This window comes from Cornus florida, unplaced genomic scaffold (assembly GCF_030987335.1).
Source record: "Cornus florida cultivar Cherokee Brave unplaced genomic scaffold, ASM3098733v1 CherokeeBrave_3.0.0_Hap2_Chr05, whole genome shotgun sequence".
In the NCBI taxonomy this organism is placed as follows: Eukaryota; Viridiplantae; Streptophyta; class Magnoliopsida; order Cornales; family Cornaceae; genus Cornus; species Cornus florida.
Window position 1 is genome coordinate 16,143,809 of NW_026775575.1, and position 72,089 is coordinate 16,215,897.

Consider the following 72,089-nt stretch of genomic DNA (forward strand, 5'->3'; position numbering starts at 1 on the left):
TTTGGGAACTAGTTCCTAGACCTAGTGATGTTAATATCATAGGGACCAAATGGATCTTTAAAAATAAACTTGATGAACATGGTCTTGTGATGAGAAATAAAGCTAGATTGGTTGCACAAGGATACACTCAAGTAGAAAAAATTAATTTTGATGAGACTTTTGCACCTGTTGCTAGACTTGAGTCTATTCGACTTCTTTTTGCTCTTGCACGTCACTTTAAATTCAAATGGATGCGAAAAGTGCTTTCCTAAATGGTGTATTGCAGGAAGAAGTTTATGTAGCACAACCAAAAGGTTTCATTGATCCACATAATCTTGATTTTGTGTTTCATCTTAAAAATGCTCTTTATGGTTTAAAGCAAGCACCTAGAGCATGGTATGAGAAGTTAACTTCTTATTTAATGCACAAGGGCTTCAGAAGAGGAGGAGCAGATAAAACATTATTTATTTTCAGGAAAGGAAAAGATTTTCTTGTTGCTCAAATATATGTGATGATATTATTTTTTGTGCTAAATGACCTTGTTCATAATTTTTCTAAAGATATGAGTAATACTTTTGAAATAAGCATGGTTAGTGAACTGACTTTTTTTCTAGGTCTCTTAGTGAAACAACTTGATAATGAGATTTTCATATCTCAATCAAAATATGCAAAGGAGGTAGTTAAGAAATTTGATATGAAAGATTCAAACATGTTCAAACTCCTGTGAGTACTTCATCCAAATTGGATAGAAACTCTGATCCTAACAAGGTTGATAATTTCTTGTATAGGAGTATGATTGGTAGCTTATTGTATTTGGCAGCAACTAGGCCAGATATTTCATTTAGTGTAGGTGTTTGTGCTAGGTATCAAGCTGATCCTAGAGAATAATGATCGGTTGATCAACTATACATCAACCTTCGCAATAGCACGAATCATTATAAAATAGGGCTATTGGTCGGGTAAGTCGAACCACTGGGACTGCGCTAGTCTAAGGCAACCTAAATGTCTAGAATCATTCTTAGAATGATAAGGGGTAATAAGGGTTTGTTTGTTTGTCACTAAACTAGAAATGTAAAGATGCATAAACTAGTAGATTGCAAGGAATGTAAAGAAGTGAGATACAAGTAGAAAAGACTAGGGAGATGAATCTACTACCTACTCTATTAACATGCTAGTATGTGGTTAACTTGGGAAACAAATTAGATATATGGCAATGATACGTAGCAATACAAAATTACTACACTATCTCCAAGAATTTCATAGAATCAAGATTTAAGCATAATCCCTCAAAGTTATACATGCTTGACTACCTAAATGAAATTGTAGCTTCACATATTCACTAAGCTAGGGACTATCAAACCCCTCAATAACTATGGTGATAGCACATGGAGCTAAGAATCAAGAATAAATCCATCAAAGGGGGACCCTAAGCTATGGATTAACAAGATTCTCAAATACATGCCAACAAAAACACTTTCAGAATCTTGTTTCCATTATCACTATGGAAATGAAAGCAATACAACCATGAGAACATACACTCTAAAAGAAGATAATATATTCAACATGATCATTTATAAGAGTTCATGTTCATTACATCAAATACAAGCTCTAGACCATGGAAGTGCCATATATATACATATTTCCCAAGATTAAACCAAAACTAAGACATGCTTACAAAGTAGGGCTTCATCACCTCCCTAGATAGGGAGTTAGTTACCCATTGCCAAGCTAGAAGAAGGAAGAAGCTCCATCTTCATGGCCATTTTCGTGCAACCTTCTTGGAGCTTGAAGAACCCCTTCTTTTCTTGCTCTCTTCCCTTTTCTCTATCTTGCAAAAAAAATGTCCTTGATATGTGTGGCCTTCCTTGCCTTATCTCATTCAACAAAGCTCTCTCTCTCCTCCAAAAACATCCCCAACCACCTCATAAAGAAGTAAGTAGAAAATGAGGAAACCAATGCACAAGTGGCTGCCAAAATGAGAATTCTGAAAGGCAATTCTGCCCCAAATTGGAGCACTCTAAGCAAGGCCTCGAGCACTCGAAAATGGAGCAGATTGCTCCATGCTTGCTTTGATTCGCCCAGACCTACTTTGGTAAAATAGCCATAACTTTGCGCTCCGAACTCCGAATGATGAACCGTTTGAAGATTTAGAAAGATAATTCAGAGCTCTAAAAACTTTATGTTTTGGTGGAGATCCAATTCTCAAGTCTGGTTGGTCGAAATTGAAGAGCAAGGCAGAAATTCATTGCTGCCAGGCAGTTCTGAGCACCTATGATAAGAAGATCATAACTCTCTGCTCTGAACTCCGAATGACAAACCACTTGAAGATTTGGAAAGCTGATTCAGAGCTCTAAATATGTCATGTTATGATGGAAGTCCAGTTCTCAAGTTTTCAAGATCAAAATGGCGAGCAAAGTTTAGGATCCACTGCTGACAGAAATTCAGCCTTGTGCCTTTTGATGGCCAAAGCTCCACAAAGCCTTGATTTTGCTCCTTTTTTGGCAAATGGACCTGAAAATATATACATACACACAAATGAAGATAATCTACTTAAATAATCAAACGATAGACTTAACTAATGCAATTTAGGGTGCTTGAATATACAATATTCGGCGCTTATCACACCCCCAAACTTACCTTTTGCTAGTCCCTTAGCAAAACCAAAATGGAAAACTCAATGGAATGACAACAAATCTCCTCTTTCGTGAGAGCAACGGTTGCATTTAGCATATACAACAAGCCTTTTAAACCCCTAGGCATCCCTAGAGGACGAGTGAAGTCTCGTGAGGGTTTAACAGAAATGATACCTACAAACATCAAACATGGTGCATGAAGATGCACAAAGCTCATTTGAAAACTTAGAATATAGAGAACATTGGAGATGGAATCATTATGAAGACTACCTTGTGTATATGAAGCATTGATAGAACAAAATGGTTATTCAAGTTTCAACTTTTATGAATTAGCATCATTGTCTATATAAATACTTCAATTGTCATATCTATAATAGAAATCATCTCAAGCTTCAGTGAAAGTGGATTAGATTCTCAACATGTGGCTTTTACTTTCTTTTCCAATTCTAAGACACAAGTTTTCAAATCATTGAATTCTCTTTTAAATGAAGTCCCTAAGGCATGAATTTATTACAGAACAAAGCTGACAATTTATTGTAACTCAAAAGTGAAACATAGAATGGTTGTGCAATGCTGAAATTCTTTAAGCTTTCTAACCAACCTATGTAGCAAGCGTTAGGCCAACAACTCCCAAACCAGACGGTTTTAGGGTGCTAAGTGTAGAGACACTCCTAGGGCTTAATAGCTCAAGTTGGAAAGGCTACAAACTCCAACGAACCATGTTTATTTCCAGTTTATTTTTTGAATGACCGTGCAATGTTTAAGTCCCTTAAGCTTTCTAACCAACCCCTGTAGCAAGCATTAGGCCAACAACTCCCAAACCAGACGGTTTTAGGGTGCTAAGTGTAGAGACACTCCTAGGGCTTAATAACTCGAGTTGGAAAGGCTACAAACGTCAACTGATCATTATTTTCTTTCTTTCTCAGTTTTTTTTTTTTTTTTTTTTAGATTCATGCCAAAAGTATTCATCCATTAGGTTCATCAAATCAGATTAACTAGGCCAAGGTCAAGGTCAATCAAGTTGCATGCCTCACAGTTAAGTTTCCAATGTGCATTTGTGCATTGTGAAGCATGGAAGAGAATGATACTTGAAGATAATCTAATTAAAGCATTTATACAAACCTTTTTGAATCCATATGTTCATTTCAGATTTTTCTCAATTTAAAACTATCATTTACCTCTATACACAAAGTATTCAACACATGCTTTAATCTCCAACAAATTCCAAAATTCCAAAATCATTGCTTCCATTTTTTTAAAAATTTTCAATTTTATACAAATCTATTTAAACAAAATAGCAAATGCAAACACTCTACAATATACAATACCGTACACTATACCCTCAAACTTGAATGGCACATTGTCCTCAATGTGTGAAGACAAGTGAATGAAAATAAGAACAGAGAGGGTTAAAGAACAATAATACCAAGTGGAGTGACGAAGGCGAGGATGTTCAGTTATGTGAGTGCGCAACTGCGTCCCCCAAACTTGGACAGGAAAACCTATCGAAACACAACTACTATACACAAGTGAAAGCACAGGTCTCATAAGAAAAATCAAAACATAAATAAGAATAGAAATATGCATGTTAAACAAAGACAAAAATCTATACAATTTTTTTTTTTTTTTTATCATTTTTTTTGGCATGCATGCATGCATGGTTGGAGGGAGGGTGAGTTTGGATTGGTTGCATGGAAGAGAAATTGATGGCTGCTGAGAGGAGTAAGGGGTGAGGTTGGTTGGTTTGAGAGGGATGGTTTGGGTAGGTTGCAGGAAATGGGGGTTGAGGGAATGGTGTTGGTTGGTTGATGTGTGGAGAGAGATGCCGAGGGGTTGGCATGTGCATGGGGTAAGGTTGGTTGCTGTGGGTTGTGAGAGAATTGGGATGGTGTTGGGGTGTAGAAGGATGCATGGTTGCTGGAGATGATGAGATTGGTTAGGATTTCGAGCACTCGGAATGTGGCTTCGAGTGCTCCAAAAACAAGCAGAAGCCTCGGAAATTTGTTGTGGAAGTTTCGAGCATGCTGAATTTTTGGGTTGGAGGCTCGAGCACTTGAAATGGGAATTCAGGTGCTCGAGATGAGGACAATAGCCACGGGATGTTGGGTTGAAATTGGATGGCAGCAGCGAGCACTTGAAGCTTGGTAATAGAGTGCACGAAATAAAGACAGTGAGCAACATTAGGCAACATGGAAATTAAATTTGCAATGTGAGCAACATTATGCAAACTAGATGGAATTCTCAAAAATGAAATTTTCAAGCTTAAAACATTGCAACCTTATGCAAACTGGATGGAATTTGCAAAAATGAAATTTTCAAGCTTCAAAACATTGCAACCTTATGCAAACTGGATGGAATTTGCAAAAATGAAATTTTTATGCATAGAGAATTTTTGAAAATTTGCATGTCAGTCCTAAATTCAAGCCATGCATGGAAAATTTGAAACTTTGCACATTATTCCAATCCAATGCATGGATGGATTTTTAGAAAAAAATTTGAAAACTTTTCAACTTCTTTCTAATGCATGGGTAATTCTCAAACTTTTGAACTTCAATCCATTCTAATGCAAGGAGGGAAAATTGTCAAACTCTGCACTTCATTGCAATGCATGGAAAATTTAGAAAAATTTTCAAATTGTGCAAAAAAAAAAAAAAAAAAAAAAAAAAAAAAAAAAAAAAAAAAAAAAAATTCAATGAGTGCATGGATGATTTCAAGAAGATTTCTCAACTTTTGAAACCTCACACAATGCATGAATGATTTTGAGAAAATTTTCAAGCTTTGGAACATCTCTTCAATGCATGAATGAGATTAAGAACATTTCAACAATGCATTGAAGATGAGAGGTTATGCATGTGAGTGCCATGTCGAAAGTCTGAGAAAATTGCCTGATAAAGCCGGAAACTTCCGGGAATGAAAACAAGAGTTGAGAAGGTCTAAAAAGCCGGTCTAAAATTGTGGAACACAACTGAAGAGCATTCCAAAAAAAAAAATCAAATTTTTGGCTTTTCGAAACCATTTCCCAGAAAATTTCAAGGCTCAGGCAATTGAAAGAAGGGAAGCTTGGAAATTGAAAGAATTGCTTCCCATGAGTGCTAAATTTAGCGTCGATAGCTAGACGCACCGAGATCAGGTTAGTCCTCATCACCCTATACCATGTCTCTCAAGAGATTCAAGCTTCCCTAAATAAGAAAGTTCTTTTGGAAGCGGAAGAAAAAGAGCTTGAAGACAAAAGTTGGAAAGAGGTAATGGAAAGACCTCTATCCACTCTTCATCCTCAATGAAGAATTTTGGATTATGGGGCTGATTTGGATTATGGGAAGATGGATTAAGTGAGGGCACACCTAGCAAAGGTTTTTGAAAAATCATATTTAGCACGGGAATGCCCGGAGAATTGTCCTTCAAACTTTCAACATCCTCCCCACACTTATCCGGTGGTTCGGGCTCAACAGTTTGAGATAACTCAAGTGAGGGAATGGGATGAGATGCAAGCTCCCAAGAAAGAGATACATTTGATGTTGACAAAGGAAGAGAATGAATAGGAGGAATATCAAGCAAAGGAATATCAAGCAAAGAATTGACCTCGCAAACAGAATTGGCAACATCAAAATCCTCATAATTAAAATGAGCTAAGCATGTTTTTAGAGGATCCTCCATTAAAGGAGGTACACCAAGCAAGGGATTATGTAGGGGCTGTGCTGGATTTTTATAGGATACAATCTCATCATCATTAATTTCCTCATTTTGAACCACAATTTCTTCAATTTTTTGTGTGGCGACAATTTGATCTTCACCCACTATTTCTTCATTTTCACATGCGGTAACCACTTGAACATTCTCGTGATGAAAATTACTAGAAGTAAACTCATCATTCATAGAATTCTCTTTTGGATTGACCACAAGTTTAATTGGAAATTCTTCTTCCTTTTCCTGATTTAGAACATCAACCATTTGTTGAATTTGGGCTATTTGGTCATCTAAATCAACTCTAGATTGGAAATGAGAATAGGCGGTGGATTGCATGCTAACAATGTCATCCAACATTTGCTTGTTGGACTCCATCATTTGCGTATGCATAGACTCTATCATTTGTTCGTTGGCAGCTATTAACTCATCCAATGGAGACGGTAGAAAAAGAGAAGAAGAGGGCTGGAAATAATGATCATTGGGTTGAAAATTGGAGTAAAAATGTTGCCCAAGAGATTGTGGGGCTGAATTTCCTATGTCATGCCACAAGAAGTTTTGATGATCTCCTGAACCCGAGTTATAACCATTGAAGTATGGATCACTACCCGGTTCAGAGAAATTTGCATTTGGTTGCTCTAGATAAAAATCCGAGAATTGTCTCGTTGGAAGACAATCTCTTGTATGATGTGTATTACTAGAGCAAAAAGCACAAAACGTATGTGGTGTATAGAATTGAGTTGGGAGATAATTATTCTCCATCTAGGAGTTAAACATCAACAACACACAACATAATCAACACAACAATTCTTTATCATCAACTCCACATACAATGATCCCTTTCTCCTCAATTATCAAGACAAAAATTAAAATGGCCACGACAAGGACCGATGCTTGAAATTGAAAATACACAATTGAAATAGCCTCGACAAGGGCTTGCAATTTAACTACTTCTAAGCTTAACACATGCACAATATCCACAATTCGAAACTAGAAGTCACGAGACTTACCTGGGGTCCTCTAGACTCACAATTTGCTAGCATTCCCACGGTGAGCTTCGAGTCCCTAGGATCTCACTTACAACACAAAGACGGTTAAAACACACAAGAAATATTCACAAAACACAGTGTTCACAATCAAACTAAATTTAACCCTAAACTTTGGTTGCTAAACCGTTTGCAATCCCAGGCAACAGCGCCAAAAATTGATCGGTTGATCAACTATACATCAACCTTCGCAATAGCACGAATCATTGTAAAATAGGGCTATTGGTCGGGTAAGTCGAACCACTGGGACTGCGCTAGTCTAAGGCAACCTAAATGTCTAGAATCATTCTTAGAATGATAAGGGTAATAAGGGTTTGTTTGTTTGTCACTAAACTAGAAATGTAAAGATGCATAAACTAGTAGATTGTAAGGAATGTAAAGAAGTGAGATACAAGTAGAAAAGACTAGGGAGATGAATCCAATACCTACTCTATTAACATGCTAGTATGTGGTTAACTTGGGAAACAAATTAGATATATAGCAATGATATGTAGCAATACAAAATTACTACACTATCTCCAAGAATTTCATAGAATCAAGATTTAAGCATAATCCCTCAAAGTTATACATGCTTGACTACCTAAATGAAATTGTAGCTTCATATATTCACTAAGCTAAGGACTATCAAACCCTCAATAACTATGGTGATAGCACATGGAGCTAAGAATCAAGAATAAATCCATCAAAGGGGGACCCTAAGCTATGGATTAACAAGATTCTCAAATACATGCCAATAAAAATACTTTCACAATCTTGTTTCCATTGTCACTATGGAAATGAAAGCAATACAACCATGAGAACATACACTCTAAGAGAAGATAATATATTCAACATGATCATTTATAAGAGTTTATGTTCATTACATCAAATACAAGCTCTAGACTATGGAAGTGCCATATATATACATATTTCCCAAGATTAAACCAAAACTAAGACATGCTTACAAAGTAGGGCTTCATCACCTCCCTAGATAGGGAGTTAGTTACCCATTGCCAAGCTAGAAGAAAGAAGAAGCTCCATCTTCATGGCCATTTTCGTGCAACCTTCTTGGAGCTTGAAGAACCCCTTCTTTTCTTGCTCTCTTCCCTTTTCTCTATCTTGCAAAAACAATGTCCTTGATATGTGTGGCCTTCCTTGCCTTATCTCCTTCAACAAAGCTCTCTCTCTCCTCCAAAAACATCCCCAACCACCTCATAAAGAAGTAAGCAGAAAATGAGGAAACCAATGCACAAGTGGCTGCCAAAATGAGAATTCCCGAAGGCAATTCTGCCCCAAATTCGAGCACTCTAAGCAAGGCCTCGAGCACTCTAAAATGGAGCAGATTGCTCCATGCTTGCTTTGATTCGCCCGGACCTACTTTAGTAAAACAGCCATAACTTTACGCTCCGAACTCCGAATGATGAACCATTTGAAGATTTGGAAAGGTAATTCAGAGCTCTAAAAACTTTATGTTTTGGTGGAGATCCAATTCTCAAGTCTGGTTGGTCGAAATTGAAGAGCAAGGCAGAAATTCATTGCTGCCAGGCAGTTCTGAGCACCTATGATAAGAAGATCATAACTCTCTGCTCCGAACTCCGAATGACGAACCACTTGAAGATTTGGAAAGCTGATTCAGAGCTCTAAATATGTCATGTTATGATGGAAGTCCAGTTCTCAAGTTTTCAAGGTCAAAATGGCGAGCAAAGTTCAGGATCCACTGCTGACAGAAATTCAGCCTTGTGCCTTTTGATGGCCAAAACTCCACAAAGCCTTGATTTTGCTCCTTTTTTGGCAAATGGACCTGAAAATATATACATACACACAAATGAAGATAATCTACTTAAATAATCAAACGATGGACTTAACTAATGCAATTTAGGGCGCTTGAATATACAATATTCGGCGCTTATCAAATAACACATTCTTGCAGTCAAGCGCATTATTCGTTATGTCAATAGTACATTGAATTATGGATTGCGTTATTCTTCTAAGTCTAACTCTGAGATTGCAGGCTATGCTGATGTTGATTGGGCTGGTAATAAGGATGATAGAAAGAGTACTTCAGATGGTTGTTTCTATGTTGGTACTAACCTTGTTTCATAGTACAGTAAGAAGAAAAATTGCATATCTTTATCATCTTGTAAAGCTGAATACATTGCTGCTGGAAATTGTTGCACACAATTGCTTTGGATGAAACAAATGCTTCTGGATTATGGAATTGATTAAGGTACTATTGCTATCTTTTGTTATAATACTAGTACAATTAATATTTCAAAAAATCCAATTTTGCATTCTAGGACTAAGCACATTGACATTCGACATCACTTTCTTAGGGAACTTGTTGAACAAAATGTCGTCTCTTTGGAAAAAGTTCATACTGATCAGAATTTGGCTGATATTCTCACTAAACCATTAGATTCTCCTAAGTTTTCTCATTTTAGGAAATCTATTGTTGTCTATTGTCTTGATTAGATGCATTGCAAAGACATAGTCTAGAAAGAATTTTCATGCATATCTTGAGTGTCTAGATTATGTTTTTGGGAATTGAAGCAAACCATATTGATTGAGTATGTTGAACACAAGGAGTTTAATGACACATGGAATATTATTGGAAAACATACAATGGCTATGAATTGATGAAATTGGTTTTGCTTACTTATTTTGTATAGTAAACGAATCATTTATAGTACATTTACTTGAGATATCATTATTTTGGTCAAAGATAATGTTGATATGATTCATCATTGTGTTGGAACTTAAACTTGATTTATGTGTTTTAGACCAAAAGAGTGAAATGAACAAAAAAAAAAAAAAAAAAAAAAAAAAAAAAAAAATATTTGAAAAATAGCTTGGAATAAAAAGTTTTTGAAAAAAAAAAGAAAAAATATTTGCTGTTTTAAAAAAGGTGAGATGGAAAAGGCTACCTTTTGGATTTGTCCGAAAGCTACCTTGACTCGAAACAAACGAGAATAGTGGAAAAAGCTGGCTGCCCATAAGCGTGAGAGTTGTCAATGTGCAAAAAGAAAAATGGAGCACAAAGAGAGAGAGAGAGAGACAAAAAAAAAAAAGTCTTTTGCGCATGTTGATTGTTTGATTTCCAAGGATATGTGATATCATTGATTTATTATTTGAAATCTGAACAATTGACAGATCATATGTTTTTTAAACTTGGTGGTGATTTTACTACACTTACTAAGTTTGTGGAACTTCGAAGAATTGATCTTGGTTATTTGTGTTGAAACATATAATCTTGTGGAGTCTACATTCTCATTGGTTTCAATTTACAAGATTCATATAGTTAGTTGCTTCCTGCTTTTAGAATATTTCTTCCTTGCGACCCTTGCTAATTTGTGACAAAAAGGGGGGGAGAGTTTAGAGTCTTATCATTCAGGGGGAGAGACACTTTTGCATTAAGGGGGAGAATTTTTTGCATTGAGGGGGAGAACCATTGATCATTGCATGTGTTTACATTGCATTGATATTCAGGCATTCAAATTTGTTATTGCTTGTGTTTATTTTCTTGATTAAGCTTCACGGGTAGTTGTGTTTGACCTAATGTGGAGATTACAGGTTGCTACATGTGTTGAAGCTTCATGAGGTGCAAGAAAAATTCCGCGATTTATTTCCTTTAACAATCATTGTAATTTACTTTCCTGCTTGGGTGGATTACTGAATTGTTTTTAGGGTTTTGTCACGAAATTGCCAAAGGGGGAGATTGTGAAATATATATTTATAATTGGCTAATTTCGTTGTCAAAACAAGTCCGATCGAGTTGTAATTTTTCGTTTCAAAATTTGAAGATTGAAGATCAGATGCGGATTTAAAAAAGTTCAAGTGCTCATGATATACTACACTCCGAGATGATGAGAACGCTGCTCTAAGAAGTTTGAGAGGTAGTGAGAACATTTAGGATTTAAACAAGATTTTACATTCTGTCCATCTTGAACTGGTTCAAGATTTATCGAACAAGTTCAACATCAGCAAAATTGCTTAAGTTTCAAGGCTGGCCATCTTGAACCGGCTCAAGAATCCGAGGGATTCTTTACTGGTCTTCTTGAACCGGTTCAGCCCCTCTGAACCGGTTCAAGGTCTCCTGGCAGCACTTGGATTTTAGTTTCATTTTTGCTGTTTAATTCCTTTTTTATCCCAACTTCTTTCCAAGTCCTATGCACGAAAATTTTCATATTTTCTGAGGGATTAGGACAGCATTTTTCATATTTTCCACTGCATCTGTTACGTTGTTGTATGAATTAAATCCTGCTATTCCGAATGAAGAGCAGGATTTAATTCTTCTACATCGAGTTCAGATCTTGAAGAACAGAAGTAAAAGCGATCACACTTTGAAAGGGTTGGAGCATTCAAGGAGTGTTGTCTGATCTATATGCTACTCTTCTACAAAGATCAAGCATAAGCCTGAGGTAAAGTTGCTGTTGGACGGGGAGTCGCAAAGCCAGAGGATTGTCAGCAATTGGTGTTTGGTAGAACGATAGGGTTTGAGCCAGAGTCAAAGTTCAGTGTACTTTGTTTCAAACATAGTGAATCGGTTTACTTTTGACTGAATAGTCCACAAGGTTTTTCCCGTGCAATAGTTGACGTATTTTATCAACTGAGCTTTCCTCGCTAAAAATTCCGGTGCAATCTCTCTAAACTTAACTTGCTTTACTTTTAAGTATTTATATTTATGATTGTGAATGTTTAATTGATCATACAATTTAATCAATCATAAATTGAACAAGTTGACCTAATAATCAGATATAGGTCATTAAAGGAGTTAATCACAATTGAAATCAACTAACAGTGTCCTCACCCGCGTAATTCTATTTTTACATCCCCCAACCTCCTTGCATATGTCCCTGGTTATAGAGTTTAGAATGGAGGAATTAGGAGGGCAAAAGAATGTTTTGATGGAGCTTGAACTTGAGACCTCTTGTGAAGGAGATTATACAATTGACCATCCCTCCTACAATGTTTCTAGTGCTCTTCTTTAGCTATAAATAATCCTCATCCTGCCATAAATTATCATAGTAGGCTATTTTTGCTTCTTTTCTTCTCATTCTTTAATTTATATCTGTAAACATAAAACATATATATTATAATACTTAAATATTATAAAGTATTTACTTGAATGCATAAAATAATGAATTTTGTGCACCTATCACCACCAGATTCATGGAAGTATATAACTCTATTGACCCTACTTGTTTTTTAAGGGCATGTATGTTTTCTTTTGTCTTGGAGTTTTGTATTTCCAACATACACAGATTCATTAACTTCGTATTCATATTTCACGAATCCGTTTTTCAACATCAATTGCCATTTAATAATTTAAGTGATAATTCTAGTCATGTGTTAGTGTGAGTAATTTCTTCATATTGCTCTCCCTAAAATTCATGTGCACACAGGCTAATATACTAACTATAGTACAAATGTAAGCTACTTCCCTGCACATATAACTACATTAGCTCGGACAACAAAAACACATTTTGAATAAAAGCATTGCAGAACCAGATTGAACTATAGACAGGCATATGTTAAAATACCTTAAAGAATTAGAAACAATAATTTATTTACTCATCAGCATTTCGATAACTAACTAAAATAAATAAATTCATACAACAAAGTAACAGATGCGGTGGAAAAAATCAAAAACAAAACAAAAATTGAGAAACAGACATCTTATGGGTTCCTTGGGGAGATGAAGCAGTTCATCTATCGTTTGGGGCGCACACTGAATATGACCAGTTGAAGAACCGTGCAAGTATGGAAACTTTCATAAACGTACAAAGCCTGCCGAATAGGACCAGTTGAAGAACTGCGGAAGTATGGAAACTTTATAATAAAACTTACAAAGCCGTGGTTGATCATCATGTAAATCCACCTCAATCAAGAACATCTCTATATAAATACTGGCCACAATGCCATCCATGCATGAAGCAAACAATTCCTGAAATACCATTAGCAAGGCTAAGGATCGGGACTGGAGGGAGATGGAGACCTATCTTTCCTTTTTCTTGCCACGACTGTCATAGTGTTAACATGACTCTCGAAAGAATCTGAACTGCCGTTGACACCCTGATCACTTTTAGTACTCTCTGACTTGCATGAGTTCAATATTCTATGATTGCAGGTTAGCTGGCCAGTTTCAGAAGCTTTTACATTTCCAGACGCTTCACCAGAAGCTCCACGAGAACTTGGCCTGGTGATGCAGAGCCACCTTCTTGGTGATTCATCACTGCATTCACCTGCTAGGGGGACATGCCACGTACCCTTCTCTGATTCCTGAAACAGAGAGTAGTACTTCAAGTTAAGCTGGACATGACAAAACTCTCGGATGTTTTGAACATAGCAACAGATTTTCAACTCCCAACTTCATCAATGAGAAATTTAAATAGACGGATGTTCGATATATATACATATATATATACACACTACAATTAAATGTATGTAGAGTTTCCAAACACTTCTATAATTTTAAAATTAGATATTATTTAATTTAATCCAAAGATAAATATAAAGGACAAAAAGTAGTGTTAAACACAACCAATTCTCTTAAACATATCTACATTTTTTTTATATGATATTATTTAAAGAGATAAAAAGTTGTGTTAAATAAAGTAGTGTTAAACAAACTCCTCCAACCAACCAATTCACTTAAACATATCTATATCTATGTCCAGTGTTATTAAACTCCCAATGCACCTAAGGTGCTAAAGGTCTCTTGGAGCCTAGGCGCGAGGCGAGGCACACAATTGAAAAATAAAATTACTACAAATAAATTCATAGCGCCGAGTCAATATTCTAAATATAACATCAAATATGCAAAAATAAATCCATAAACCATATCATCTAAGCATTCAAGAATGTTAAAAACAAATCCTGATGATTCTTTGTTTCTATTCATTCGAACCATTTAGATAATTATTGATAGTGGTAACCTCCAGCATATCAAATAATTTGTGGAATTGAACTCAACGGTCGACTGTTGTACGCATAACACAATAGTTTACACAGTTCATCTAACTCTAGTGTTACATTCATGCGAGAAAGAAATTTCACTATTATGAATCAAGAAAAAGAATATACAACCATATGTCAAAACCCCACTCATTCACTCATCATCTCTTATGAGGCTACATGTACGTATACACTCGGAAATTACATATATTCACTTCTATCCTCACGACATGCACTAACCCTTAAACCTTTTACATCTTTTCTCCCCTCTCTCTCTCTCTAAACCCCTCACACCCATCTCTATTTATAAAGTCTTCAAACTCAATTCCTTGTTGAACAAGTATTCCTCAACTTGCCTACAAAGAGTTGCCATAATGATCAAAAATCTAAAATAGAAATATAATGGGATATAATTTCTTTTACAAATTTCGCCTTCCAAAACGAAAAAGGAAACTAATTTTCTGCACACAAATTTTGAACCACAAACCCAACAATCTCCACCTTGGCTCAAAATTCTATCTTCACATGCTTCTCCATAGCTCTACCTCGAACAAAGATCTCTTCATACCTCCACCTTAAGCTCTTCATAGCTCCACCTCAACTAAAGATTTGTCCACCTCAAATAAAGTACTATGATGAACTTGATAAACACTCTAACAATCTCCTCATTTTCTTAGAATTCATCATTCTTCATTTTTCTTCTATCTTCTCTATCCATCCCATTGGTGTTCAATTGCTCACGCATGACAACCCACCAATATTCAACTCATCTTCATCAATTGCTTTTTCTGGATCAAAGCAACAAACCTATCATCTTTACTCTTTAGATTCCCCTTTACTCTTTATCGGCCTTGAGCAAACTCATTCATTCTTCACACACCTTGCCCCATCTTGAGAACTAGTATTCACTCTTGGCTTGTCCCCAAAACTTGTTCCTCGTGGGCTTCAACTCTATCACCTTTGCCCCATCTTGAAAACGAGCATCATCTGACTTGTCCCAAGACTTGTTTCTCATGGGCTTCACACCATCACCTTCTTCATGCCTTCGTGTCATCATCAACTCTAATTGAATCTTTATAGCACCTCACGATCATCTTCTGCTTTGACAAACTTCGCACCAATTTTCTTCTACTAATCTTCAGGACCAATCATAGGCTCTGATCTAAGAAATAGTGACAATTCTTGATCTTTCTCAATATCTCTCTCAATTCACTAGTAGCAAAAAACGACTTCACAGTGTAAAAACAGCCCCCAAAGCACCTCCTTGATCGGTGCGGTGGAGTCTTTTCGGGAAATTTCCAAACGAACAATTAAGAAGCCAAAGAGCGGACAGTTTGGATGCCGCAGACCTCACTCTACTAATGTGTGGGTGTGCCTTTCAAGATTTTGACTCCCTTCGCTTCCTAATTGCCCGGAAGCATCCCCCCTTTGCTGGATTATTGCCGATGTAATAACATCCAATTCAAAAAACTAATAGTGCATGAAAAAAAAAAAATAAAAAAAAAAAAAACTGCATTAAGTGAAAATAGAGCAATAAAAAGAAAAAACAGAATTATAAGAGGACAGAGAAGGGAAGGGAAGAGGGGGGAGGGGGGACAGCATTCTAGAGAAAAGAGAGAGAGCAAAGAAGAGAGTACCCAAAAACAGCCAGCATTATAGATATCAGAGCTATAAAAATAAAAAGGAAACAGAGAAAAGAGAAGCATCATAGAGAAAGAGAGCACCCAAAGGAGGAGGAGGAGGAAAGAAAGAGGGAGATAGAAACGGACAGCATTACAGAAAACAGATCACACACACAAAAAAGGAAAGGAGGGAGAGACGCTGACAGAGGGGTGAGCATTGGGGAGAGAGAGAGACGAGAGTTTAGAGAAGAACGGGAGAAAGAGAAAAGAGGACATAGAGAGAGTGGGTAGGGCTTGGGCTATATATATATATTCTAAAACGAACGGCTTTTGCAGTTCTCACAGCTTTTTTATTTAATTTAGTTGTTGCAAGTCGGACACTTGCCTTCTAACCCAAAAGCTTAAGTTATTGGGTAGCATTTTGCATACATGCCCATATAATACCCAATCTCTTTCCCATCCGAATTTGATGTTAGACAAAAAACTAACATTCTTCTCCACCCGAACTCGCAATGCCCTCAATACGGTCCGACCACCTGCCTACCTGGCCTGGACCCGAGGCACCTCTCGGCACACCCAAGTGGGTGCTTGGCGTGACACCGGATCAAGACTAGGTCTGGCTCCTAATACCAATTATTATGGTCAGATGCTTGCCTTCTGACCAAAAAAATTATAGTGCTGCTTACCTGCCTATATACACCCAATCTCTTACCCATCCTGATCCGATGTGGGACAAGACCCCTCTAACACTAATCCATTTTTCCAATCACGACCAACACTAATATGACGGTCCAAAATACAGCAAGATAAATAACAGAAAAAATAGCAGTCAGACGTGCCAACTGACGCTTGGGACGAGGCAACACCTAGAAAAAATGAATGTCATATATGGATTCCATATATATATACGACTATATAAATGTATGTAGAGTTTCTATTCATTTTTTAAATTATTTATTATAATACATAGAGTTTTCAAATAATTTTCTATTTTTAAAATAACATATTATATATTTTAATAAATAATGTATTGGGCACATATAATAAACTCAAATGCTTTTTTTCTTTTTTTTCTTTTTTTGATAAATAAAGAGAATAATAAACTCAAATGTGAAACAAAGAAGATAGTAAGTAAAGCTAAACAAATCTCACTAAATGTCTTCTATTAAAAAAAACTAGGCACAAAAGAGGGTGAGAAAAATATTTATAAATTAACAAAGAATCGAGATAGATAAACTAAAGTCCTAAATCAAATTAGATGTATTAAGTACATAGATAACACGATATTAGTCAAAGAAAGTGATTCATTAACTAGATGGAGGAATTATTTTCAAAATATATTAAATGAGGGAGAAGAAGTACAAGGAAATGAACCTAACATAGGAATGATAAATCAAATCACTAACAAGGTGGTAGAGGACACACTTAAGAAGATGGGGGATAATAAAGCGGAAAGCCCAGATAATTTACCCATAAAGGTTTGGAGAACATTAAGAAACGTAGGAATTAAATGGCTACCAAAGTGATTTAACAACGTCCTAAAACAAGGCATGATGCCAAATGAGTACAGAAAAAGTACAATAGTACCGATTTACAAAAAATAAAAGGGATATACAAAATTGTGGGAACTATAAAGGAATTAAATTAAGGGTAAAATGCAAAAAAAAACCCCTAAACTATGGCTAAATTGCAACTAACTCCCTGAATTACAAAAAAAAACCCTGAACTATGAATTTGTTGCATTTCAGTCCATTCCGGCGACTGACATAACCGGAAAAATAAAAAGTCTAATTTGCCCTTATGACAACTCACCCAAGAGATACGATTTTTTTTTTTTTTTCTTTTTTCAGCCTAAGAGATAAGGTTCTCTCTGTTCTGTTTTACACCGGTCTCCATCTCCTACACCAATGCTGATGATCAAATTAACAGTTAAGAACTTACTATCGCTCAAAGTAATAAGGTCAGAGTCAAGCCTAAAGATACAAGGAATAGATCTAAAATCCATTCTTAAGGTGCAAAATCGTGTGTGGAGGTGGTAGTGCTGTTGTGGCGGCGGCGGGGGGTTTGAGGTCAGAAGAGGAGATGGATATGGTTACAGATGAAGTCGAACTTTTGGGTGAGGTTAAACCCTAGCTTTGACTCCAATTATTGAACGACGCCACCATCAACGACGCAGATCGGCTACACTCACCTGTTTTCGACTCACCATAGACTGCGGCGCTTGATTTGGGAAAGCCAAATATATATACACATATATAGTGAGAGAATGTTGAGAGGCAAATTGGGAATTGGAGTTGCATAGAGAGATCTGTGAAACTTAAATTTTTTTGGTCGAATAAGTTGCAGAGATGGATGTGTGTGTGTGTATATACAAATAGTGAGAGACAAGTTCAGTGAGGACTGAGGAGATACGATATATATATGTGTATATATAGATAGACAGTGAGAGTGTGAGAAACAACAAAGAGAAGAGACGTGGTGTTTGGTGTGCGGGTAGGTTATAAATTTACTCTAATTGGACTCAATTAGAGAAATCAGGAAAGGTAATTTTACCACTGCGGCGCTTGATTTGGGGAAGCCAAATATACATACACATATATAGTGAGAGAATATTGAGAGGGAGATTGGGAATTGGAGTTGCATAGAGAAATCTGTGAAACCCAAATCGTCGCCGAGAATGTTGAGAGGAAGATTCGGGCTTTGGCGGTGGACTTCTAGATTGATCACATCTCGAAACCCAAATCATCATTACTGTTTATATATGTGTTATATATATATATATTGTTTCTAATTTTGAACTCTTTTGGTGATTGAACAAGAAAATCATATTGGAGATTGAAGAGAGACGTTGATTTCGGCGATTGGAGATTGAAGAGAGACGCTCTTGGGCCGACATACTCGCTGGTGTTGGTGGTGGTGTGTATAATATATATATGTATATATACGTGCATATATATATGTCTGTGTATCTCTGGGTGATTGGGGTGGTGGCAATTGTACTTGTTCGATTGGGTTTGACAGTGGTGGTGATGGTGGTTGCAGACGGTTGTGGTGGTGAGCACAGACGGTGTTGGTGGTTGGTGGTTATAGGATAATTTGGTATTTTCATATATGGAAGGGCATTATTGTCCAAAAAATTTAGTTTATCTGTCGCGTGAATCTCACGCGCTCATTTTTGGACGGCCGGCATACGGAGGGGGTGATCTGCAACTTTTTTGCATAGTTCAAGAGGTTTCTTGCATTTTTGGTAATTCAGGGGGTTAGTTGCAGTTTTCCCCATGGTTCAAGGGGGTTCTTTGCATTTTACCCTTAAATTAATGAAACATAAAATAAAAGTATGGGGAAAAATAATAAAACAAATACTAAAGAAGGAATCCACGGTATTTAGTAACCAATTCGGATTCATGCAGGGGAGATCAACAATGGAAGCTATATGCAGGGGTAAGCAACAAGACCTAGATATAGTTTTTATAGATTTAGACAAACCATGTAATAGGATCCCAAAAGATATAATATGGGGGCCCTACAAAGAATCGAATTCCTTTGCATATCATAAAAACTATTCAAGATATGTATATGAATAAAAAAACTAAAGTTCGTACAATGAGTGGTGACACTAGTGAGTTTTTCATAAACGTAGGATTGCACCAAGGATTGATGCTAAGTCCATATCTATTTGTGATAATCTTAAATGAAATTACAAAAGATTTTCAAAACATGACTCCATGGTGCATGATGTTTGCCGATGATATCGTGCTTTGGATATATATCTAAATAGATCGTAGCAATAAAACTAGGGGCGCGTTTAGTAATGTTTTCGTTCTATTTTTGCAGTCTCAACGAAGCAGAAACATGATTTTGTTTTTTTGAGTGAAAGTAGAAAGCAAAAATCTATGAAGCACGGACACGAACATAGAACACGGGTACGACACGACACGGATACGGCGACACGGCAAATTTTAAAAAAATAGGGCACAGACACGACTGGAATATGCCAATAAAATAATATATATATATATATATATATATATATATATATATATAGATTCAAAATCCAAAATACCACAAATCTAATCTCTCTAAAAAAATATTGCAATAAAAGAAATACTTCAATTCATCATCTAAGCAATTAAGAACCTAGCAAAGTTACCAACAAAATTAGACAAATAAGATCAAGTATATTTCCAACATGTTTAACATTCTTCATTCATCAGTTCATTGTCTGTATAGTTGTTTTTTTAAATTTTTCAAAATTTTACTTTTAAACATTTAAAATTACATTAGGTACCCCTTTTTTCTTTAAAAAAAATTACAAAATATATCCCGCCATGTTTAGTACGTGTCCTCCGCATATCCAATTAAAAAATAATTTCTAAACACTTCACAGAAGTGTCTCGAACACGAGTGTCTCGGACACGTGTCCGACACTTGTACAGGACCTCCGGGAGGGGTGTCTGTGCCTCATAGGCAAAAATGGAGTTGATTAACACTTGCTGATACAACAATTGTGAAAGCAAAAAACAACAACAATGTTTAGTAATACATATTTGGTACAAGATATACACTATTTTTTTGATAAGATATACACTATTTTTATAAAAATTTATTTTATTTTTAATTTTTCATTAGTACCAAAAATCCTTGAAATATGGACGACGTATGCAATGCAATTCAATTTTTTCACAATTTTTTACATATAATATAATATAGAAATGGTATATATAAGGGTGACCTCAAATCGGATTAGGTACCAATCCTAATCTGATCCGGTCCCAATGGATTGGCAAAATCTGAATCCGCCACCAATCTATGGGATAACGGATCGGATCGGATCCACATATTGGGGTTTTCCAAAATAGCCCAATATTTTTATTTATTTTTTTAATCATGGCCCAATAGATAAAATGTCAATTTATCAACATTAATTCTTATATTTAAATTATCATCAACTAGGCCTTTTAATGATCATTAACTAATTTTAATTTAAAAGATCATTAACTAATATATTCTTAGAAATATGTAAAATAAATTAAAATATATATTATAAATCATAAATATTTTGTCTCAAAAGTAATTTACACTATTATATAACATAATTTATATTAAAATACATTTTTTATTAAATAAAAAATAATTTACACTACAATATAATATATTATACATTAAAAAAATATTATTACTATTTAATATGTAGCATTAGTATGTAACATAAAACTGTGTGGGCTTGGGCCCAAAGGGGAAAATATCATAACATGTAGTGTGGAGTGGGTTGTTACATTTCGAAGGGTGGGAAAATCACTGATGAAGAGCATGTTGTCAAGTCTCCCAACCTATTTCCTCTCTTTTTCAGATTCCTTCTGCGGTGGCAAATAGGATTGAGAGTCTTGAGTGGAACTTCTTGTGGGGTGGCTTGGGAGAGGAGTTCAAGTACCATCTTGTCCGCTGGGAGAAGTTGTGTAGGCCGTTGCCGCTAGGTGGGTTGCGGATTAGAAGGTTAGTAGTATGGTAAGTAGAATCCTATTAAAATTCTAATTTGAGGGTTTCCAAAAATATTATTCCACGGCTCTCGATCAATTGAGCCTTCCATTGACACCTACTAGATGATTGTATCAAGCCTCCTACTGAAGCCTACTAGATTTTTTTGTTAAAAAAAATCCTGCAAAATCTTGACCGATCTACCATTCGATTGATGCTCACTGTTTTATAAAAATCCTCAATTTTGAAAATCATTTTATCAAGAACATCAATTTTGATAAACATGATCAAAACATAATTTTGAGCCTTTTAAAATCATACATAGGTCATTTACCTTTTTACCCTTTTGTTCTTCAATTGCTTCTCCTCATAGTTTGTGGGTCGAAAGTATAAAATAACCCAAACTAACTTTTGAAAATATAACACAAATTACAATGACTTCAGCTTTTGTTACAGAATTTGCCCACAACAAGCACTAATAACCTTCCAATCACAAACAAACAAAAAGGAACTGGAAATATCGAGAATATGAGGACTTTGATGGCAAAATTTATAAATAAAAATAAATAAAGATACCTGGATGACAAGAGAATATGAGGGCGGCATCTGAAGTTTCAGGTCACCTTTTATGAAAGTATATCGAATCTGCAACATAGGAAGTGAGAGAAGTTAATGCATGAAACATCCTATTCTGAAATTATGCCAAATAAATGCAGACCCAGGAAGAGACATAATCAACATATATTATCACAAATCAAAAAAATTTGGCCATGCAATCTATGGACTTCCATGACCTTATAACCCAGAAAAAGGTACAGCATTCTGTAGCACATAAAAAGAGGTCCTGAGGGAAACTAAGGGCTGTTTGGTTGGCGTTTTGTTTTTGGTGTTTTTGTTTTTGGTCGAGTACTCTACCAGTGTTTTTGGAAAAAAAAACATGTTTGATAAAAAATGTTTTGCTTTGTACACTACCGAAACGCTACAGGAATAGTGGCAAAAAGTCAAAACACCAATTTGGTGTTTTTACATGTTTCTGCACTGTAACAACGGATACCGAGGCAATGAACAGTACCCCAAAAAAGTTGAAAAACCCTAAAATCACCTTTTTAAACTAGCCATTATATTTTTCAAACTTCCAACACTTTTTTACCAAAACTTGTTTTCATGTTTTTGCTTCCAAATATCTTGCAACAAATAGACATTACCAAACATGCTTCCAATTACTATTCAAAACACACTACAACAAAAACGTTTCTATTTCAAGTTAAAACAAAAACGCAAAATGTTTTGGTTACCAAATAGGCCCTAAATAACATCCTATAATGAACCAGACGGAAGGGGACATGTAAGTCTAACTTTCCTCTTAGTAAGACAAGTATATTCAAGAAACATCAAAAATGCTATTCTTTTGGGGATAATTACACTGGCCTCCCTGAGGTTTTGTCAACCTACACTGACCTCCCCTCTTGTTTGCCATATTACACTCACCTCCCTCGAGGTTTGTACATAGATAACATAGACCTCCCTCTGTTAACAGAAAACAATGTTTTTGACGAAAAATGATGATATCAGCAATTTTTTATTTATCAAATTCCCATTCTACCCTTGTGAGCTTCAGTTTGGGTGACCACCATATTCAACGAAACAGACAAGCTTCAGTTTGGGCTCACCATTCCGGTGAGCCTCCGAGACATATCATCCACGCAACAGCGTAAGCTTAAATGAACCAATCAGCGACCAAATCAGCAAGAACACTCCTCGGTGTGAAACCCAGTTCCGGCGAACAAACTGCAACTCCGGTGACAACAAAATCGTTGTCTCTTGAGACCTTCCTTGGTTCCGGTGAAAGCAAAACCCAGTTCGGACTGAACCACATCGGAACCAAAAAAATTTTAGACAAAGAATTATAGATACACACCTAGAGAGAGAGAGAGCGCTTAGCTTTTGATAAGGGCAACAATGGTTGCTGGGAAGGTAAAACTCGCAATGGGCAGTCCGTGATGGTGCCAGGAAGCTTCGTCGAGATGGGTCTTGAAGGTTAGCCGAAGTTAAGATGATGTAGGAGTCTCGCTAGAACTGGGTTTCGCCGAGCAAGCTACAACTATAATAGTCGCAATTCTGGCGATGGTAGTGAGCAACATAGTGTAAGGATCTGGCAGCGATGCAAGCACTGAATTTAGCAAACAAGAACAGGGGCGAGTAATGATGAACAGCAGTAAAGGATCTTACCGGTGAGGACAAACTGCGACATGGAGAACTCACTGGCGAGGAATATAGAATCGACGAATGGCGAAGCTCACGACGACGAATGGCAAAGCTCCATTGTGACGGCGAGCTCCGTGGGTGCACTCCTCTCCGGCAACGCTTCATGCAACGAGCAGACACATTTCCGTGACGGAAGAGAAAGCTATTTTCTCTCTCTACGAACAGATACAACTTCTGGTTTTTTTTTTTTTTTTTTTGAGAAATTAAAGATCAAGAATCAGGTTAGAATCATTCATGTGGTTTGGGTCAAGTTTGGCTGCCGGCGCGGTTTGGGTTGAAGATGACAGTGGGTGGATGGTTATGCGGGGTGTGTATATATATATATATATATACAGGGTGGACATGGTGTTCGCCGGCACCAGCTTCCATTGATTCCGGTAAACACCCAATAGAATTGGAATTCCATTGATTTCAGTGAGCTTTGATTGAACAATACTTCAACAATACAAATACAGAGCTATACACATGTATATATGATGGGTTAGTGATTTATATACGAGAGAGACTGTTCATTAAGAGACCCAATCAAGAGAGAGCTTGAAGAGAAAAGAGCCCGTGGGATACATATATCTCAGTATATATGTGGATTTATATATATATATATATCATAATTGTTAAAGGCTCAAGGCGCACAAAAGCGCAAATGCCTCCTGGAGCCTGAGGCGCAAGGCGAGGCACGCGCCCGACTGAAGCAAGGCGCACGTTGGAAAAAAAAACAAAACAAAACTCACCCAATAAAGTATTAAAGATGCAATAGTATATACAAAGATATAAAAGTCAACTAAATGAATTAGCATCATGTAATCAGTGTCTACAACAACTCTGACAAAAAAAAAAAAATTACAGAGCTTCAAAGAATCAAAGGCATATATGGACACTGCATAATAAATTCTATATGAGATTTATCAACTATATGAGATGTAATATATATGCATATATGGACTGCATGATACCATATAGGCATATACCAACTGATATGTATACTACAATTTATTCCAGCAGCACAGAATTGTAAAGTTGTAAATTACAATTTATTCCAGCTCAGAATTGTAAAGTTGTGAACTACAATTTATTCTAGCAGCTAAGAATTGTAAAGTTGTAAACTACAATTTATTCCAGCACAAAATTGTAAAGTTGTAAACTACAATTTATTCCAGCAACTCAGATTATAAAAAAATAAAAAACAAAAATAAAAGAAGAGGTTGAAGAGCAGAAGGCTAGAAGCAGAGAGAGCCGAGAAGAAGAATAGAAAGAAAAAAAAAATTAAAAAAAAAAGGTCAGAGAGAGCCGAGAAGAAGAAGAATAGAAAAAAAAATTTTAAAAAAAAAATAAGAAAAAAAAAAATCAAAGAGAGGGTGAGAGCCGAGAGAAGAAGAATAGAGGGCAAAAGAAGAAGAAAAAAAAAATAAATAAATAAAAAATAAAAAATAAAAAAAAGAAAAGGAAAGGAAAAAAATAAAAATAAAAAGAGCCGAGAAGAAAAAAAAAAAAAGAAAAAAGAGCCGAGACTCGGCTCAAAGAAAATAAAAAAATAAAAAATAAAAAGCAAGACTCTAGACTTCTAGAGTCCAGGAGAGCCGAGAGAAGAGACGAGAGAAGAGAACTGAAGAAAAGAAGAAGAAGAAAAAAAAAAAAAAAAAAAAAAGAAAAAAAAAAAACAGAGGAGAAGAAGAAGCAAGAAGGAGAGAAGAAGAAGCAAGGAGAAGAACTTACAGGTGCTTTGCAGATCCGGGCTTCGCAGACAGCAGATCCGATCATCCGACGAGCTTCCGGCTTGTACTTCTCTCTCTCTTCTCTGTCTCTTACTCTCTTCTTCCCTTTTCCTTTTGCTTTTTGCTTCCGGCTTTTTATTTTTTTTTTTTGACAACTGATAAAAGCTTAAAGTGACAGTAACATATCTGAGATTCTGAATATATCACGTGGCTCTGTCACAATTCACAAGATTTACAACCAAAATAATAAAAAAAAAATCAAAAAAAAAAACTTTTCAAACAAGCGCGCCTGTGCCGGGCCTGTAGCCCTGCGCCTAAGCCCCAAAAGCGCACGCCTATTACAAGGCCCTCGCCCTAAGCCTTTCAAGGCGCCAAGGTGGAGCCTGGAGGCGCCTGGCGCCTCAGGCGCGCGCCTTCGGCGCCTTTAACAACTATGATATATATATATGAAGTCTTAGAGCGGTCGCCACTGTGGCTTTCACCAAACTGAACTGGGTTCGCCGGAGATGGTATTCGGAGCACCGTGATGTTATTGTAAAGAGAGAGAGTGGACAAAGGGTAAATTAGTAATTGTACTCTTTCCATTAATGTCGCCCATCTTATATACTTGTTGAGGTGAGTGTAATATGAAAAACAAGAGGGGAGGTCAATGTAGGTTGACGAAACCTCAGGGAGGTTAGTGTAATTATCCCTTCTTTTTTAAGGTTTATCAAATCGTGAATAGCCCAAGAATCCACTTTAGAAATGACTAAAAATGCTACTTTCACTTAAGATTCTTACAACGGTTCAAATTCTAAGATCAAATACAAACTAATTGTCTTAGCATATAATGATGATAGCTTGATTGAACAATCGAAAAGAATAATTTGATCTTTTAGGGATCCATTAGAGAATAACTAAAATTTTATGACATTGAAGGTCTCCACCTGTAATTTCATACAAAACAATGATAAGAACAAATAATGTAATGTTGAAACTGTGTGAAGATCAACTAGAAATCCAAACAGTGAGATTCCAAACTTGTGGAATATAAGGTTTAATTTTGTAGTCTTCTATCACACTTTTAATCCAAAAAGATAATCTGTTATACATGGTTAAAGTAAAGGGTGGTTTCACTTCTGCCTCAATGAGACAAAGAAGTTCTACATACTTCAAATTTGACTATTATGTTCGACTTCTTGATAAATAATTTAAAAGAAGTCCATCATAAATGTGGCTTCTACTATCTTTAAACTTTAAATTGGTTAACAAGTGTTTGGAGTTGTAATAATATAGCATTCATAAAGAAATGAGGTAATAGATGTGTACTTAGTTTGACCATATGTTGACTTTTCTCTCTATTCTCTCTACCCTTTCTGTCGCCGGAGTCTCCTACTCCGGCGTCTGTTGATTCTTTTTCTTGTTCTGTTTTTGCATTTTTGGTTTCTTTGGCAGGGATTCGTGTTATGCTACAGTCGTATCTTAATGTAGTGACACTTCCACGCCTCAATCTCCATGGCGAGATCAAAGTTGTACAATCGGCAAAGACATGGTTTTAGGGTTGATCATCAAAGCATATCAGAACGAGAAACTATCCTAAAATCTTGTTTGGTTGGCCGTTTTGATCGAGAAGTGGGATGTATTGAGGGGATTGAGGCGTGGGTGACGAAGGCTTGGAAGGTTTCGTGCGGGGTGAAGGTATCATCCCTACCAGACGGTCTCCTTTTGTTCAGGCTACCATAGGAGGTTGAGGCACTAGGGGTTCTGGATTTAGGGAAGAAGAGATGGGGAGACGCCACATTATCCATTGATATTTGGTATTTTGCAGTGGGATGATCAGCAGTGAAAAATCGAGAAATTAAAAGGGTGGCGATTCACGGTTTGCCTCTTCATCTCTGGTGCCGGAAACTGTTCGAAGCAATAGGTGATTTATGTGGTGGATTCAGAGGTGTGGAGGCGGATGATACGGTGGGAGGTGAGAGAGTTCTCCTCTACGTCTCTGTCGGAGGTATGGTACCGGAGTTTATCTTTGTTGAAGACCAGCGAGGCCTTTAAGGTCAATTTGATGGAGGAAATCTCACCTTATATCCTTCCGAAGTCCTATTATGGTGTTGATGAGGATTCCCACTTCATACTTGACGAAACGAACAAAGGAAGACACCGCCGGCAGTTGTAGATCCACCTCAGCCCTCAAGGACAAAGATGAGTGCATATTCACGCACCGACCGCGAGTGGGGAAAGTAGACCCCAAGTAGTGCACATAACGCCCTTAATCAGCGCCCTTCAAATCTTCATTATGATCGCCCAACTGGCTACCAACCATGTGGAAGGGTACGTGGCATTACAGGCGCCTTTCGTGCCAAGGTCTCTGATGGGCCTAAGTTTGGGCCCGATTTGAATTCTGGTTTTGTTATGCCCATGGATAATGGGCTGGATGATGGGCTGTTAGCACGTCATGGGCCACAGGCTACTAAGGAACTTAAGAGGACTGTTTCTTGGCCCAGTAACCACTTATCCATCTCCTCCTTGAATGATATTCCCAGCCCACAACCTCTGCCTAAGCCCAGCCATGCTGTTTCTTCAGACATTAACCCACAGCGTCGTCTTCACAACACTTCTTTTAACAGAGTGTGGTCTTCGACGGAGAAGAGGAGATGGATGCAGTTAAGCGCCGACGAGTTGAATGCGGATGAGAGGGTTTTTCAACACAATACGTGTTGTTATCCTGCAGCATCTCTTCCATCTGGTTCTGTTATGCCAACTGATAGAAGCTTCAGATCAACCAGGGGCTCTCATCAGGTTCGCCGTGGTCACAAGTGGTCTCGTAATGATAAACAAAAGTGAGTTCGCACCTCTTCAAATAGTGACCCAGGTATGTCTTCAGCCCATCATCTCAAGAGCCCCCCCTACGCTCCTTCTTCTACTACTACTCCTTGTGGGGTGTTGAGGAGTGATGTTGAGATGGAGAAAGGCGTGTTGCTAGTTTTACCATCGGTGCCTGAAGATGAGGTTGGGTTGAATGAGGATGGGACAACTGGCTGTGGGACTGTCATTCCTAAGTGCGTTGACTCAAAAGTCTGTGCGGACAAGGATTCGCCTAAGGGGGTCACGGTCTGTGTGGGATGTGATCTTCATTTTCAACTGACAAACGACTCGTCAATGGCTCCGTTGAAGGAGCTTTGTCTTTGTGTTGCTTTGAAGGGATTTAACTGCTCACCACATGTGGGGTAGTTATGAAGGGAAGAGAGGGGTGGTGAGGGAGAGGGGAAGGACCAAAAGCAGGAGTGGAAGAGGGAGAGGAGGGGAGATAATTTTATCTGGTTTTTAATAAAGCTACAAATCATTACTTGGAATGTTCGTGGTCTCAACGATCCGGACAAAAGGAGGGTGGTGAAGTTAGCCTTAAGGAAGTGGAGCGCCCAAGTGGGTTGTCTACAATAAACTAAGATGGCTTCTATGTCTGATGGGGCTGTTAGGAGTCTATGGAGAGCATAGTTGTTAAAGGCTTAAGGCGCACTAAGGCGCCAAAGGCCTTCTGGAGCCCAAGCGCAAGGCGCAGTATAAGGCGCAAACCTGATCAAAGTAAGGAGCGTGTATATAATAATGCATATTTAAACATATGTTATTATATATATTCATAATCAAGTAGTAATTGCAGTTAATGAGAATAGTGAATCATAAATTTATGAATTTTGCCAAATATTTCATAAGGTTAAACAATATGACATATGATATAGAACCTTTTAATTTAGTGCTCATTAAGTAAAAATGAAAATGATATGAATAAATTATTAAAAAATACAAGGCACGCTTTTTTTGAGCCTGAAGCCTACTAAAAAGCATGAGCCTGAGGGCTTCATGTGAACCTGATTGAAAGGCCGGGCCTGTAGTAGGTTGAGGCGCTCTAGCTGAGCCTTGATGAGCCTGGGGCTTTTTTGGAGCCTAGGTGCACCTTTAACAACTATGATGGGGAGGTACGTTTGTGAAATGGGAGGCCTTGAATGCTTCAGGTTAGACCTGTCAATGGAGTGAATCCAAATCCAGATCCGATCCGAATCCAATACGATTAGTCGGATATTAATTGAATAAAAAATCCGATAATCCGATTACGATCCGAATCCATTAGTTTAAAAAATCGGATATAGATTATGCTGATCCAATCCGTTAATAATCCGATCCGATCCGATTTAAATTATATATATATATAATTATTTATCAATAATTTTACATATATATATATATATATATATCAATACTCCTATTAAAATTGTATGAGAGGTAACCCAAAATCCAAAAAAAAATCATAATGTTATATATAAAATAGTGTGGTGTTCTCATCCACATACTAATAAATCTCTTCATATACATACTAATAATATCATACTCTTTATTCATTAACAGAGAGTAAATAATTTACAATATACTATATATGAATGTTATATATATTAGTTATATATATTACTAAATTTATATCTATCAATTATTTATCATTATATTTATTTGGTTGCATAGTTATATTATGAAGCATTCTGTATATTAGCAATTCTCCGCTTCATCTAACTTTATAATTATATATGTTAGTAAATATGATTTTAATCCGAACTCGAATCCAATTCAATCCGAGTCCGAGTTAAATATGATATGGATTTATACATTCAGTCCAAGAACCCGTTAGTGATCCGAATCCAATAATCCGTTTGCTTAACAAATCGGATATGAATTTGATCGATCCGATCCGTTGACAAGCCTACTTCGGGTACCTCTGGCGGGATATTACTTATGTGGGATCGTAGATAATTGTCTCGAATGGATGTGTGGATGGGGAGGTTTTCCATTAACTGTGTGATCAAAATGGAGGAGGATAATTTTAGATGGGTTTTCACTGGGATCTATGGACCGGTAGTGGATAGCGATAGACCACTTTTTTGTTAAGAGCTTTGTCATGTTTGGGGATTGTGGACTCTTCCTTGGTGTCTGAGTGGGGACTTTAATGCTATTGGGACCCATTAGAGAGGTCCACAAGAGGAAGGTGGTCTTCGGATATGACTTAGTTTTGAGATTTTATTGATGGGCATTTTCTCATTGATTTACCTATGGAAGGGGCAGCCTTTACCTTTACCTGGTCTAATGGCAGAGATCCAGTCACTTTATCAAGACTGGATAAATTCTTGATCTCTAGAGAGTGAGGAGAAATTCTCGGATGTTGTTCAAACGGTTTTGGCATGGGTCATCTCTGATCATATTCCTCTGGTTCTTGACTGCGGGGGGTTGAGGTCTTGGTGTACCCCGTTTCGATTCGCGAATATGTGGTTGAGAGCATAGGACTTCCAAGGGAGGGTACGGTCTTGGTGGGAGGAAGCTATGGCTACAGGGTCTTCTAGTTTTGTATTAGCTAGAAAGCTCAGAGCTCTTAAAATCGAACTTAAGAGGTGGAATAAGGAAGTTTTCAGGAGCCTTGAATGGCGAAAGAATAGAATACTTGCTGATTTTTCTGAGATTGGGCGTATTGAAGAGGCGGGTGGGGATGTGGAGTCTTTACGTTCTAGGAGAGCTTCTTGTCAGGCAGACTTTGATGAGATTACCCATATGGAGGAGATCTCGTGGCACCAAAAATCTCGGGCTTTATGGCTTAAAGAGAGGGTGACCGTAATATGAAATTTTTTCCCAAGCTTGCTAATGCACACAGAATGAGTAATCATATAGGGCGAATTCAGGTGGAAGGTTCAGAGTTGTGGAGGGAGGAAGAAGTGCATGATGGGATTGCCTCTTTCTACCAGAAGTTATATACCGAGCCGTTAGGATGGAGACCCAAGCTGAACAAGCTTCATTTAGAGACTATCTATGCGGCAAATAGAGATGGTATTCAGATTCCGAAGAGGAAGTGCTAAAGGCATTGTCGAGTTGCAATGGCGACAAAGCCCCGGGGCCAGATGGGTTTACTATGCGATTTTTATTGAAAAATTGGGAGGTGGTGAGAAATGAGGTAATGGGTTTACGATGCCATTTTTGTTGAAAAGTTGGGAGGTGGTGAGAAATGAGGTGATGGGTACATTTTAGGAGTTTCATTCTAACGGAGTCTTCGAGAAGTCGTTAAATGCTTCTTTCATTGCCCTCATCCCTAAGAAGGGTGGTGCTTCCGATATTAAGGATTTTAGACCAATTAGCCTTGTTGGTTGTATTTACAAGTGGATTGCTAAGGTCCTCGCTCTTAGGATAAGCGATGTCATGGATGATATTATTTCAAATTCCCAGAATGCTTTTGTCGGAGAAAGGCAGATTCTTGACTCAATTCTTATTGCAGGCGAATGTGTAGATTCTAGACTGCGAAGTGGAGTCCCTGGAGTTTTATGCAAACTTGATATTGAAAAAGCTTATGATCATGTCAACTGGAATTTCCTGTTGTATCTACTTCAGAGAATAGGGTTTGGAAGTAGATGGAGGAAATGGATAAAGGCTTGTCTTTCGTCAGTTAAGTTTTCTGTTCGAATAGATCTCCTGCTGGTTTTTTCGAGTGTTCTAGAGGATTGAGACAAGGTGATCCCATGTCGCTTTTTCTCTTTCTTGTCGTAATGGAGGGCCTGAGTAGACTTATGAAGAGGGCAGAGGATCTCAGTCTTATTAAGGGCTTCAGGGTGGGCAGAGATTTAACTCATCATATAGAGATTTCTCATCTTCTGTTTGCAGATGATACTTTGGTCTTTTGTGATGCTGAAGTATCTCAACTTCGATATTTGAGGTGCATTTTGGTTTGTTTTCAGGCGGTCTCTAGACTAAAGTTCAATGTGGCTAAGAGTGTGCTTGTTTCGGTCGGGGATGTTCAGGACATTTCCTCCTTAGCTGCAGTTCTTGGGTGTAAGATTAGTTCTTTCCCTATTCCTTATTTGGGTTTGCCTTTGGGGGTCTCCTCAAGGAGGGTGGGGAGTTGGGACTCTGTGATAGATAGATACGTTAAGAGGTTGGCAGGATGGAAGAAGCAAATATCTGTCGAAGGGGTGGAAAGTTACTCTTATAAAGAGTACTCTTTTGAGCTTGCCTACTTATTTTTTATCTATATACCAAATCCCATGCTCTGTTACTGAAAGGATTGAAAAGATCCAAGGGATTTCCTCTGGGCCGGAAGAGGCAAAGAGTTTAAGTATCATCTTGTCAGATGGGATCAAGTTTGCAAGCCCATTAAGTTAGGTAGCTTGGGTGTTCGGAGGTTGGTTTCTTTTAATCAAGCTCTCTTGGGCAAAAGGTTATGGAGATTCGGTAGGCACGACCCTTGGAGAGGGCTCGTCTCATATCGTTTTGGGGAGGAGAGTGGTGGGTGGTCTACTCGCCCAGTTTCTATGGCGGGAGGAGTTGGGGTGTGGAAATCCATTCGAAAGGGATGGAATGTTTTCTCTTCCCATATCAGATTTAAGGTGCGTGACGGTAGATATGTTCGTTTTTGGGAGGATTTATGGTGTGGTGATCAGCCATTATCTCGCACTTTCACAAGTTTGTATAGTAACGCAACCGATAGATATGCCTGCATAGTTGACTACTATAGGCTTGATAGTAGTGGGATTACGCCTTTCAGGATTGGGAGGTGGATGAGGTTTGTGTTCTATTGGACACGTTGTATAGACAGGAGGTAGTTGGCAGCAGTAGTGATGATATTAGGTGGATTCCCTTATCCTATGGTCGTTTTGAAGTACGATCCCTGTTTCGAGGCCTAACCAATTTCATAGGCATTGATTTTCCATGGAAGACCATATGGCGTTCTGCTGCTCCTCCTAGAGTGTCATTTTTTGTTTGGACAGCTGTATGGGCTAAGATTTTGACGATTGACAATTTGAGGAAGAGAGGCAATTGTATTGTTAATTGGTGTTGCCTTTGCAAAAGTGATGGTGAGTCAGTGGATCATATCCTCCTGCATTGTCCAATGGCGTACGACTGTTGGAACCTCATTTTTGGGTTATTCGGTATGTTCTGGGTAATGCCTGGATCTTCCAAGGGATTGATTTGTGCATGGAGGGGATGTCGTGTGAGAAGCAGTGTTCGCGATTTCTGGAGGACAATCCCGCATTGCATTTGGTGGTGCATTTGGAAGGAGAGGAATACCAAAATGTTCAAAGGGAATGAGTCATCCATGGCGACACTGAAACTTCATATTATTAGCTTTATTTTTAGTTACGTGAGGAGGAGGTCTTGTTCCTCTCCCTATGACTTAGTTAATTTCTTGGATTCGTTGGGTCCTTAGAACCCGGTTCCACTCTTGCTTCGAGACGCGTTCCCCTTTTGAACGCTTTTTAATCGATTATTATTTATAATTAAAAAAAAAAAAAAAAAAAAAAAACTGTTTGGAAGGAAAATATTGCAAATAACTTGTCCAAAATGGCGGGTTGTATTAGGAGTGTGGCAAAAGAAACTTTAGAATAAATCAAGGGAAAGAAATTATTATAAAAAAAGTACAGTAGTGAAATGATGAAACACAAGAAGCAATAAAAAATAAAAGAAAGAGTTTTAAAGAATGGCAAAAAAGCAAGACACGAGAGGATTTAGAGAAAAATAAAATAAATAAATAAATAATTTAAATATGAACCTAAAAATATAATAGCCAAAGCCAAACAAAATGCATTAAATAATGGGTACTAAAAATTAGTAAGGAACAAAAGAGGGTGAAATGGCTATTTACAAATTGGCAAAGAATAGAGAGAAGTTGTCTAGAGAAATGGATCCAGTTAGGTGTATTAAGGACATTGATAAAATAATATTTGATTATTTGTTAAAGATAAAGATATATTAGAGACAAGGAAAAATTACTTTCAACAATTACTAAACAAGTATACTAGAGAAGAAGTCGCAAGTAATGACCCTTACATAGGGATGGTAAATGAAATTCATAATAAGGAAGTAGAGGACACAATTGAGAAAATGGGTAAGGCCATTGGGCCAATTTATCCAAAAAAAAGTGAATTGCAAAAAAAAAAAATTAACTTAAAAAGAAAAAGAAAAAATTATCAAAAAAATAAGGCCATTGGACCAGATAACACACCTATAGAAGTTTGGAGAACTTTAGGAAAGATATGCATTGAATGGTTAACAAAGTTGTTTAACAAAATTCTAAGAGAAAAAAGGTTGCTAAGTGAGTGAAGGAAAAGCACAATAGTACCAATTTATAAAAATAAAGGAGATATACAAAGTTGTGAAAATTATTGAGGAATTAAATTAATGAGTCATACAATGAAATTACAATAAATGATAATTGAGCAAAGACTAAGGAAAGAAACATCAATATCTAATAACCAATTCTGATTTATGCCAACTAGATTCACTATGAAGCCATATACTTAATAAGACAACTAATAGGCGAATATCGGAGTAAACAAGAAGACTTGCATATGGTTTCATAGACTTAAAGAAGGCATATGATAGAGTGGCAAGAAAAATAATTTGGTGGGTTCAACAAAGAAACAAGTACAGATAAAACTTATATGTATAGTGAGACATTGACTAAAGTTACCACTACATTTAGGAAAACTAACATATTTCCTATAAAAGTCGGACTACACCAAGGATCGATGTTAGAGTCCATGCCTATTTGCAATAGTATTAGATGAAATAACAAAAGACATTCAAGAAAACATCCCACAGTATATGCTATTTGCAGATGACATAGTATTAGTAGATACTTCTAAAGAAGCCTTAGAAACAAAATTAGAAACATGGAAAAAAGCATTAGAATCAAGAAGACTAAAAATTAGTAAAACTAAAACAAAATATATGGAATATAAAATTGATAAAGTAGTAACTAGCAAACGATGACAACATAAATATTACAATTCAAGACCAAATAATTACTCAAATGAATTAGTTTTGATACCTAAAATCAATACTACAAAAAGATGGGGAGTTAGATGGTGATGTAGTTAAGTAGGATTAGAGCAGGGTGGACAAAAGGGAGGGAAGCTAGTGCTATCCTTTGTGACAAAAGAATATCCTTTAGGCCATCAATGTTGTATGGAGTAGACAGTTGGGCTTCGAAAAAGAAACAAATACAATGTGTTCATGTTGCAAAAATGAGGATACTGCATTGGATGATAAGAGTAACTAGAAGAGATGACATAAATAATGAACGTGTGAAGAGAACATTAGGTATAGTGCCTATAAATGATAAAATTAGAGAAAGTACAATTAGATGGTATGGTCATATTCAACGTAGATCCGATAATGCACTAATTAAAAGAGGAAGAGTTGTTTTCCTTCTAGGAAAACAACAAAAAGGCCGACCAAAACTTACATGGGATGAAGTAATTTAAAACTAGTTTAAAAAATTAAATCTAACAGAAAACATAGTGTATAATAGGAAATAATGGAAAAAAATAAATAAATAATTTTTTTTTTTTTGATAAGTAAAAATTCATAGAAAGCGTTCAAAAAGGGAATGCGTCCTATGTACAAAAACAAACCAGGAATCTATGGACCCAAGGAGTCCAAGAGATCAATAACATCATCAGAAGAAGAGCAGTTTCTCCCCTTCGCCCAACTGAAAATGGAACGAATGATATGAAATTTCAAGGTTGCCGTAGACGCCTCTACTCCCTCAAAACATCTATTATTCCTTTCTTTCCATATGCACCACCATACACAATGTGTAACAGTCCGCCAACATTCACGAGCTTGACCCCCCCCCCCCCCCCTCCCCCCCCCACACACACACACCAATCATACCCCTTGTGGATCGGGGCATCACCCAAGACATGCCGAACAATCCGAAAATAAGATTCCAACAATTGAACGCCAAAGGGCAATGTAAGAATAAATGGTCCGTAGGCTCACCACCACTTTTGCATAGGCAGCACCGATTAATAATAATAATGCCTCTCTTCCTCAGGCTAACGTCAAGATCTTACCCCAAACTGCAGTCCACACAAAAAATGCCACCCTAAGAGGATCCTTAGAGCGCCAAATAGTCTTCCAAGGGAAAACGCAACCAACAAAGTTGGAAAGACACAGAAACATGGAGCGGACCTCGAATCCTCCATGGGAAGAAGGAACCCACACGAGAACATCATCACCAATGCCACCTACCTCCTGTCGATACAACATATCCAAGAGAGCGCAAGCCTCATCCATCTCCCAATCCTAAAAAGAGCGCCTAAAGCGCACATCCCACGTAATCCCACTACTATCAAGCCGATAGCAATCTACCACAAAGGCATGTCTATCAGTAGCTATTGTAAAAAGTCCGGGAAAAGAGCAAGACAACAACTGGTCTCTGCACCATAAATCCTCCCAAAATAGCACACATCTACCATCCCGAACTTTTTTTTTTTTTTTAAGTATCTGCCATCCCGAACTTTGAATCTAATATGAGAGGAAAAAACATCACAGCCTTTCCGAATAAATTTCCACTCCAAAATAAATAAATAAATAAAAGAATTCATGTGGCTAACCGCATCCATAAGGGATAAAGGCAAGGATGATGATGATGATGATGATGTGTTCGGACTACTCATGCCTCACATGCATGATGAGGAGAGACCCTAGGAACAAAAAAGGCATGTGTCAATCACTTCAACAACATCAAGAAAGAGAATCGAACAAATACATGATGACGATCAAGATTGTCGATTACATTAACCTCCAGTGAATTTTGATTTAACCATAGTAGACCCCATCCATATGCCTCACATGCATCATGTTGTTTGTTCAAGAGAATTAAACCAACAACATCATCACAAAATTACAGAACCTCACTTATTCCTATCTATCTTCAGCCTTGGAAAAGCCTCCACCACCCAACACCGTTGCCCTGTAAAACAATACCATTGTGGAACTACCTTCATCTCCATCTATCAAAATACCCTACCAATGAAATAACCCTCGAATGCCATACCACTACTGCCAAAACCCCAAAATCACCATTACAGATACCCATCATCGTAACTGCATTTGCCACCACCAACTCCAAGGCAAACTTGTTTGGAGCCTTAAAATTCCAATAGATCTCATACCAATATTCTTCACAAAAATTCCCAAATTCATGAGAAACCCAAGAACTTAATTTATATGTATTATAACCGGAAAACCCCAAAATCAAATCCCTCCAGATTTGCTGAAACACCAAGTCTGGTGACTCTGGTTAGATGGCCCAAGCTGACACTTATATTTGAGCCCATATAACATATATGTAAATACATCTTTTTTTTGATAGAAAGTAAATGCATACTTCGTTGCTAATTAAACAGAGATTTTTGCATTGCATATTTTAAAAAATATGATTGGTCAATGCATGCCAAATATAAGAAAGTGGGACACTCCATTTCCTTATCTCATGCATTAATGACCAATTAGATATAGTAGGTCTAGCAATTTTGCCTAACTCTTCGATGCAAATATCATTACTCAAAAAGCAAATAGATAAGATACAGACCAATAAATCCTAACAACATGCCAAAATAGTGCGCATCATTTATAAAAGAAATAAGAACAAAAAAACAAAAAATTAAAATAGAAGTATCTATTAAAACACAGCATAGAAGAAGAATAGAGCTATTGTGTTAGTAGGGTTCAAAAAAACAAATACATACTTGATGTCTTTCTTTCCACTTAAGAAAAAAGCTGCTACCTACGAGTTCAAAAATGTGATCTCGCATTTCATCATTCGTCACAAGGAAACACTTAAGTTTTACAGCAGCATAAAGCCAGTACCTGAAACATGGAAAAAACTATCATCAGCAAATTCACAAAGGAGATATCATTTAAATAAGCAAAAGATATCATTTATTTTGATTAGATACATGAACCATAAAAATCAACCAAAAGAACAAGAGAGAAAGGGAGTGACAATTTGCAAAGTTTAGAAGTGTACCAATCATCATTGGATCCATATGGAGTTCCATACAGCACTCCTTGAACCATCCACTCCTCAAGCAACTCTCGATTAGAAGCACTTTCAAGAAGTGACCGAATACGTTTATTATGCAAGATAACAAGAGGCCATTTGTTGTTCCTCTCATACAGTTCTTTCACAACAGCTTCAAGCTGCTCTATTGAAATTTTGAGTACATAGACATAATGAGTCCATAGAAAATTCTACAAGTATAAGCAAACAGAAGAGGATAGGCATCAAATTAGTAACTCAAGATTCACAACCTGAGAAACACTAAATCCACCATCTGCAAAATTCTGTTGATAGAGCCCAATATTAGCTCCATCCACTACAGCTTCATATTCAGCATGTTTGTCCAGCAAGTCCTTAATGAAAATTAAAAAATAAAAATAGGGGGAAAATAATTAGAGGATCACCAAGAGTGCTAGGAGAATTAAATTTTCTACAAACCAAACCTAAAATACATTCGAAGTGACCCATTACAAAAAGGAAGGAAGTAACTTATATTGACCAACCTGAAAATCCCTGAAATTTGACTGGACTTCCCTTTCCATAGCCAAGGACGCCACAGACTGCGCAAATTTCTCTGTCTCTCCTCTATTGATATCAACACAAACCAATTGCTCAGCACAAGAGGAACACCGACCATCCAAATCAACTTTTGTTCTACGCAAAACCCATTCACCCTTCCCAAGCCACCCGAGGCCATGCCAACCGCCTCCATTACTTAAAATTGCTTCTTTAACTCGGTCCTCATCCCCATTCAACATTCCCACCTCAGAAGCCGCTGTACCTACAAACCACTCCTCAATAATCTCCATTGTCGACTCACTAACACACCTCACAGACCCTCTTAGCTTATGTAGATAGGCATAAACCTTCTGTTCCCTCCGGTTTTCAACACTCACCTTCAGCAGCGCCGCCAGTTCTGGTTCCTCCGGTTGCAAACCATTCGAGAGCATGTGTTCCTCAACGGAATATGCCTTATCAGCATCCGAATTCTTACAGAAACAGAACAATGCTGGATCGTACGATCGCAGTCTCGGCAAAAGCGTGTACTTCGTCCCCATAGTTTTCACCAAATCAAATGCCAAATCGCCGTCGCCTCCCGCGGCGGCGATCCTTGCAACCGCCGTTATGGTGGCCTCCGTGAGGCTGATATTGTCCGACAACATGTGATTGAATATGCGAAAGCCATAATCGAACGCCAAGTTCTTGGACGAAGAGTCTGTCACAGAATTGGAGCAGATGTAGAGGAGGGCATTGAAGTGGTGGTGACTCAGGCGAATCTTCTGCGAAATCGAGGATTCGTATAGAGAAATCGCTCCAGAGAGATCTTTGTTCTTGGAGCAGAGATCGAGTATGTGGCGAAACTTGCCCTCTGGAGTTTGGTTCTTCTTCATATGTTTTGACTGATTTGAGACCTCCATCGTCTGGTAGATCAGAAATTTTCCAAAACCCGGTGTGTTTGGTAGGGTTGATTCGGAGGGATTGGGAGAGAAAAGAAAAGAGAGGACAGTGTAAGTGTTTGTTTGGGTAAATTAAGTAGAGGGATGCGGAGGGAAAGCTTTCCCTCCCTATCTTTCATTTGCTTTCTATTTAATTTTGAGAAGATAGAAAGAGAAAGGATAGTAATTTTAGTGGTATTTTGATAATATCAAAATTAGCTTCCACAAATCAATACACAGATTTATTATTCTATTCAAGTCCTATGGTTATGAAAGGGTAAAAAAATAATTTGTCTATTATCCTTTCTTTTCTTTTCTCTCATCTATCTTATCCAAACAAGAATAACTATTCTTTCTTTTATCTTTTCCCCTGTCTATCCAAACACAAATAGAAATTATTACTATCATTTCTTTTCTTTTCTTTTCTCACTAAACTATCTTTTCTTTTCTTTTTTCTCATAACTAATACTATCCAAACACACCCAAGGGTCAGTTTGGTAGAGTAGAAATGGGAGGAAAGGGAAGGGAAGGTGATGGAGGGGGATTAAAAATGTGTGTTTGCCAAAAATTGTTGGAAGGAAAGGGAAGTGAAGGGAAGGGTTTGGAGGGTTAGCTTGTGCCTTCAACAGTAGATTTCTTAACCTCCCAAAAATAGGAGGAAAAGAAGGGAAAGGGAAGGAGAGGCTTGATGGGTGTTTCAGATGCCAATTTTACCCTCAAGATTGCAGAGAGAGAGAGAGACCGCCGGTGATTGAAGCTTGGAACGGCGACCCGAACTGGAACAGCAGCCATGGAAACTGAAAGATATGGGTTTTGGATTTTTTGAACAATCTGAAATGATACAGCGATACGGGTTTGAACTTTTGATTCTTGCAAACAGATAGATAAACTGGAAATATATGGGTTTTGAATTTTTGATTCTTGTAGAGAGAGAGAGAGAGAGAGAGAAAGAGAGGCCAAGTTCAGTGTTAAGAAGGAGTTGTAGAGATGGAGCGAGATTGGGGAGGCTTTGCCCTATTTTTTTATTTTTCTTTTCTTATGGCCTCAAGTTAAAGACTATATATATATATATATAATAGAGATGGAGGGTTAAGGAGGCTAAAATGATTTGCCCTAATTTTTATTTATTTATTTATTTATTATTATTATTATTTTTTTGGCAAGTACATGAAACTATATATATATATATATATATATATATATATATATATATAATATAAGGGGTATAATAGTCCATATGTTAAAATAATTCCCTTCCCTTTCTTCTCCTTTCTTTTCCCAAACATAATTATTGTCCTTCCCTTTCTTTTCCTTCATTAATCAACTAAACGCAACGGAGGTTTAAAATTATCCTTCCCTTCCCTTTCCCTCATAACTAATGTTATCCTTCCTCTTCAAACCCACAGTACTAAACAAAGCCTAACTATATGTACACATAATAAAAATAGACTTTAGACCTAACTGTTGCAAACAAAACCCTAAGGCTCAGTTTGGTATAGTGGGTTTGAAGGGAAAGGGAAAGGGAAAGGGAAAGGGAAGGGAAGGTGACGGAGGGTTATAAAAAAATTGTGTTTGGGTAAGGTGAGTAGAGGGAAAGGGAAGGAGAGGGAAGGGTTTGGAGGGGTTCTTCGTAACAATGTACGGTAATTTCTTTAACCTTCCAAAAATGGGAGGATAAGGAAGGAAAGGGAAGGCAATGGCTCATATAATATTTGTCATGCCACTTTTACCCTCAAAATTGCACTTAATATTGGGCATGTATTCAGCGCGGGAAGCTTGCGAACGGCGGACGGCGAATGGCAGATGGCGAACTCGAACTAGAACAACGATGGAAACTGAAAGATGTGGGTTTTGATTTTTTGAGGCGGACGGCGAACCCGAATTGGAACAGCGATGGAAACTGAAAGATGTGGGTTTTGATTTTTTGAGGCGGACGGCGACGGCGAACTCGAACTGGAACAGCGATGGAAAGTGAAAGGAAAAAAAAACACACACTTGATCTTCATTCCAGTAGCTAAAATTGGTTCCCAGAACAAATTTTCTTGAAATGAGCCACCTCCCATTTTTGGGAGCCTGCTCTACTCATATTGGAGCCTCCTCTACTTAAAGTAGAGCCTGCTCCATTCATATTGGAGCCTCCTCCACTTTTACTTAAGCCGGTTCCTCTTGGGGCAAAAATGTTGTTGCATATTTAAATCTCAAAATTCATCTTTTAAAATATAAAAAGGGCATAATAGTAAATTTATTATTATCCTTCCCTTTCCTTTCTTTTCTCAAACATGATTGTTATCCTTCCCTTTCTTTTCCTTCATTAATCAACCAAACACGATTGAGGATTAAACTTATCCTTCCCTTCCCTTCCCTTCCCTTTCCCTCATAACTAATGTTATCCTCCCCCTTCAAACCCACCCCACCAAACATAGCCCAAGGGTCAGTTTGGTAGAGTGGGTTTGAAGGGAAAGGGAAGGGAAGGTGATGGAGGATTATAAAAAAATTGTGTTTGGGTAAAGTTAGTGGAGCGAAAGGGAAGGAGAGGGAAGGGTTTGGAGGGTTATTTATAAACAATGTATAGTAATTTTTTAACCTTCCAAAAATGGGAAGATAAGGAAGGAAATGGAAGGCAATGGCAGGCAATGGCATAAAAAATATTTGTTAGGCCAATTTTACCCTCAAATTTACTCTTGATATTAGGGCCTGTATTCAGCGCGGGAACAAAGAAAGACATGTATTCAGCGCGGGAACAAAGGCGCCAAAATTCACTGGTATAAGAAGAAATAGGAGAGAGAAAAGGGGGAAGTGGGTTCACGTATGGGAGAGAGAGAAGGGGAAGTGGGTTCACTGCATGGTCTCTGTGCCGGAGGAGGAAGTTAATGATAGAGAGAGAAGGGAAAGGTTTGTAACAGTTAAATTCATTGGTTTACAAACAGCGCCTTTGGAGCTACGCAAGCCTTTCGAAAATTCATCTGAATTCATCATCTTCTTGAAGTATTCGATCTTCAGGTGTGTTTCTTCAATCCATCTAAGTTTTCCTCTTTTATTATTATTTTTTTTCCTTAAGATTTGTCAGTATACAGTTGGAGATTTAATGTTATATTCTACGGAAAAAATTCGTGCGATTATCTTTAATTATGTCGATGGTTTTCTTGTGAACTCTGTAATTTTGTGGGTTTCTCTCTTTTATCTTTTTGTTATAGTTAATGTGAATTTAGAAAAGAAAAAAAAAACACACACTTGATAATCCACTGCTGTAGGGGGGGAGAACTCACATGGCAAACTGTAATAACCCCACTAATACGCAGTCCCAGCGCCTTTTGAATATATTTTACTTATTAAAAAAAAAAACCCAGTAATTTAATTTTAAAAAATAACACTTCTGCCCAATTTTATAGCCAATGAGGTATCATCTAGATATTAAGGGTTGCTTTCTTTGCAGCAAAAATTCTTTTGCTTATTAAGAAAAAAAGGAAAAAAGAAAAAAAAAGGAGAAATTTAGTCATTGCAAAGTTTTGTTCATATTTCATGAGGGATTTAAGAAAAAAAGGTTTAAAAACAACTAGGAAACTTGAGAAGAAAAAAAATGCATATTCTGTTTTTATTTCATGCCCTAGTGAGGCTGTTATCAAGTTGTAATGGGCTATTATGGACATGAAATATTATGAATCCTGCATGCCATAATGAGAATGTCATTGATACAGTCCCAATTATGTCTTATTATGGTCATTATTTGAAATATGGCAACTAGGTTTTTGTTGCAATACCAACATAATCAATTGGTTTATGTCTGATCATAAGTGTCACATAATTATCATAGGTTATGTTTGGGTGGGCATTCTTAGATATATATATATATATATATATATATATATATATATATATATATATTATCAGAACATCATATATATGTTGAGTGTGTCTTATACTCTTATTTTATTAATCTACACATATTGAATTGTGAGGGTGACAATAAGTTTTGAAATGGTAAATGGAGAGGCGAAATAATATGGCAACATATGAATGGTTTTTGTGGGAACAAAGAAGGTGTTTGGTTGCAACTCAAGTTATTTGTTTGGTTGTGTATTGGCTTTTACGGAAAAAGTTTCAAAGGAGAAACTATGTTAATCGACTCACTGGACAATCAAGTTTTGAAAGAGAAATGGTCCGAAATGAACTTATGAACCAATTTAGGACAAATCAAAGATGTCGTGATATAACTCGAATGAGACCAGAGGCTTTCCAAAATTTATGTGAGATTCTTAAAAGGGAACTGGTCTTAAGGCAACAAAAAATGCATCAGTTGAAGAATAAGTTGCAAAATTTCTTCATATATTATCACACAATGTGAGGAATCGCACGATTCAGTTTTTTTTTCGTCGCTCCGGTGAGACTACAAGTTGTAATTTCCATAGTGTGTTAAGGTCAATAATCTCGTTAGAAGAAAATTTTCTCCGACAGCCTGATGGTTTAGAAGTCCCTCCGGAGATACTTAGCAATAGTAGGTTCTATCCATACTTCAAGGTAAATAGATAATTTTATTTTAAAATTTTTATACATATGTTGATATAAAAAATTTATAAAATAAATTTATATCAGAATTGTGTAGATGGAACACATGTTCGTGTGAGAGTACCTACTGAAGACGCTCCAAGATATCGTGGTCGAAAGAATTTTCCAACCACAAATGTGTTGGCTGCTTGTTCATTTGACTTGAGATTCACATATGTCTTGCCTGGATGGGAAGGGACTGCATCAGACTCGAGAGTAATTAAGAGTGCATTTGAAAGAAAGGATAAGTTGAGAATCTCTAAAGGTAATTTCTATATAAAATTTATAAAATATTATTTTCTGATTTATAGTTATTCAAAGATAACAACTTTTATTCTTAATAGGTAAATATTATCTTGTTGATGGTGGGTATATGCTACGAGGTGGACTTGTCACGCCTTGTAGAGGTGTTTGATATCATTTGAAAGAATTTGCTTCACATCGACCTGAAAATCCTCGGGAATTGTTTCACTTACGACATGCGTCGTTACGTAATGCGATTGAGAGAGCATTTGGTGTATTAAAGAAATGATTTCCAATTATAGGAAGCACAATTGAGCCCACTTACTCGATCGAAACACAAACAGAGATTATCCTTGCATGTTGCATTCTGCATAATTATTTAATGGGCGTTGATCCTGATGAAAGACATATTGATGAAGTAGATCGGGAGCTCTTAAACCAAGTTGAAGTTCAAGTTGAAGATGAAGATGAAGATGAAGATGCAGATGATGATCAAACTCCAAGGGATATTGCTGAAGGAGAACATATAAGGGACACCATTGCAATGAACATGTGGAATGACTATGTAGCAAATCAACTGTGACTAATGTTACGTGTGTTATAAGTCTAAATCTTTTGCTTGTTTGATAAATGCTTAAAACCTTAGTTTTATTTATTTTCTTTTATGACAAGTACTTGGTCTTTACTAAGACTTTATTGGTAGCTCAAGTTTTATTTGATGATATATTGTTAAAGAAGAAAAAGCATAGTCGATATCTTATATTACTCATGTTAATTTGTTTGTCATGATGTTATTAATTTTTTTTTTTTTTTTTTTTGTTGGTCACACTCTATTTTGAAAATTTACATTGGATTCTACTCATTTGCTAATTTGTTATGTAGATAAGAAAATGAGTAACACAACAAACAAAAATGAAGGAAGCAAGAAAGATAGGTTTGTTTGGACGCAACAAATGGAAGATGCATTCATTGATGTGCTGTATTACCAACATATTAAAGGGAATAGGGTTGATGGAACTTTTACTAGTAAAGCATATGATGAAATGGTTAAAGAATTGTGTGCAAAACTTGAAATGGATTTTACAAAAGATAGGATTAAGAATCGATTGAAGACTATAAAGACTCATTTCAATGAGTGGTATGACCTGTTTAAGAATGGATTGAGCGGATTTGCTTGGAGTCGTGAGACAAAGATGTGGAGTGCGAAACCAGAGGTTCGGAATTCATTGATTGAGGTACTATTTTTTTTTATTTATTAATTTGGAGTTATTTTTACTATAAAAGTATGTTTAAGGCCTAATTCATATGGAAACTCTTGAAATATTTTTTCTATGTTGTTCTAGTGTCGTTGCTTTACCCAAAGTATGTTTAATCTATGATAGTTTTAATTTCTTCTTTCATGTACTTTCAATTTTGGAGTTATTTTTACTTTAAACACTATGAAATGTTTAACATATATATATATTTTTATATGCTTGTAATAGGCAAAACTGCAAGCGGAGAAATGGAGAACTACACCTATTAACAACTATGATAAGTTGCTTGCAAAAGATAGAGCGATGGGTGATGAGGCTACAACTGCTAAGGAGAAACGTTTTTAATGGGCTAGCTCAACTAATGACAAATTAATGGGAAGTATTGATGGTATTGATCAGCTAGTAGGAGAAAATGAGGTGACTTTGGAAAATGTTGAGCGTGTGGCTGATGAGATTGAAAGGATAATGTCCCCTAAGGCAACTTCTATTGCATCTTTAAGTGCAAAAGGAAAGAGGAAACGGTCTTCACGTGGTGTCTCTAATGATACACAAGACATAGCAAATGCAATTTCGTCTGTTGCAGAATCTATTAAAGAGGGAAATGCTCTTTATGGAAAACATAATTGTAAGGTGCATTCGGAGGAGGAAATCTATAATGAGCTGGAATCAATTGGACTTGAGCCATTTTTAATTGATGATGCTTACTTTTATCTCGCTAACCATCCTGATCAAACGAGGATATTCCTTGTTGTTCCAGTTGCAAAGCGTAAGAATATTTTGGAGAAAATGATGTATGATTCAACATGATGCTGATTGATGATGGGTAGTCTTTCTTTTTGTTGGGTATGGGTTCCTTTTTTGAGAAACACTTCTGGGAATGCTATGAATTCCTTTTTTGTTGGTGAAACTTTGTGATGCTATATTATGGAAAAAGTATGTATTGGAACCCTTTTACAATGATGTAAATCTAGGAACTTGACTATGATGTAATTATTATTATCTACTCTTTTGGTTATGGAATTTTATAATGATTATACTTTTGGTCTCTTGGTCTATTTAGCAGGTGATGTTTGTGTTTATTGAGGTTTCTTTTGTTGGTTCCGTAGCATTCATTTTTCTTTGAAATTGGAGTTGTGTTAGTGGATTATCAAAGCAGAGCAAAATAGGAAACTATGCTTCGAATTACAGCATATACTACTAATGCTTTACTTAAATTTCAGATTCAATATATTGATGTTATACTTAAATTTCAGATTCAATATATTGATGCTATACTTAAGGTCGTCAACCCCAATTATGAAAAATCAATTCAATATATTGATGCTATACTTAAATTTCAGATTGACTTACTCCATTATGTTATTGTTAGCAAAATTTAATAAATCTTCTACTGCCCTTAAATTAGGTACCATTTTCTTAGGGATCATGTTACATTAAACTTACATTTATTAATACAGAAAAAAAATTGGCTGATATTTTTACAAAACCACTCCAAGAGGATAGATTTTGTCCACTTAGAAGGGAAATTGGAATGATCACAAAACAGAATGCCATACAGTGAAGTAGCAGCAGTAGAGTCGGCTCTATCAAAATAAGAGCCGCCTCTATAGGGAATGAGAGTAGGCTCCACTTACACAAGAGCCAGCTCCCCAAACCTGCATCCAAAATTCTCAATGTCTATACTCTCGGGATCTTCCACTGCAGACAATAGAGCCGGCTCCACAAAAAGGAAGAGCCGGCTCCTTGAATTTCCTAAATCCATGCTTTCGGCATCTCCAGGAAGAGCCACCTCTAGAAATAGGTTGAGCCGGCTCCTTTATTGGCCTGCATACACCAACTCTCGGGATTTCTCAAATGCCCAAAAGAGCCGGCTCCAGCAACTAATTGAGGCGGCTCCAAAAATAATTAAGAGCCGGCTCCATGATCAAGGTTAAGCCGGCTCCACTCATCTGTTTCCTTCCTATTTCACTCAGCATCTCTCAAAAACCCATAAGAGCCGGCTCCATGATCATGGTTGAGCCGGCTCCACTCAAGTGTCCTATTCCCATTATATCTCGGCACTTCCTAATTTGGGCTCATTACTGAAACATTCCAGAGAGCAAATTGACTTAGGAGACTTCATCTTGCTTTGGGCGAATTCTTCCATATGATGGGTTCCTTCACTGGTATGTTAAATCCATGAAATTCCCTCTTCAATTTATATATATTCCTACTCTTAATTTGTTTCTTTTGCTCCTTCATCATGCTTATTTCATCTAAATTTGCCATTTCTCTCTCTTCTTCACAAATATTAAATTCATCATCTTTGGTAAGATTTCATTGCTCATTCTCTTAAATTCATGCTTTCTTGATGTTCATTGTCATCATTATTCAAGCTTGAATATCTCTTTGTATCTTTATCAATCTCATCTCTATCAAACCCTCAAAACCCTAGAAATATCATATAGTGATTTGAACACAAATTAGGTTGGCTTTGTGAATCTATGCTCTAAATTGCAAATTTTACTATGATTCCATTCAAGTTCCATCTTGGGTTGTCATTTTAAGGCTGATTTTATCAATTCCAAAACCTTGACCTTGATGCTCATTAACTGTTCTGGGGTCTCTAGAATGAAGTTTCTTAGCACTCATAACTTGACTGGATGTGCAAATTAAATTAGTTTTTATTTGCACAAATTCTTGGAATTTTAAATTTTATTTCCATTGAACGGTTCTTGAGCATTCAAAATATCTATTCTATGGCTTCCTCTTCACGTAGAAAAAATCCTCCTCATGGCCAAAATAGGAATACTAGACGTACCCATGATCATGAATCCAGCCCTAGTGAAGAAAATCCTCCCATTCAAATCTCTGTAACAATGTTGTATCGAACTCCTACATACAAGAAGTTATATGAAAAAAATTTCAATCTTAGGAAAGTGGCCAAAGGAAAAGTTTTGTCACACACAATTTGTGACGACCTCAACCTCAACACCTATAAACTCTTCGATGCTATTGGCCTTGGTGCATTTGTTGGGATGAACAACAAGTATTATCCTAGACTTGTGCAATTATTCTACACCCACCTTGAGAAAATGCCCGGTGTAGAGAACTTCAATGCTATGTGGCAGGAATAGTATTCCATCTTGATGTTAGCAGCATTGCCAGAATTCTTCATCTTAATGATGGTATTCAATTCTACTCACCACAAAGATGGTACAATGGGAAAGGTTTTGACAAACTAGCAGCAATTCGTCAAATGGGCTATGATTCCCGCACCACCAATACCAAAGAGGTCAAATCCAAACAATTAACTATGGAAGCTCGCTTGATCCACAAAATCATTGCATACTCCATTCTTCTTAAAACCGGCAGTCGCTCAAGAGTCTCTCACATGGAAATCTTTTTGATTTGGTGCGTGTTGAATGGAAAAGTATTTGATTTGGCATACATCATTTTTCATCACATGTTGGCATGCAAGAAAAAGGAAAAGAGTCCCCTCCACTATGCTATGGTTCTCACTCACATCTTCATGGATAAACATGTTCCACTTGACAAAAGTGAATCAACCAAACAAGGCCCAAGAGATATACTCGATGCTCTCAATCTTGACCAAATGGGGCTAAAAAGGGACTTAAACGGTGAGTGGTTTTATCCTAGGCAACGAAAGTTCGAAGAGGCTAGAGCTAAAGGAGAAGAGATTAAGGATGTTGATGATGGGGATGAAGAAGAACCAGAAAGTGATGACAGTACTGAAGATGAGGAAGTTCCAACTCCGAATTGCACCAATTATGATCTTTTGTTAGAAATTCTCAAAGGCACTCGTCAAAATCAAGCCACTCTTGAAAAACAACAAGATCAACTTGACGGTCAACAAGCTCAGCTTGACGAAATGCAAGCGACAATCGATAATCTTAATGATGATTTTCAAGTATTTCGAAGAGCATATCGTTCTATTCCACCTTAGAACAATATCCCTCCGTTTCAAACTGTTTCTGTGTGCCCTCACTTACCATATTCGCTTTTGGGAAGCAATTTTTTTTTTTTTTGCTATGTTTTATTTATTGATGTCATTTTCTGTTGAAGTCCTTTTCATGATCAATGTTTTTGTCTAACATGGTAGCTGTGTCCTCACTCTCCTTATGTATTGATCTCTGCCATCTATAAAATGAAATATTTGCTTCATATTTATTCATTTGCCCTTTATTTCATTGTTTACGAAATAGGAAATACCTTGTTGCTCAAATATTCATAAATAAAATCTTAACAGCATAAGAAAACCTTAAAATTTATATTTCAAAATACGGTAAAGCAAGAATCTACAATCACTTAAGAGAAGAACATTGGCAAGTAAATATTACTGGCTATTTCTCTTAGCCTTTTCCTTGCCCGATAGTGAGTGAGGTGGCATGCAGATATCCTTTGAATGAGACCTAAATGCTATTCTCACTATGTAAAAGAAAAAATAACAAAATTAGACAAGTGTAATGTAAATTTTCAGGAAATAATATTTCCTTTGAAGCATGAGTCACTTGAAATGGAAATCAACCAATCACCTAATGACTGCAACAAACTGCTCCATTCTTATGCAATGAAAAACGAATATGAAAATGACAAATACAATGTGCTTGAAATCGAAGAATTGATCCAATCTTACCTTAAGCATCAAAGTGTCAGCATTTGACCCATCAATGACCTCAATTCTTCAATTGATTCGGAATTGAATCTAAGAGTCGGTGAAATACCAACATATCTAAGTCATATAAAATAATTTGAAAAAAAAATGGATTGAATGGAAAAGAATAACAGATGACTTCTGCAGAGATCATTTACAGAAGCTTCCGAAATGGATTGCTAATAAATTATTTACATTGAAGTCTTCTCAACTTATTTTTCACAATAAACTTTGGAATAACTTGATGCTTGTAGAAGTCTTCAAACATAAAGCCTAAAGATCATCAAATGTGTAAAAAATTTCACAGGGCTTTGAAATAAACTTCGACGGACTAGATATGTCCCAGTTTTCCTCAATTAGATCAGAACTCAAGGCAAAATTATGGATTAGTATCTAATTTAGATTAAGTTTCTATGTGCATAGATAAGCACCTAGGACAATGGCATTCAATACCAAACCCTTCGGATAGGATAGTTTGCCGAGCACCATGATCCATACTTGCATCAATATGGCAAATTTGTAGCTCTTCACCTGCAATACCAAACAGGAAAATAAAATTGAGCTAATGGTCCATCTGGAAGTTTTATTATAGACACAAATAATAATAACAATAATAATAAGATTCCTAAAAGTACCTATGAGCCAGCTGAGTCAACAAAACAATAGGAAATCCGAACTTTAATGAAATAGTTCCTCACTTTATGAAATAGTTCCTCACTTTATGCTGAGAAATTACCCATTCAAGCTTCTCATCTGCCACATTCTGCAGTGTCACTCCTCTATAATTTTATCTCACCCCTTGAGAAACTGATGCGCTACTGATGGAGTATGTGCACAAGTTCTTCTGTAGAAGTCTATTTTATTTTTTAGTCTTGCACAACAATGGAGCCGCCTCCACTCAAGGTAGAGCCTGCTCTTTTCATTCCAGTAACTAAAATTGGTTCCCAGAACAATTTTTCTTGAAAGGAGCCGCCTCCCATTTTTGGAAGCCTGCTCTACTCATATTGGAGCCTTCTCTACTTAAAGTAGAGCCTGCTCCATTCATATTGGAGCCTCCTCCACTTTTACTTGAGCCGGCTTCTTTTATAAGATTTGAAGTACTTTATTAAAAGCAATTAAAGAAGATCTACACTAGTTTTCTCGAAGACTTACATTCTCCTCAATACAGTTTAAGCAACCATCATTGGGTATAAATGCAGCGATCTTCTTCCCATTCTTAATCAGCTGCACCCGAGCACATTTTCTGATGGCAGAGTTTGGCTGCTTAGCCTCAATACCACTGCATAAATTAGTTAAGTGCTATTGAGTTTTGAAATATTGATTTGGAAAGAGAAGATGAATGTGGCATTTGTTACCAAACTGAGCCTTAGAACCGAATCTTGGGGCAAAAATGTTGTTGCATATTTAAATCTAAAAATTTATCTTTTAAAACATAAATAGGGCATAATAGTAAATTTATTATTATCCTTCCATTTCCTTTCTTTTCCCAAACATGATTGTTATTCTTCCCTTTCTTTTCCTTCATTAATCAACCAAAAACGATTGAGGATTAAACTTATCCTTCCCTTCCCTTCCCTTTCCCTCATAACTAATGTTATCCTCCCCCTTCAAACCCACCCTACCAAACATAGCCTAAGAGTCAGTTTGGTGCAATGGAAAAGGGAGGAAAGGGAAGGGAAGGTGATGGAAGGGGATTAAAAATTTGTGTTTGGCAAAAAATGGTGGAAGGAAAGGGAAGGTTTTGGAAGGTTATGTGAAAGCTTCAACAGTGTTTTGCTTATCCTCCCAAAAATGGGTGGAAATAGAAGGAAAGGGAAGGCTAGGGTTGATGAATTAGTTCTGATTCCAAATTTACCCTTCACAAAATCAAGATTACACTTGATTTTAGGATTTAGTTTGCAAAACAAGAATAACAGACCCTGATTAGTTGATTTAGAAAAAAAATTAAAACAAAACCCATACATACAGTTAGCAGTTGCAGCGAGAGAGGGGGGCAAGCTTGGAGAGTTGAGAGACAGCGGTTGAAACTTGCGAACGGCGAACCTGAACAGGAATAGCAGGCGATGGAAATTGAAAGATATGAGTTTTGATTTTTTGAACAATCTGAAATGATATGCCAATATAGGTTTTGAACTTTTGATTCTTGATAGATAAACTGAAATATATGGGTTTTGAACTTCTGATACTTATAGTGCAGAGAGAGAGATAGGGCAAGTTCAGAGTTGAGAACGAGAATAAAGATGGAGGCGGAGAGATTGGGGAGGCTGAAATGATTTTCCCTAAATCTTGTGGCCCATCATCCATATACGTGGCTTACAGAGGCTATTTTACTTTTTATATTTATTTTTTATTTTTGGTAGAGGTTGCTGAAATTTTACTATTGCATTATTTTAAGTACTAAATACATAAATATAAAAAAGGTATGTACCTATTTGTGTGTGTTAAAATTATAGGAGACAATATATATATATATATATATATATATATATATCTTTTAAAATGGAAAAGGGTATAATAGTAAATTTCCTCTCTTTCTTGTCTTTTCCCAAACATGATTATTATACTTCCCTTTCTTTTCCCAAATATGATTATTATACTTCCCTTTCTTTTCCTTCATTAATCAACCAAACACGATGGGGGGTTAAAGTTATCATTCCCTTCCCTTTCCCTCATAACTAATATTATCCTTCCCCTTCAAACCCACTATACCAAACATAGCCTAACTACACACAATAAAAATACACTTTAGACCTAACTGTTTGCAAACAACACCCTTCTAAACAGTAGGGTGGCAAATTTTGATATGACACGACAACATGATAAGAGTTGAGCAGATTTGGATTGAAATTAAACGATTGTGGTCATAAATTTAGATTAATTAACTTATTTAATTAACTTGTTTAGACTTGAGGGATTCAACATATAATCAACTTGTTTATATCCATTTAACTATACGGGCCATATGAACATTTCTATTTGAGTTACACAATAACTATCTAAACTTTTGTCTATTAGAGACTATTTAATAATTTAGTTGAATTTAGGAAAAATAATAATAATAATAATAATATAGTTGAAATGAAACTTATATTTTTTTCTAATATATTATTAGATGGAGTATTACTAATAATCTAAGTATTATAATGTCTCGTTTTAGTAAATAGGTCATTAAAAGGTTTATACGTATAACTGTTTAATAAATAGGTCATGTTAGTGTTCAGGTTCCTGACATGATTATTAAATGGGTCATGTTTGGGTTGATCTATTTAATATAATACCATTGAGTCGACACGACACGATTTTGACTTGCGAACACGATTTGCCACCCTTACACTAAACAGAAGAGAAAAGAAAAAAAAAAAATGATAGCATATTAGTTAGGAGATAAGAAAAGAAAAGAAAAAAATAATAGCAATAATCTTTATTCATGTTTGGATAAAACTATGAAAGAAAAGAGAGAAAATGATAAAATCGATAGCGTTGGTCAAGCATCGTTTGAGCCATGGTTCGAGTTGCGATCGATCACGTTCGCGGCATAAATCTTGCAACTTCAGATCTTGAGCTCTCTTTACGGGTACTTTGTGTTGCTTTGATTTGATGAGCCATACATTGACAAGTTTGGAACCATCAATTTTTTGCACCGTTGTTGGAGATTACGGTTTAATTGATTCAATTTGAAATTGGTGCTCATTTGATTTGTAGTTTAGGTTTTTTGTATATCATCTTCTTATTGTTTGTTTTTGTGTAATTCTAGGTACTTGATCGAAAGAGGACAAAACTTGGAGCTCGAAGCTTTAGCTTGGGACCTTTGTGAGCTTATCTTGGAATCTTAAACTTATAATTGTACACTTTATAGTTTTGTTTTATTTCTATTTTGGATAGTCCTTGTCGAGGCTATCGTTTCTTTTATTTTTCTTGTTCAAGCATAGGCCCTTATCAAGGCCATTTATTTTTCTTATATTGATTTAAGGAGGACGGGATCATTGCATGTGGAGAAATTGTTGTGATGTTGTTGTTATTGCTGTTGTTGTAATTTGTGTTGTTGTGGTGCAGGCTCAGTAGGAGATCCTTACATAATTCTCTTGTTCCTATTGATCTTGAAATCGAATCCACTCTTAGGGAATTTAGAAGATATGATAGGAAGCTCCCTCTTTTAAGCAATCACTCTCTCACTCTAATGGCGAATAATGACATTCCACATCCTCATCATTAACCACATCCTTTGCCCAATCCTCCACCTAGGGCTCTTAAGGACCATTACATTCCAAATGCATATAATTATCCTACATGCTATAAAATGCCAAATGTTCAAGCTAATCATTATGAGATTAAACCCGAAATCACCCAAATGTTGCCATCTTTTTGTGGTAACCCACATGAAGATCCTTATCGACATTTGGATGAATTCTTGGAAGTGTGTTCAATTATCAAAATCACTGGTTTTCCGGAAGAAGCATTGAGAATGAAACCTTTTTCCTTTCTCGCTTAAGGATAAAGCTAAACATTGGTTCAATACTTCAAGGGCAAAAATACTAACACTTCTTGAGCTCACATATAACGAGAATTCCTTAAGAAGTACTTCCCCGCAAGTAAAACTGATCAAATTAGGCGAGCCATAATGGGTTTCTCTAAAAATGATGGTGAATAATTCTATGAAGCGTGGGAAAGTAATTGAATTGTCTTATCCAAAATATGATCTAATTATACTATATACTATAGTATTATTTATTTAAATATTATCTATAAATATAAAATAATAATCTATAAATATATAATTTCTGATAATATATAGTTCAATATAATCAAATAAAACTATAAAATAAATGAACCTGATTAAAAGTTGAGGCTAGAATTTAATTCTATGTCCTTAAGACAGATTCACCCCCCAATGGTGTTAACAGACTCAGTGGCGTCTATCTCCCAGGATACAACGACTTGTCTTCCTTCGGTAGTAGCACTATAAACCAAATGAATAGGCGAACCGGCTCGGTGTAATACTCTCTAACTCGAACTCGGACTCGGAGTGACTGACTAAGGCTCGAACCCAAGGCTTGAACCCACAGACTAAAGATAGAAGAATGAAGAAGAAAATTCAGAAGAAGAGGAGAATTCTCTGAATTTTGGTGTGATTTGCAAATGATCCAAAGGGGGATATTTATAGGTAGCAAGGTGCCTTTTTGGGTGGGTGCAACCATGGGTTATGATGGTTCAAAAAAAGGTGCAACCCTTTGTAAAAAACTAAAAAGTGGTTTTTTAATTTAAATTCAAAAAACCAACCACCCAAAAACCAACCATTTGTGAAACCTATTTAAATAAGCCTAGCCCAAAAACAGGCCCAATCCAAAATTCCATTTAGTAAAAAGAATAACCGGACTTTATAATTAGGCCCAAGCCCAAGCCCAAGCCCAAATCCAAGCCCAAGCTTGAATTATTTAAACTTTAATTGGTTTTAACATTTTTTCTATTTAGGCTTATCAAACACCTCACTTTGGATCTAATTTCTCATTCACCCGGAAACGAATTTGAGTAAGTAAATATACCACGTTCATCTCCTTGCAGAGAGGAACGCGCTGGTCTATAGATCCACAAAAAATTCTTAGCGGAATCTATTCCAATTCTCATCTAAAGTTTATATTTTTAATGCCCCTGTTTTCAACAATCCCCCACATGAATGGAAATTTGCGTAGATTACAAATGAAGAAGATACAGACACTAGAGAGAGTACTATTATAAAGTAATTGCATCGGGATAGGTAGCTTTTGGCCTTGAACCTTCCCTCGTGTATTAATATCGGATTTACTGGCTAACCAGTGAATATGATGTCTTGAACTGTTCAGCCGTTGATGAAAACCAAGACAATAGTAAACACACAATTCCTTCCCGTACAAAGTCGGTTCTCACGGTTGACTATCGCAATGTATACATATAGCGGGCATAGGTTTAGGCCAATTTGGAATATCTTCTAAGAAATTACGAAGTCACTCAGCTTATTGACCAGCTTTATCCAAAGCAATAAATTCAGATTCCATAGTGGATCTGGCAATACAAGTTTGTTTTGAAGATTTATAAGATATGACACCTCTTCTAATAGTAAAGACATAGCCACTTGTGGATTTAGAATCCTTCGTATCTGATATCCAATTAGCATCACTGTATCCTTCAAGTACTGCTGGATATCTAGAATAATGTAATCCACAACTTATGGTATATTTTAAATACCTTAGAACTCTGATTATTGCAGTCCAATGGTTCTTTCCTGGATTACTTGTATATCTATTCAATTTATTAACTGAGTATGCTATATCTGGTCGTGTGCAATTCATCAAATACATTAAGCTTCCTATAATGTGAGAATACTCAAGTTATGATATGCTAGGACCAGTATTTTTCAATAAATGAAGATTTACATCAACAGGAGTCTTTACAAGACTACTATATTCCTTATTAAACTTTTCTAATATTTTCTCAATATAGTGAGATTGAGATAATATTAGACCATCTGATGTTCTAGAAATCTTGATTCCTAGTATGACATTAGCTATACCTAAATCTTTCATATCGAAATTTTTGGTTAACATCTTTTTAGTAGTTTTGATTATAACATCATTACTACCCATTAGTAGCATATCATCCACATATAGGCATACAATGACATATCCATTTTGAGTGTTTTTTACATAAACACATTTATCACACTCATTAATTTTAAAACCATTTGATAATATCACTTTGTCAAATTTTTCATGCCATTATTTAGGTGCTTGTTTCAATCCATATAAGGATTTTACAAGCTTGCACACCTTCTTTTCTTTTCCTGGAACTATAAAACCTGCAGGTTGTTCCATATAGATTTCCTCCTCTAATTCACCATTCAAGAAGGCAATCTTAACATCCATTTGATGTATTTCTAAATTTTACAATGCTGCAATAACTAGTAACAATCTAATAGATGTTATTCTTGTGACTGATGAATATGTATCAAAACAATCCAAGCCTTCATTTTGCCTATATCCTTTAGCAACAAGTCGGGCTTTATATTTATTAATTGAACCATCGGGCTTTATCTTTCTCTTGAAAATCCACTTATACCCTAAAGGTTTTGTACCAGGAGGAAGATCCACCAGCTCCCAAGTATGATTTTGCATGATGGATTCAATTTCACTATTTATGGCTTCTTTCCATAAAGGAGCTTCAGGAGAAGACATAACTTCCTTATAGCTTTGTGGCTCATTCTCCAATATATATGTCAGAAAATCAGGACCAAATGACTTAGACGTTCTAGCTCTTTTGCTACGTCTAGGTTCTTCCTTATTTTCATTATCTTTAGACTATTGGTCTATATTTTCTTGTATATTGCTATTATCGATATCATGATTTCTTTTAAGAGGATTTTTACAAGGATATATATCCTCAAAGAAACAAGCATTCCTTGACTCAATAATTGTATTGACATGGATGTCAGGAATGTCTGATTTATGCATAAGGAAACGATATGCACTACTATTCTGTGCATAGCCTATGAAAATACCATAAAAGGTTTTTGGTCCTATCTTAACTTTCTTAGGAGTAAGAATCGCAACCTTAGCTAAACACCCCCCCACTTTTAAGAATTTATAGGAAGGTTTTTAACCTTTCCATAATTTATAAGGTGTCACATTTGTTTTCTTTTGAGGTATTTTGTTAAGAACATATTTAGCAGAGAGTAAAGCTTCCCCCCATAAATTCTGGGTTAAACCAGAACTTATAAACATAACATTCATCATTTCTTTTAAGGTACGGTTTTTGCGTTCAGTAACACCGTTCTGTTGAGGTGAATAAAGAGCGGTAGTTTGGTGAATAATACCATGTTTTGAGCAAATGTCAGTGAATGGTACTTCGTATTCACCACCTTTATCGCTTCTAAACACTTTTATCTTTTTGCCAAGTTGATTCTCAACCTCATTTTTGTAATGTTTAAACATTTCCAAGGCTTTATCTTTACTTCTTAATAAGTATACATAACAGTATCTTGTGCAATCATCAATAAAAGTAATAAAATACTTTTCTCCACCTCTAGTTGGCATAGATTTAAAGTCACAGATATCACTGTGAATTAATGCTAGAGGTTCAGTACTTCGCTCTATAGAGTGAAATGAGGTTCTAGTCAATTTTGCTTCTACACATGTTTGACATTTTTGATTTAAATCAATACTAAATTTAGGTATAGACTCCATGTTAATTAATCTACGAATCGTATCATAATTAACATGTCCTAACCTACCATGCCACACATCAGATGATTCAATCATATAAGCAGAAGAAGCATTAGCTTTATTATTATTATTATTAATAGGCTTTGGGTACAATAGTCATTACATTGAACTTAAATAGTCCATTACTTAGATACCCTTTACCCACATACACCCCATTCTTAGTCAGCACAAACTTGTCAGATACAAAGACCAACTTGAACCCATTCTTGCTTAGAAGTGACCCAGAGACCAAGTTCTTCCTGATGTCTGGTACATACAGCACATTATTAAGAGTGAGCTCTTTGCCTGAGGTCATTAGTAGCTTGACCTTTCCTTGTCCTTCAACCATTGCAGTAGAAGAGTTCCCCATGTAGAGTTGTTTTTCATTATCTATAGCTTCATAGGCAGTGAACATCCTCTTTTTAGAGCAAACATGACGAGTAGCTCCTGTGTCCACCCACCATTCTCTACTGTTGCTCACCAGGTTGATTTCAGAAACCACAGTTGAAAGATCTAGCTCTGACACATTATCTATCAACTTATCTTCCTTAGTAATATGCATCTCAGTGGTCTTTTTCTTGGGGTTGTGTTGTGCTTTGCGGCTACGACAGTCTTTAGCTCTGTCACCCCCCTAGACCGTAGTCCAGATTATGAACACAACACACAATACAATCAGAGGCTCAAAATCAAAAAAAAAAAAAAAAAAAAAACAAACAAACATATCCCTGTAACCTGTCTCAACCACACATCCACCTATCTATTTCCCTTTACAAAAACAAGATTGAAAATTAATACATAAGATGCACAAATTACAACATCAAAGTTTGAAAGTCCGAAATAACATTTATTACATGCCAGCAATATTCTAAAGAAATATGAGACAAAACATAGACTATTTTGCGGAATATAACACAACAACACCAGCCCCGACTCTATCTACAGCTGAGGAGGAACACCCTTCAAACCATCCGTGCCATGACCTGAAAAGATGTGAATAATATAGGAAAGAGCAACCACAGCTCAGTAGGAATTGCCTAAAGCACACTCCTTAATACCTCCGTGAATCCAAACAAAGAATAGATAAAGGATAATGGAATCATATAAACTCGGGAAAAAAAATAATGTCATGCCGGATAATAAAATGAAGTGCCATGCAATGCGGATGCTAATGCTAATGCCACTGACATTTCTCATTTTCCAAAATCCCATTTCCATCACAAAAAGTTAACGTAATCCAGCCAGAGCTGCTCCCTATACCACGAGAAGAGAATTGATCATCTATCCCTGATCCAAGGCAACTCCCTGTGATCATTTGGGGCCTAGTGACACAATTACACGTAGGCAACTCCTACGTCTTCTCTAGATTCTCATTAACTGCACAGACATAAGGTCACTCCTTTGTCCAGTTTTTAAAATCATTGATTCAATCCCACTTTCCTAACTCACGGATACAAGGCACCTCCCTGTTATACGGTTTTCAAAATCATTTACTGAACTTTCACTTCCTTTTTCCATTCTAACCTTAACCCCATGACCATGAAAGATGAATGTACAATTGTGTCATGTTCCGAAGTTTCTAAACAGTAAACAGTTGACATGCAACATGTTACTTTCATCTTTGAAAATTCATAACAAATTCAATTCTAAGTCAAATTGAGTGATTCCAAAGCCTAATGAAAGTTTAAACAATGTACTTTCAGAGTGTCAATTTAGTTTAACAAAATCCCTTCCCAATTGGAACAGTTTTGACCCAAAAGTTCGAAATAAATCCTGCCCAGAAACTGATTTCCAGCCTGTAGCTTCCATCTTTGAAAAATCATAACAAATTCAATTCTTAGTCAAATTGAGTGATTCTAAAGCCTAATGAAAGCTTAAACAATTTTCTTTGAGTGTGTCAATTTAGTTTAACAAAATTCCTCCCCAATTGGAACAGTTTTGATCCACAATTTCGAAATAAAAATCTGTCAGACACTGATTTCCAGCCTGTAGCTTCCATCTTTGAAAAATCATAACAAATTCAATTCTAAGTCAAATTGAGTGATTCCAAAGCCTAATGAAAGCTTAAAAAATTTACTTTGAGAGTGGCAATTTATTTTAATAAAATTCCTCCCCAATTGGAACAGTTTTGATCCACAATTTCGAAATAAAAATCTGTCAGACACTGATTTCCGGCCTGTAGCTTCCATCTTCAAAAATTTATAGTAAATTCAATTTTCATCCAAATTGAGTGAATCCAAAGGCCAATGAAATTTCAAAGACTATATGTTTAAGATAAAATTTTATTTCATCAAAATACCATACCATCTAAAGCAGGTTGGATGAGAAACACTCGGACAGAAACTGCGCCAACCCAGAATTTCTAGCAAGAGCACTCTAACTGTAAAAATTCATAATAAATTCATTTCTCAACCAATTTAAGTGAAACCAATTCTCAATGAAAGCTAATTAACTATATTATCATCAGATCAAATCATCTCTAAAAGATAAATTATGAATTTACATCAATTTTGAGCAAAACAGTTGCATGTAATTCAGCCTAACAGTTTCAGCAACACAGAATTTCAGTTTTGTTTGCATGCGCTTTGCAACTCAAAAATTGAAAGAGATTAACTCACTAAAGGCAAAGGAATTGAGGGTTAGACAATCCTACCTCCAAAAGAAGCTTGAACCTTGCTAAACAACAATTTAAAGCAACTCTAAGAAGGAAGCAAAGCCACAAACTTTGTAAAAAGTGAAGAACACCTTTTTGTTTTGACACACAACAAAACCCTCTCCTTTAACACCACTTTTGACAACCCAGAGTTTGTAAAATGTGCACAACTCTTATGCCACGAGGAAGCTCTCTCCCTTAGGAACCTTTTTCATTCACAAAGCTAACCAAAACTCATAACACAAGGCCTTCCAAATGACAAGTAAAAAAGCAGCCTATGGTGAAGGAATACAAGGGACGAAAATTCTGCAGATTGTTTTATGTTGTAGAAAATATGTTAATCACAGAACAAGAGTCACCATATACACACACAATATGCAGCCATGTGTACCCCCATGTGTCAAGCTCCCAATTAAACAAATGCATGACCAAGCAAAATGACCAAAAAGTCCTTCCATTATTTCTAAATGCCAATTATGCCATTTGTATAATAAAAGTCTACTTTGCCCTTTACAAAATAATCAATTACCAAAAATGCCATTTGTAAAATAAAAAGTCTATAATGCCCTTTATGAAATACTAATTGACAAATATGCTATTTGCATAATAAAGTCTATAATATTTCTTAACAAATAATGACACTTAATGAAATTAACACACATTTGCAAAATAATTATAATTCCGACAAGAAAAAGAAAATGCATGTATGTCAAAATGACCAGAAAAATGATAAAAATGCAAGTGCTCATAATCTCCCCAACATACAAGGATTTTGTCCCCGAAATCAAGTCGTACCTGGGGAAGAAAACAAACTCAGATACGCAGACCGAACATCTTGTTCCCGTTCCCATGTAGCCTCTTCAACACCGTGATGTCACCACAAAACCTTCATGAGAGTCACCGTTTTACCCCTTAACACTTTGTCCTGAGTGTCAAGAATCTGAATGGGTCCCTCCCATAAGAAACATCCTCATCAATGACAACACCAACCCAACTCAATACATGTGATGGATCTGGCTCATACTTCCGCAACATCAAAACATGAAACACATTATGGACCCTATCCATCTGTGGTGGCAATGCCAATCTGTAAGCAACCTCGCCCACTCAGGCCAAAATCTCAAATAGCCCAATGAAATGAGGTGACAACTTGCCACTCTTTCCAAACCGTAGCAATCCTTTTCGTGGAGAACCCTTGAGAAACACGTGGTCTCCCACTTCAAAGGATAATGGTCGTCTCCGTCTATCTACGTAACTTTTTTGTCAGCTCTGAGCAGTCAACAACCACTGCCGAATCAACTTAATCTTTTCAGTGGTTTCCAAGACAATGTCTGGCCTAAGGCGGCTGTCTCACCCACCTCAGTCCAACAAACAGGAGAACTACAAGGCCTACCATTCAATGCCTCAAAAGGAGCCATCTCAATGCTCGACTGATAGCTATTATTGTAGGCAAACTCAACAAGAGGTAAATGATCCTCCCAACTACCACCAAAATCAAGTACATAGGCTCGAAGCATATCTTCCAAGATCTGGATAGTACGCTCTGACTGGCCGTCCGTCTGCGGATGGAATGCCGTACTAAAATGCAACAGTGAACTAAAAGCTGTATGAAGCCCTTCCCAGAACTTTGATGTGAACTTAGCATCCTTGTCAGAAACAATGGACAATGGAACCCCATGCAATCTGACAATCTCTCTGACATACAATCTGCCAAGTGCCTCAGCAGAATTTGTCGCCTTAATAGGCAAAAAGTGAGCAGTCTTAGTCAATCTGTCACCAATGACCCAAACAGACTCATTCCCCCTCTGTGACCTGGGAAGTCCTGTCACAAAATCCACAGCAATACATTCCCATTTCCACTATGCTACTGGCAATGGCTGCAACAAACCTGCAGGTCTCTGATGCTCTGCCTTTACCTGCTGACAGGTAAGACATCTAGCAACAAACTGAGCTACATTTGCCTTCATCCCTTTCCACCAATACTGGCGTTTCAAATTATGATACATTTTAGTACCACCTGGATGCACAGTAAAACGAGAAGTGTGAAACTCCCGTAACACATCCTCCAGACAAACCGTAGGAACCACAAGCAAACCTCTGAACCGTAAACCACCATTCGTGTGTAAGGTCCAGTCCTTTACTGTGTCCCCACCTGAAATCAACTGATGAATGGCAGCTAAATTGGAGTCCCGTCTCTGTGCCTCAATCACCCGTGTAACAAGAGTAGGTTGAACCACAAGACTAAACAGAAAAGCTGTCTCACAACCAATACTGTCATCACAACACTATAATCCCATCTCTGCTAGATCCTCCAACATGTTCCATTTCTGAATGGCTAACCCAGCCAAAACTCCATCAGATTTTCGGCTTAAGGCATCTGCTACCACATTCGCCTTACCCGGATGATACTGCAAATCAAAATCATAATCTTCCAAATACTCAACCCATCGCCTCTGTCTGTTATTCAAGTCCTTTTGAGAGAAAAGGTACTTGAGACTTTTGTGATCCGAGAACACCTCGAATCTCTCACCATACAAATAATGCCTCTAGTTTTTCAAAGCAAAAACAACTGCTGCTAACTCCAAGTCATGAGTAGGATAGTTAAGCTCGTGAATCTTTAACTGTCTAGATCCATAAGCCACTACCTTACCACCCTGTATCAACACACAGCCCAAACCATCCTGAGAAGCATCACAAAAGACAACATAACCCAAGCCACGCTCAGGTATCACCAATACTGGAGCTGTAGTCAATCTATTCTTCAACTCCTGAAAAGACGTCTCACAAGCTTCAGTCCAATCAAATCTGATCCCCTTTCGGGTCATCCGAGTCATAGGAGCAGCTAAGCGAGAAAAGTCCCTCACAAACCTACGGTAATAACCCGCTAAGTCAAGAAAACTCTAAATCTTATACACATTCTTGGGACATTCCTAATCTAGAACTGCTTCTATCTTCGAAGGATCAACTGACACCCCATTACCCGAAACAACATGTCCCGAAAACTTCACCTCTTGCAGCCAAAATTCACACTTAGAATACTTGGCATACAAATGGTGCTCTCTCAGCATCTGTAACACTATCCTCAGATGGATCTCGTGATCCTCCTGAGATCGTGAATACACCAAAATGTCATTCACAAACACTACCACAAACTGGTCCAGATATCTGTGAAAGACATGGTGCATCATACCCATGAATGCCGCTGGCGCATTAGTCAACCCAAAGGCATCACAATGAACTCATAATGACCATACCACGTACGAAAAGCTGTCTTCGGAATATCCTCATCCCGAACTCGTAACTGGTAGTAACCAGATCTCAGATCAATCTTGGAAAAGCAAATAACACCCCTCAACTGATCAAACAAATCGTCAATCCACGGTAAAGGATACTTGTTCTTGATGGTTGCCTGATTCAATTTCTGATAATTAATGTACAACCTCATAGAACCATTCTGTTTCTTTTCAAACAACATTGGCGCGTCCCATGGTGAAACACTAGGCTGAATAAAACCCTTCAGCCTTAAATCATCCAACTGCTTATTTAATTCCTCTAGCTCTGCTGGTGCCATATGATATGGAGCCATAGAAATCGGTGCAGTACCAGGCATCAAGTCAATCACAAACTCAACCTTTCTTCTAGGAGGTAAATCCGGTAAGTCATCCGTAAACACATCCAAGAACTCACAAACAACTGATGGATAAACTGTCTCCACATCACCATCTTCTTCAACTAAAATGCTAGCTAAGAAGAAATCACAACGGTCCCGACCACGAACACCATAACAAGCTGAAACCAAGGAATCACCTTGATCTCCCACAAACACAAAACAATCTCCCTCCGATGTACACACTGAAACTCTACCATTGAAGCAATCAATGGTGGCATGAAATGATGATAACTAATCCATCCCAAGAATGATGTTAAACCCTGTTATCTTAAGAAGGATAAGATAAAAAATCAGAGTCTGCCCAGTAATCACAATGGCACAATCCTGCACCACTCCGCTCATAACCAATGAACCACTGACTGGCATATCAACACACAACACTTGGTCCAAAAAGCCAACCTCCAATCCTGATGCAAGTGCAAATGTGCATGAAATGAATGAATGAGATGCACCAGAATCAAACAAAATGCGAGTCCAAGATCCAAAGACTAGTAACCTACCCCTCACTACTGAAGGTCCCGAAGATGACTCAGGAAGTGCATACACTCGGCCCTAGGATACCTGAGCCTGTGAACCTCTAGCCTGAACCCCAGACTACTGACCAGTCCCTGTAGAAGTACCCCTCCTAGCTGGTCTAGATCCCTGTGAAGATACAATTGGCTGTGGTGGTCTAAATCCAGACTGTACTGTAGCAGACTGAGATGGTTTCTGTTATGTACCACGACCACTACCAGAACCTCTGCCTGAGCCACTAGTCCTCCTTGGACAGTCTCTAACCTTGTAGCCCAGCTGACCACATCCAAAGCAAGCTCTCGTAGAAAAAGACTATGGACAATCAGACACACAATGACTAGGCTGCTGACATCTGAAACATATGACCTCACTCCTACCTGCTCCTGATGGTACGAAAGTCGAAGGAGTAGGTCGGCCTGACTGTTGTCCTCCAGATCTAGATGAACTCCCTCTATGCCTCTTGCTAGACTGACCCTCAGCCCTTGAACCACTGGCTTGTCTTTGCTTCCACTGATCCTGAGTCTGATTTTTATCATTCAGCTTAGCTTCAACAATCAATGCCCTTTCTACAGCCTCAGGATAAGTCTGTAGGCACTGTGCTACCACAAAAGTCCTAATCCGATGATGGAGTCCCTCTACAAACTTATGGACTTTATCTGATTCCTTACTTACATCTCTGGAGCAAAACGAGAGAGAGAAGTGAATTTATTCTCATAGTCTGTCATTGTATAGAATTGTTCTGGAACAGAGAGATAAACTCCTTGTGCAGCTCCAATCTTTTAGTCGCAGGAAAGAACTTATTGTAAAATAACTCTTTGTAAGCATCCCACGATAATGTCTTCACGCCCATTCTGTTAGACACTGACTTCCACCATAATTTGGCATCCCTAGTAAAGTTGTAGGTAGCCAACATAATCTTCATAGAATCATTTTCAACTGCCAGAGCATCAATATGCTTTTCCACCTGGTCAAACTAATCATCTGCCAACAATGGGTCAGTCCCACCCTTAAACAGTGTAGGCACGAGTCTGACAAATGTGGAGATAAGTTTGAGACATCTTTTTATCTCATCTTCCCCTGCAGACATCACTGGCGGTGGCAAACCTCCCTGTCCCAAAGGGTGAGATGCAGAACTCTCCCCAGACCGTCCAGTAGCAGGCCCAATCTCTTGGCCTCTCGGTGCCTTGCCCTTCTTACGAGGCGGCATATACTACAATGAAAGGCAAGTCAATAACAATGTCACTATCCACAGTCCCAAACTGACTCATATGAATAAAAGCCATTAAACACTTAGCATGCTTTGGCGTAATCAAATAAACACATAATCACATATTCACATAAGTATGCTTACACGACAAATACCAGATAAACATGTAAGCACATAAGACAATGCAAACCCCTACACACACAACTGTAGACAGACCTCTACCCATTGTCCCTAGGTCATAGGAACCATGCTCTGATACCATAACTGTCACGCCCCTAGACCGTAGTCCGGATTGTGAACACACCACACAATACAATCACAGTCTCAAAATAAAAAAAAAAAAAAAAAAAAAAAACAAACAAGCAAACATATCCCTGTAACCTGTCTCAACCACACATCCACCTATCTATGTCCCTTTACAAAAACAAGATTGAAAATTAATACATAAGATGCACATATTACAACATCAAAGTTTGAAAGTCCAAAATAACATTTATTACATGCCAGCAATATTCTAAAGAAATATAAGACAAAACATAGACTATTTTGCGGAATATAACACAACAACACCAGCCCTGACTCTGTCTACAGCTGAGGAGGAACAACCTTCAAACCATCCGTGCCATGACCTGAAAAGATGTGAATAATATAGGAATGAGCAACCACAGCTCAACAAGAATTGCCTAAAGCGCACTCCTTAATACCTCCGTGAATCCAAACAAAGAATAGATAAAGGATAATAGGATCATATAAACTCGGGGAAAGAAATAATGTCATGCCGGATAATAAAGTGAAGTTCCATGCAATGCGGATGCTAATGCTAATGCCACTGACACTTCTCATTTTCCAAAATCCCATTTCCATCACAAAAAGTTAACGTAATCCGGCCAGAGCTGCTCCCTGTACCACGAGAAGAGAATTGATCATCTATCCTTGATCCAAGGCAAATCCCTGTGATCATTTGGGGCCTAGTGACACAATTACGCATAGGCAACTCCTACGTCTTCTCTAGATTCTCATGAACTGCACAGACATAAGGCAACTCCTTTGTCCGGTTTATAAAATCATTGATTCAATCCCACTTTCCTAACTCAAGGATACAATGCACCTCTCTGTTATCCGGTTTTCAAAATCATTTACTGAACTTTCACTTCCTTTTTCCATTCTAACCTTAACCCCATGACCGTGAAAGATGAATGCACAATTGTGTCATGTTCCGAAGTTTCTAAACAGTAAACAGTTCACATGCAGCATGTTAATTTCATCTTTGAAAATTCATAACAAATTCAATTCTAAGTTAAATTGAGTGATTCCAAAGCCTAATGAAAGCTTAAAAAATTTAATTTGAGAGTGTCAATTTAGTTTAACAAAATCCCTTCCCAATTGGAACAATTTTGACCCAAAAGTTCGGAATAAATCATGCCCTGAAACTGATTTCCAGCCTGTAGCTTCCATCTTTGAAAAATCATAACAAATTCAATTCTAAGTCAAATTGAGTGATTCTGAAGCCTAATGAAAGCTTAAACAATGTACTTTGATAGTGTCAATTTAGTTTAACAAAATTCCTCCCCAATTGGAACAGTTTTGATCCACAATTTCGAAATAAAAATCTGTCAGACACTGATTTCCAGCCTGTAGCTTCCATCTTTGAAAAATCATAACAAATTCAATTCTAAGTCAAATTGAGTGATTCCAAAGCCTAATGAAATCTTAAAAAATTTAATTTGAGAGTGTCAATTTATTTTAACAAAATTCCTCCCCAATTGGAACAGTTTTATCCACAATTTCGAAATAAAAATCTGTCAGACACTGATTTCCAGCCTGCAGCTTCCATCTTCAAAAATTCATAGTAAATTCAATTTTCATCCAAATTGAGTGAATCCAAAGGCCACTGAAATTTCAAAGACTATATTTTTAAGATAAAATTTTATTTCATGAAAATAACATACCATCTAAAACAGGTTTGATGAGAAACACTCGGACAGAAACTGCCCCAACCCAGAATTCTAGCAAGAACACTCTAACTTAAAAAATTCATAATAAATTCATTTCTCAACCAATTTAAGTGAAACCAATTCTCAATGAAAGCTAATTAACTATATTATCTTCATATCAAATCATCTCTAAAAGATCAATTACGAATTTACATCAATTTTGAGCAAAACAGTTGCATGTAATTCAGCCTAACAGTTTCAGCAGCACAGAATTTCAGTTTTGTTTGCATGCACTTTGCAACTCAAAAATTGAAAGGCATTAACTCACTAAAGGCAAAGGAATTGAGGGTTAGACAATCCTACCTCCAAAAGAAGCTTGAACCTTGCTAAACAACAATTTAAAGCAACTCCAAGAAGGAAGCAAAGCCACAAACTTTGTAAAAAGTGAAGAACACCTTTTTGTTTTGACACACAACAAAACCCTCTCCTTTAACACCACTTTTGACATCCCAGAATTTGTAAAATGTGCACAACTCTTATGCCACGAGGAAGCTCTCTCCCTTAGGAACCTTTTTCATTCACAAAGCTAACCAAAACTCACAACACAAGGCCTTCAAAATGACAAGTAAAGAAGCAGCCTATGGTGAAGGAATACAAGGGACGAAAATTCTGCAGATTGTTTTATGTTGTAGAAAATATGTTAATCACAAAACAAGAGTCACCATATACACACACAATATGCAGCCATGTGTACCCCCATGTGTCAAGCTCCCAATTAATCAAATGCATGACCAAGCAAAATGACCAAAAAGTCCTTCCATTATTTCTAAATGCCAATTATGCCATTTGTATAATAAAAGTCTACTTTGCCCTTTATAAAATAATCAATTACCAAAAATGCCATTTGTAAAATAAAAAGTCTATAATGCCCTTTATGAAATACTAATTGACAAATATGCTATTTGCATAATAAAGTCTATAATATTTCTTAACAAATAATGACACTTAATGAAATTAACACACATGTGCAAAATAATTATAATTCTGACAAGAAAAAGAAAATGCATGTATGTCAAAATGACCAGAAAAATGATAAAAATGCAAGTGCTCACAAGCTCGGTGTCCTAGCTTGCCGTATATGAAGCACTTCCCAGTGAATCTCTTGTAGTTTCCTTGGCTTGGACCTTTGCCAGAGTACTTCCTCTTCTTATTCTTCTGTCCAGCTTCCACTACATTTGCCTTTGACACCATTGAGGAATTCCTGGCTTTCTTTTCAGATGTGCGGTTATCTTTTTCAATTCTTAGCCTGACAATCAGGTATTTGAGTCCCATTTCCTTGCGCTTATGCTTCAAGTAATTTTTGAAATCTTTCCAAGTAGGTGGCAACTTCTCAATGATTGAAGCTACTTGAAAGGATTCACTTAATGTCATCTTCTCAGCATGTATCTCATGTAGGATCAGCTGGAGCTCTTGCACTTGGCTCATGACTGTCTTAGAGTCTATCATTTTGAAGTCCAGAAATCATCCGACCATGAACTTCTTCAAGCCAGCATCCTCTATGTTATACTTTTTGTCTAGTGACTCTAGAGCTCTTTAGCAGTATTTACTCTAGAGCTCTTTAGCAGTATTTATTGGACTATACACATTATATAAAATGTTGTTTAATCCATTGAGGATGTAGTTTTTGCATAGGAAGTCTCCATGCTTCCATGTATCAACAACTCCTAGCTTGGTAATGTCAGTCTCACCCTCATCTAGCACTGGGGCAGTCTCAGTTAGATACTTGCTTAGATTCACAGTTGTAAGGTAGAACATCATTTTTTGTTGCCACCTTTTAAACTCCGCCCCATTGAATTTTTCGGGCTTCTCCACATGACTGACGAGAACATTGGGCATAGTAGAACTCGTACTTGCCATTTGTCTGATATATATATTAAATATATAAACCACAATCAAATTTATAGAAATAAAACAACAGCAATATTTAAATAATTAAATTATAGTATAAGCGGAATCTGTCTTAAGATTGTTATCCAAAATATGGTCTAATTATACTATATACTATAGTATTATTTATTTAAATATTATCTATAAATATAAAATAATAATCTATAAATATATAATTTCTGATAATATATAGTTCAATATAATCTAATAAAACTATAAAATAAATGAACCTGATTAAAAGTCGAGGCTAGAATTTAATTCTATGTCCTTAAGATAGATTCGCCCCGCTATGGTGCTAACGAACTCAGTGGTGTCTATCTCCCAAATCCAAGCCCAAGCTTGACTTATTTAAACTTCAATTGGTTTCAACATTTTTTCCATTTAGGCTTATCAAACACCTCACTTTGGATCTAATTTCTCATTCACCCGGAAACGGATTTGAGCAAGTAAATATACCACGTTCATCTCCTTGTGGAGAGGAACGCGCTGATCTATAGATCCACAAAAAATTCTTAGCAGAATCTATTCCAATTCTCATTCAAAGTTTATATTTTTAATGCCCCCGTTTCTAACAAATTGCTTATGAAATGCCCTCACCATGAAGTTCACAAATGGCAACTAGTCCAATGCTTTTATGAAAGCTTGTCCAATTCTCACTGACAAATGGTGGATGCCTCATGTGGAGATACATTCATGCTAAAAAATAAGGAAGAAGCATGGATCTTATTCGAGAACTTGAGTGAAAACTCCATACACCGTGCTCTATCCAATCGATTAGGATGGATATCAATGGTAGGTGGAAAGAAAGTCAAAAATCTATTTGAAATTGAAAATTCAACAGAGGTGGCCACTAGGGTTGCCGACCTGAACCAAAAGATTCGATCATTCCCCACTAACATCTCAAATGCTTCTTTCCCCTCCTACAAAAAGTGAAATTTGTATTACTTGCTCTAATCCTTTTCATATTACTCGAGATTGTCCCATGGGAGGACAAGTTCCCAATGAATCTCAAGAGCAAGTTAATGCTACCTTTTCTCACCCCAGAAGCAATCCTTTTTCTAACGCTTACGACTTCGGGTGGAGAAATCATCTCAATTTCTTATGGCACAATCAAAGCCCAAGTAGCTCTACTCTATCTCAAGGGCAACATATGCCCCCTCATCAAGCATTCAATCAAACTCCTCATTCTCAACCATATCATCACCCTCAATATTCTTATTAAAATGTTGGTCATTCTTCTTCTTTTTTTCTTAGTTGGTACTCACACACATATGCCTCCACTGAGGCTCGAACTCCTAACCTCCCTTTGGGAAGTAAGAGCTTAGTACCGCTAGGCCACTGGCTCATTGGTCTGTTGGTCATTCTTCTATTCCATAAAATCAATCATCTCCCAGTTTCAATTCTTATTCTCATTCTTTTCAAGCTCCTCCGAAGAATTCCGCTTTTGAGGACAAGGCGTTGTTTGCTTTAGGCAACCTCGAGGCAAACACACAATTGCTTCATTCTCATTCTCAATTGATCTCAAAGCTTGAGTCCCAAATAGGGCAACTCACTAATGCACTTAATGCAAAGGAAAATGGTAAACTCCCAAGTCAACCCGATGCAAA

General features: G+C 36.9%; 2 protein-coding genes across 4 annotated transcripts; one reads left to right on the forward strand and one right to left on the reverse strand.

Annotated features, from left to right (window-relative positions):
• Positions 1 to 12,845: 12,845 nt before the first annotated feature.
• On the reverse strand, positions 12,846 to 39,691 carry LOC132306145 (proteinaceous RNase P 2). 3 transcript variants are annotated; one of them, XR_009481834.1, is made up of 7 exons: positions 38,703 to 39,691; positions 38,451 to 38,552; positions 38,167 to 38,339; positions 37,886 to 38,006; positions 25,348 to 25,559; positions 21,946 to 22,014; positions 13,575 to 13,597 (listed from the first exon to the last, which is right to left on the reverse strand). XR_009481834.1 is itself a non-coding variant. In XM_059803399.1 (6 exons), the coding sequence occupies exons 1-6, from the start codon at positions 39,615 to 39,617 to the stop codon at positions 13,283 to 13,285; spliced, it is 1,695 nt and encodes a 564-aa protein (XP_059659382.1). In that variant the 5' UTR covers positions 39,618 to 39,688; the 3' UTR covers positions 12,846 to 13,282. The 3 variants fall into 3 exon arrangements, 2 of the variants coding, with proteins under 2 accessions (XP_059659382.1, XP_059659383.1); XM_059803399.1 differs by lacking the exon at positions 25,348 to 25,559 and having other exon boundaries at positions 12,846 to 13,597; positions 38,703 to 39,688; XM_059803400.1 differs by lacking the exons at positions 21,946 to 22,014; positions 25,348 to 25,559 and having other exon boundaries at positions 12,846 to 13,597; positions 38,703 to 39,690.
• Positions 39,692 to 45,310: 5,619 nt separating this feature from the next.
• On the forward strand, positions 45,311 to 46,021 carry LOC132309052 (uncharacterized). Its single transcript, XM_059807406.1, has 2 exons — positions 45,311 to 45,655; positions 45,905 to 46,021. The coding sequence occupies exons 1-2, from the start codon at positions 45,311 to 45,313 to the stop codon at positions 46,019 to 46,021; spliced, it is 462 nt and encodes a 153-aa protein (XP_059663389.1).
• Positions 46,022 to 72,089: the final 26,068 nt, after the last annotated feature.

Coding starts and splice junctions, on each gene's coding strand:
- LOC132306145 (XM_059803399.1), bottom strand. CDS start 39,617: ATGGAGGTCTCAAATCAGTCAAAACATATGAAGAAGAACCAAACTCCA. Junction 38,340..38,450: donor GTGGATTTAGTGTTTCTCAG/GTTGTGAATCTT, acceptor TCAATAGAGCAG/CTTGAAGCTGTTGTGAAAGA. Junction 22,015..37,885: donor AGTGGAAAGAAAGACATCAA/GTATGTATTTGT, acceptor CCTATGTTGCAG/ATTCGATATACTTTCATAAA.
- LOC132309052 (XM_059807406.1), top strand. CDS start 45,311: ATGAGTAACACAACAAACAAAAATGAAGGAAGCAAGAAAGATAGGTTT. Junction 45,656..45,904: donor TTCGGAATTCATTGATTGAG/GTACTATTTTTT, acceptor TGCTTGTAATAG/GCAAAACTGCAAGCGGAGAA.